Source organism: Martes martes (genome assembly GCF_963455335.1).
Source record: "Martes martes genome assembly, chromosome: 1".
Classification (NCBI taxonomy): domain Eukaryota; kingdom Metazoa; phylum Chordata; class Mammalia; order Carnivora; family Mustelidae; genus Martes; species Martes martes.
Window position 1 is genome coordinate 5434950 of NC_137888.1, and position 72089 is coordinate 5507038.

Consider the following 72089-nt stretch of genomic DNA (forward strand, 5'->3'; position numbering starts at 1 on the left):
GTGAAATCTTCTAAACATGCCATCCATGTGAATCCTCACCTCAAGCACCAAGCCTAAACTCTCCTCCCTACTCCTCCCTTATAATTCTACTAATTTATCCAAACTAGACTTCAGGATATATAAAATTTGTTCCTTCAAAGGTATGACAAGACTACAGGACTTGAAAATACATGACCCTCTGATGTTAAAATCTGTCAACCCAAAATAGATGAGCTGTGAGAATAATACCTCAAGAGGTGGTCTGTCACTGTCACCGAAGGCTGCTACAACCCCCAAGCCTCCCTCAAAGTGCAAGGTGAAGTATAAGGAATACTAGGAATAAGAAAGGAGCTAAAAATGTGGAGGAAAAGAGACAAATTATTGTTCTTTGCAGATGATAGGACTGTCTACGGGGAAATCCCAAAGAATCCACTGAAAAACCATCAGATATTATGCAGTTCAGTAAGATGAGTAGTTATAGACTTAAATACACAGATATTGGTAGTTTTCCTGGGTAACAGCAAAACCAAATAGAAAAGCTTTGGGCAAAGATTCTATTTAACTTTAGTTTCTTTTTTCAGTGCTCCAAGATTCATTGTTTATGCATTACACCCAGTGCTCCATGCAATACGTGACCTCCTTAATACCCACCACCAAAGATTCTATTTAGAAGGACAACAAAAACCGTGAAATATCTAGAAATAGAATAGAAAGACCTTTGTGAAGAAAACTATAAAACTTCACTGAAAGTCGTAAAATGCTGTAAAGTTAATAATATAAACATGTCAATTCTTTCCGCACCACACTCCAGTTTATTTATAAATTTAATGTAATTCTGCCTGCCCATGGTGTTCTATTCTTTACTTGGATGTCTTGGATATTCTATTTTTAGATGTCTGTGAGTCCTGAATAATTCTGTTTTTAGCTCATGTGAATGGGTTTCTGCTCATTGCAACAAAATAACTAACTCAACCTAAGCTACCCTTTGTCACTCCTGGGCCCTCAAAACCTCTTGGCACTCTCTTACATCTCTCTCCAAACTGGCTTTTGTCACTTCCTGGGAAAAAAAGGGGGGGGGTTGCATTTTTGTGAAGACTTTTTTTCAGATTAATCTGTCACAATAACAGCTTTGACCCCAACTCAACATCTCTTTCCTGTTAACTAGCTCAGTAAACATGACCATCAGTCCAAACTCATGAGAGAAGGATTCTGATTGGCTGAGCCCACATCTTCGGTCAGGTGTCACCACTGGCCCAACTGGTTGTCAGCAAGAGAAGCTGAATCCCATGGAAACTCCGCATTGGGTTGATTCAGGAAAAAGCTTGCTGCCGCTGGATCCAATGATGGACTCCGCCACATGGGTCTGCCATTATTGCCTTTTATGTACCGGACACCTACACTCAGCCAGACACTCAAGTACTTTATCTCATTTTAAATTCCTAACATTTTCCCATCCACCTAAGTACACTTGATCATCACCCTGATGAAAAGGAAAGCTGCTGCTCCTGTAGGTAACTTCTCTGCAGCCACCTGGCCGACTCAAAGTCAAAGATCAACCCAGTTCCAAGTCTCAAGATTGGAGTCCTGCCTCCTGGCCTGCCCAAGTGTGGGTGACAGAACCACATGCCCCAGGCTGGGATGTGGTAATACAGGGCGCCTCTGCAAAGCTGAGCAACTCCTTCTGGACCTTGCCCAGAGCCTTCTCCACCAACCAACTGCAACCACCCACCCTATTTATCTAGTGACTCCCATCATCTTTCCCATCCTTGCTGGGGTGGCAGTTTCTCAGGGAAACTTGAGTGATTCTCCAAGCCTGGATGAGCTGCCCCCAGCACAAATGTCTCCATTTTATTATCTGTTTATTTGGGCCTCTTCACCTCCAGCCAGCCAGCATCTTGACAAGAATGGTCATAGCACCGGCACGTACACATGGTAGGAGTTCAATAAATATGTGTGAAATGATATTGAGTTAATGATGCTCTAGCTTGCTGACACTCTACACATCCCTCCTTGGGCACACTCTGGGGACATTCCCTCCTTGGGGTTGAACACTATAGCCCAAGGGAAGAGAAAGGCCCTCCAAGCCTGGCACCATAAGCCCCTTCTCCTTCCTCTGCCTCCATGAGGCCAGAAACTCAACATACCAACTCCCATGCAGAGTGGGGTGATTTGAAGTCTTCCCTTTGCTGTTAGCTAGAGTTTGACACTCTTATGAATCTACCTGAGAAACAAAAACTTCATTCCCATGACTCAAAGGTCAGATATGCCCTTGTTCCGTTATTGGGATCAGGGAGGTGTATTGGGGCTGTTGAGGGCCTCTCCAAACATGACATAATGCCCCCCTCTTCTCCTTCTGCATCAGTGGGCCATTATTACTGAAGAGTGTTTCCCATCCCTTTGGACCATTGAGGAAGAACCTTGGTTAGATTCTCCAGCTTTGCAAGGAGAGTCCCTCTAGGGGGAGCATCCTCACTGTAAAACCAGATTTGCTTCCAGGTGAGTCAGAGCATGATGAAACCCACACCAGCCATCAGGTCCAGACACTCCGGAAGGGGCCCACTCTCTTTATGTGGTAATATTCAGATAATGAAGGGACAATGAGGGCACCAGAAGGGTGGGACGTAGAGGGAATTCATCTGAATTATGTTCCCTACTCTCTTTACCTCCATAAAGACTACTGAGCAGCCCATATAACTTCTGTGGCATTTGCCCTGCCGTCTCAGAAGGCTTGCTCTGGAGTGTCCCCTTGACCTGCTGTCCTGTTTGCAGCACGTCCACAGCTGCCGGGAGCTCCAGGAAGCCCGGGCTGTTTGCTGGTACCGAAGCAATACTACTGAGTACTTCTTAATTGGAAACCCATCAGGGAACCCCAGAGCCCACCCCCTGTCTCTAACAGCCCGAGAATTGTTCAGTAGGAGGGATCTCCCCACAAAACACATTAAACACATTTTCAGATGGAGTTTTTGAAACAGTTCATCTTTCCATGGATGCATCTTTTTTGGCCCAGAACCTTGCAGCCCCAAACGGGGACCTGCTGGAGGATCAGCATGGGCTCCACCCCCAGGCGGCCCCTGGCCCCCTTCCACCACACTTTACATCTGCACTCCCAGGCACAGGTGTGAACAGCCATACACACACACAGAGCCCTGTCTCTCCTCTTTCCACTTTCTTCATGCTGCACCTTGACACGGGGTTAAGGAGTTGGTGAAAGAAAGAGATCAGGTGCCCCTCTGTAGAACACTGCCCCTACAGACCCCCTCAGGACGCTGAAGACAAGATGCACCTTCCATATCATCTTCTCACGCGGCGAAGCTCAAATAACAGCAAGATTCAGGGGTTTGGGGCTCCTACCACCTGGGGCCCCAAGGCAAGGACCCAGCCCCCTGTTCTTTACTCTGTGAGGCATCCTCTCCATATGACAATCCCTTCTCCTAGCTTGTGGAGCCCCTTTGGGGTGCATGAAACAATTTACCTGCAAGGTTCTCAGGGGAGGATATTCTCTTAATGGGAGAGAAGCCAGACAGTTTCTCAAATTGCAGGTTGTGGCGAACGATTCTAGCAAGTAGCAAATCACAGTGTAAGGAGCTCAGGGAGGTTGGGATGGGGAGGGACCGGAGAACCACCTTCCCTCTGGAGCCATGCAGGTGCAGAGAAAATGGCCTCAGCAGTGGGGGAGTCCCCTTGGATTTGTGAGATGTGCCTGCTGAGCATATCTGAGTGACACGTGCCCTCCCCTTTCTTGTTCTCCTGGGTGAGTCATAATTCTGCTGGGAGACTGGCTTTTTGGCACCCAGGATACAGAGCTCTACTCCAATCATAAGAGGAAAATGCATTGCCAGTTGGCAGTTAATACTCTTCAAATGAGACAGGTATGGCAAAGAGTAGATCTCTTGTTCCCAGCAGAAAGCTTCTCACAGAAGCAGTGTTTCAGCTCTACCTCTTAAGACATCTGCCCCGCAGCCATCTCTAACACTGGTCACTTCCTGGGTTGCTCTAAAGGGAGAGACAAAGCAAACACTTGAATCACACATCGTAACTCCATTTTATTACAACATCAGGGAAGAGTTTGCTGCAGGAGGAATGATACTAGAGATAAACAGAGATTAAGCCACCCACAGTTGAACTGTCTACACCTTCCTATGAGGGAATAAATATCATGGGTTTCTGTACATGCATTGCAAGACAGGTGTGCATGTGTGTATTGTGTGCAGATGGATTCTCTCTAGGGTGTTGTTCTTTCAATTTCTTGACAGATGATGTTTGAATTCAGTGTCTTCCGGCATACTAGGAAGGGGTTTTCCCACTAGGACTGGGACCCAGCCTTCTTCTTCTGGAATTTTCTGAACTGAGACTGAATGGCCACAGCTGCGCGTTCTGTCTCTGGCGCATCCATGTCAATGTCGAATTCTTCTTGAACTTTCTTCTGCCCATCTGTAACAAGAGAAAACACAAAGGTGAAGCCATCACGGAGCTGAGAGCAGGAAGGCAGACAGCCGCCAGTCACCACACGGCGTGCACTCACCTTCCCCAGCACAGGACCTAGTTTGCAGAGTAGAGTCTGTCCTGACCCCCATCAGAGCCCAGGATTTGGCTGTCCTCTGCCTGCCCCAACTCTACACTTGCAAGAGACTGTGAAACTCAAGAACACAGTCCCAACCCCTCAGATATCTTCTGTATGTGATTTTCCACATCTCATGGCCACATATCACATGGTGTTAAAAATATTAGCTATGATTTTACTTTTTCCTGAAAACCTCATAGAGACAATTTAAATAGAACTACAGATATTGACCCAATGGGGAACTGATATTCACAAGAGCTCTGGGTCAAAGTCACTGAGTTCCTGTATATACTTCTGATGCCAACACGATTGCTGACTGAATGAGGGCTGCTGTTTCTATCATTGTCTCCAATGGATGACCCCATCTGAACTTCACGATTGGGTTGACCTTCCACAGGTCTTACATTCTGTTCCAGTGAGGGAGACTTAGCAATATGCCTGCTAAACCGGAAGGATTTAACTAACTCACACTGTAACAATTATAGAAAATAAGATAGAAGCCAAAGCAAAGTGAAAGCTCAGACTGAGTGTCCCTTTTCACTGGGCATCGGCATCAAATTCTAGCCAAACATAAAAACAAATAAATAAATAAAACCCTCTAGTTATAAAAGGGAAGCATTGTTAGAACTCCTTCAGTCCGGTGAAAGTTAATCATCACAATCGCAAAGCATCTTTTTTTAAGAACATGCAAGCACAGACTGCCTTTAGCTCTGGTCATCTCAGGGTCCTGGGATCCAGTCCTGCACAGGGCTCTCTGCTCAGCAGTGAGTCTGCATCTCCCTCTGCCTCTATCCCTCCCCCTACTTATGCTTGCTCTCTCTCTCTCTCAAATAAATAAATAAAATCTTAAAAAAAAAAAAAAATACAGGCCCAGGACCCCTCTCCGGACTCAGGGCTTCTGGTAGCAAGACCGAGTCACATGCACCAGCAGCCCTGGGGGAACACCAGACAGCCCTGTTTCATAAAAGGCTCTCAGATGATTCCAAAATACAGCCAGAGTTGAGACTCAAACTACTTTGTCTACAGAGGAAGCACCCAACATGTCCCTAGAGTGAGCTCAAGGCAGAGCTGGGGACAGGACCCACCCCATAGCACTTGGGTCAAGACCTCACTGCCACCTGGACTGTGTCTGGAGCCCAGCAGTGTGCTGGGCAGGTCCAGCTCCGGATGGGAATGTCTTTGGCACTTGCAGCAGGGGTGGGGCTCTACCTCCGACTTTGACACCAGGCAGCCTGAGTTAATCATTCACTCACTTCCTTTCTCAGTGATTTTGGATAATAATGTTCAGGCAGCACCCCTCACAGAAAGGGTGCAGGACACGGGATCGTTTCAAGTGAGACAGGCTTGTTCTTTCCTGCTTGCTCTGTTCTTTCTCTCCTAGATAGAAGATAGGTGAAAGATAATAGAGAGATAGAGAGAGAGATGATAGATAGATTAGGTGGATAGATGATGGATAGATAATATATAGATAGTAAATAGATAATAGATAGATAGACAATAGACAGATAACAGGTAGATAATAGATAATAGATGATCAATAGATAATAGAGAAGAGGTAGATGACAGATAATAGATAGATAGATAGATGATAAAAGATAGATGATAGAAAGAAGATAGGTAGGTAGAGAGATAGAAAATAGACGCAGACAAATGATGATAAGGATATAAGGAGAAGGATATAAATATATATGAGTTGCACTTTATTTCAGGTGCAACTAGTTATGTGACATTCCCTTTGCAGACCCTAAGCAGACTCCTGTCAATCTTTCCAGAGACAAAGCTGATCTCCTAGATCCCTCCAACCACACCTCCATCTGGGAGGAGAGGACAGTGGCTTTGCAAGCCCTGCCAGACAGATGCATCTGTGACCTAAATCAATAGACCCGTTTTCCTCTACACTGGATTGGCTACCGCTGCCCATAAGAGTAGTGCGTTTAGAATGTCCCAATGTTCAGGGACTATTTGGGGGGCTATATTTTTCGAACCCATGAGAGCCCAGATGATGCAGAGAACATGGTATGTTTGTATGCCCCTGCCTCAGTGCATTCGCATTTTAACAGCACTTCAGGGAATCTGTAAGGGGTAGGGCCACTGGGCAGGGTGGGAGTTCCCTGAGGCTCATGTCAGTACCTTAAACACGTTTCTTTAGCATTACTGCATGCGCCTGGAATGGGGCCCTCCCAGCGATGGACCCTCGACACCAACCATGTCGGCAGGTAAGTAGCACCTTCCGCACTAGGAGTTCAGAGTCCCAAATCCTCTTCCTCCCTGAGGGACCCTTGCATCTGATTGCGAAGGGGGAGACCAGCCGTCATTCAAGGGGACCCAGAAAACCTCTCTTTCAGATTTAAAACATTGCTGCAACCTGCAGGCTCTGAACGACCCGAGTCCCTTAATAACAACGACAAAAACAACAATATGACTTTTTGACAAATGAGAAGGTATGGAAAATTACGTACATCTAAGAAATATATGAGATTGTGAGCATGGGTCATAAAAAGAACTGTCACAATCATCTCTGAAACTAATATCTCCAGCTGAAAGTGATTTATGCATTCCTCCCTCTGTTGGAAAAATATTACACTGTTTGAAAAGAAAGCACTAATATTCCAGGAATTGTTACTTTATGTTTACTTGGCAGAGTCAGGCATTCCCTGGGGACGTTCTGACACTGTGACTCCTTCCACCAGGATTTCCAGACCAGAAGACGGGGCCCCAGAATGTGGTGGGGAAATGGGGGACTACTAGATTTGGTGGCACAGGGCTCACTACCACTGAGCAAGGGTCTACCGATGGCTTGGTGTGGTCCTGAGACTAGGAAAGCAGGGCTCAGAGAGCCCCAGACTCAGCAGCAGGAGGGTGGGAGGTGCCCCGGCAAAGCCTCCGTGGCACTGGCTGAGGGGCACAGTCCACAGGCAGCTTGATGAACAAGATGCAGAGCGTGGCTACGTTGGAGTGACATAAGGAAGTGTCGTTTAACGGGGAGGGAGGGGTGCCACGGGGAATGGTCAGGGCCTGGCTACGGAGAAGGGACTCACAGCCATCCAGGGGTGGGCACCTTCAGATACACAGCTCCTGAGAAACCCCCACTGAGGGTGAGCTCTGGGTGGGCTGTTAAGCCCCTCTGTGCCTAAAACCGTGCCTGCCATCAGCACCTGGCCTGGGAACAAGGGAAAGCCAGCCTTGCATCAGACCGGCAGTGCCCTCCAGCCTTCTCTGGGATGAGACTGACTCCCCCCCCCAACCCCTCAGGTAATCCTGGTCCCAGTGAGGCAGCTGCCAGAAGCCAGTAGAGTGATTGGGGGATGTGTCTCAGTGCTCTGGGACTCTCAGGAAGGTTCATAGCTTCTCTGGGTCTCAGTTTGCTAATCTGGACAATGCAGAGGCCAAACTGGTTTTAGGAGTCAGCTCCACGTAGGCCCTGGTGTTCTGTGCAGATGAGGGCCGTGTTGTAAATTGAATTCCTGGCCGAGTGGTATTGAGCAGGATGGGTCAGAGCTGCAAAGCAGGTGGAGGGGTGAGAGCAGTCACATGGCTCCCCAGCCCCCGCGGCCTTCACCTGCTCAGACTCTAATGCTTGGGGCCTGATGCAGAGGGGAAGGGAAGGGAAGGGAAGGGAAGGGAAGGGAAGGGAAGGGAAGAGAAGGGGAGGGGAGGGAAGGGATGCTTTCCAGCAGGGCCAGCCACACAGCCATCACAGGCAATGAGGCCATGGCACCAAGGGGTCAGGCCCTCCCCAGCCTCTTGGATGGCAGGTGGTGTTTGCTGTGCTTGTGACTTCACATCCTTGTTCCGCAGCACAAGACCCAGAGGCTACACAGAAAGACAGGTACAGCCCACAATTCACAGGTCACGTGAATATCGACTCGGCCAGTCCTCAGTCACTGGCGCTTGGAGGCACTGAAGGGGGCCCGGACCCTGTGTAAAAGGCGCAGTAGATCTAAATGAGCAGAGGGAATATGTGTGCTGTTCTCATCTCCAGACACCCTGTAGCCGTTCCCCAAATGCTTCTACTTGTCACTTCACAAAAATGCGTGCAGGCTTACAGCTGGGCAGGGTGGGCTCTCCACCTGACATTTGTGTCCAGAATCCCAGTAGGCAAAAGGCATAGGGACCCGGTTCCTGGTGATGGCTTTCCACCAGCCTGAGCGAGCAGCAGTGCCCCTGAGCAGTAGTGCCCCTGCCCGTTACTGCATGGCTGCTATTATCCCCATCTCTCTGGAGTACAGGAATTCTATCATTTCTGTGCATCCCTCTGTGAAGACATTCTGAAGCTGACCAGCAGAATGGTCAAGACGTTCTTCATACCAATTACCTGGTTGTAAAAAGCTAGTGATTGCCAACTCCCCCGGAGAATAAGAGAGAACCCAACTTCCTGACCGCGTAGCTCTGGGCTGTGAGGGGCACCACCACAGCTGCAATGTCCTGTGAGCTCAGGTAGGCGGGAAGCCCCCACGAGCCTCTCGGAGTTCCCCCGGCTCTGGCAGGCCTGGTCTCAATGGTGTGAGGCCGTCTGGGCCATTACTACCCCCCACATTATCTACCTGCCCTTCTATTTGCCTCCATCCCAGTCCGTGTCCACCAATCTTCTCTTGCAGAATCAACTGCACAACGGTCCCAAACAACGAGACTTTTCTCCCTCCGCAGAAACTTCATCAGACAACCAAGCCATAGCCCAGAGCCCAGCCGCCGGCCAGCACCACGAGTGCTGACGCCCCTCAGGGCTCGGGAGTCTCGGGATTCAGTGCTGCCCTGCCCTGTCCCCAGGAAGGAACCCCGTGCTGTCCTGTAGGTATTTCTTATGCTATTTTCCTGAAATACCGCCTTTCCCTTGCAGAAATTGAGACGGGAAGTGGCTCTGCTGTTGTGGATTTTATGATGCCCTAAGAGAGATGTACAGGTAACCATTCTTGAAGATGTCATTGTCATAAGAGCGACCCTTCGCTGAGCATGAAATAGGTCCTCCTTCATAGAGTTAAGTGGGTTTTCTTCCACAGATCATTTGACGGCAAATGTAAAATAGAGAATCATAAATAGAAAAGGAAGCAGCTACTACCAGTCCAAGACAATCCCAGGTGAATACTGCAAGTCTTCCACACGGCCGTGAAAATCCCTCATAGGGGAAAATGGTTTGGCGTCCCAAAATATAGTTTGTGTGCATGTGTTCTGATCAACACAGAGCCCGTGCCAGAAGAGTGGTCCTCCAATCAGAGCTACAGCCCATCAACAGGTTCTTACGGGGCGCCCGTGTCCACCTGCCCGGCTGCCGTTACAGAGTGCCCCAGGCTGGACAGCTTGGATGACAGACATCCGTTCTCTCTCAGCTGAAGCTCGAGTCCTCGACCTCACGTGTTGGTGGCTTGCCGACAGCCACCTTCCGGCTGTGTCCTCACACGGTCTGGCATCTCTTCTCCTTCTTACAAGGACACCGGTCAGACACCATAAAAAGCCTAGATTTAACGTAATCACCTCATCAAAGTCCCTATCTCCAAACATGGCCTCATTCTAAGGGACTAGGTGCAGCGCTTCAGCATATGAATTTGGGGGACAAAATTCAACCTAGAATAACACCTCACCTAACTTTGGGCCCTAAAGGGTTCAAAGCAGCTTTTATTCTTTCCCTTGCCTGGCTGTTGCATTCTCAAGAGCTGCAGGAAATGCCCACTGTCCCCATTTCTCAAAGGCACAGAGACCATGATGTGCCTCTCCCAAGATCACCTGGTGAGTGCTGGCCAAGGGCTGATCAGGAAGCCCAGCCTTGCTCCGAATCCTGGTTTTAATCAGCAGGGTAGCATTACTTTCAGATCCCTGGAGGCCAACATGACAGCCTTTCGTGTGGACCAGCTAATGTTTCTTAGGGGGAAAGAAAATCTTAAATGGTCCAAGTTAAACACATGATACAGTCAAACAGTTTACAAAATCTGCTCATTTACTAGGCAGTCCAGGAGAATTTACACCAAATTTTACCATGCGGCAAATGGTCGAGAAGGCCTCGTGTAGGTCCCTCACTGTTCTAAGGGCTGAGAGAGAGAAAAGAGGAAGCCCAAAGACCCTCTCTGTCGGGGAGAAACAGCAAATAGAAAGGTAAATGCACAAATAAATAATGGAATTTCATAAATTCCGAAAACAATGTGTGTGTGTGTTATGTGTGTGTGGTGTGTGCCCGCCTGCATGTTATGAGGTCAGTCAAGGGTTCCAGGAAAGAGACAGGGTCAGGGGAGGAGGCTTGTCCTCAAAGGGAGGAGAAGACCCAGCCGCCCAGGGAGGGACAGCAGGGCCTCTCCGCTGCCAAGAAACAACACGTTTTGAAAAATTATTCTCCATCCGTGCATCCACAGTCTAAGTAGCAGACTTCAAATAATTAGCATAAATTCTTTAGAAATTAACAGACACGTAGTCATCCAGAACATAACAGAGCTATTCCTGGATCCTGTGACAGCCCAAGATCTGATAAAAAGTTTGAAACTCAGCATCATTCAAAAATACATCATATTAACCCCCATGCTTGATCAAAGGAACTCTTAAATATATTTGTTTCTGAGTTTACAACAATGTAGAGTCATTGCCTAGAGGTACTGGTAGTAAGTCATGAACATGGGGGCTTGTGCGCACACACACACACACACACACACACACGCATGCACACACAGTCATTTACATACTTATAACTCTCCATATTTTAAGAGTAATTTTATAGAAACAAATTACCTCCCAAGTCCTAATCCTGTAGATCAGAAATTTGTGCATAAGCAGTAAATTGGGATATAATTGTCCTGAGTAGGAGTTTGCCTTGATTAGGAGGCACAGCACAGAGCCTACTATAAAAGGACCTAAATTTTAGCACACCATTAAGAAATAACAGTCATTTAACTTAAGTATGCCTTGCAAATGGGGTATTATAATACTAAGGTTCTTAGAATGCCCTACTGTCTTTCAGAGTATAATATGAACTTGGAAAGAATTCACATCTGTCCATTGTGTTGTCCTTGATATACTCAAGCTAATTGATACAGGGTAACGTGGGCTCCTGAAGCTTCTTGGCTGGGTCTCCACCCTCCCCTGCACCCAGGTCCTCTACTGGTAAAAGATAGCCAGTGTAGCTTTCTGTGCAAGAACACAAACCCAGGCCCTCAAGACAGGGAAAGCAAAGAGATCAGCAAGAAAAGCAAGCAAAGAATGGAATTTTTATCCCTTAAGCCTCAAATTGAATCAAAATACACCCAGGGAACAAGGGACCTGGTGTTAGAGAGGAGGTCACGTCCTCCCTCACAAAAAAATACTAAAGATAATTTTGTATGCCTAGTTCCAAAAAATTCTGGCATCAGTATTTATCTTATAAAATGCCAATTTAAAAAAAAATGCCTGCACCTTCTTTAGAAAGCTGGGGACAAACCCAGTCGGCCGTGAGTTAGAGCATTCCCCGGTGGCTGGGCCCGTGCGTGGAATGCCAGCAAGCCTGCACCGGAGCTCCGAGCTCCAAGAGGCTTCTCGTTCCTGCCCGCTGGCTCGGGATTTATTGAATGGGGGCTGCTGGTGCGGAGAATTGCAATTTTCCAGGTCTTGGCTAAGCGGCGGAGATTAATGAACAAGGTCAGACATCAGCAGCAGCAGGAGCGAGGGCTGCCTGCATCTCCTGTGTTCGCACACCCTATAAACACATATTTCCCACTTGTAACTTTCCACACACCAAGTTAGCACCTTTTTGATTCTTCCAGCTTTTCCAAGAGAGAGAAATTCTCTGGTGTCCTAAAAGAGAGGCATTCTGAAACCCATAGTCTCCACTGTGCAAAACGGGCTGTTGTTAATGCAAAGCCTAATTGGGCCGGCTGAAAGCGCTGGCTTACTTCCAGCTCCTATGTCCTCTGCTTCCATGAGGCCACTGCTGTGCCCCCGACATCCATGCACCTTGCTTATAGAGAAAGACTATGAGGCCGGGCCCTTTAGGTAATCACATGGCTGCACAGAAGAGCTGCTGAGATCAAATTTTCCCCAAAATTCATTAAGCCCAGGAACAGAACAAACAAGAAGACAGAACTATCATTGAGAAAACTATTTTTTTTCTATTGGAGAGGCAAAATGGTTCCTAGTTGTGCTGGTCTGCGAGGGCTGCGGAACAAAGTACGACCAGCAGGGGTCTTCAAAGGCAGAACTGTATTTGCTCACAGTCTGGAGGCTGGAAGTCTGAGACCAAGATGCGTGCAGAGTTTGCTCCTCCCAAGCCCCCTGCTGGGCCTGCAGACACCGTCTTCTCCCTGTGTCCTCCCATGGTCGACCCTTGTGCGAGTCCGGGTCCTGATCTCTTCTTATAAGAACCAGTTGTCCTGGATTAAGACCCATGTTAATGACCTCATTTGACCTTAATCACTTCTTTAAAGACCCTGTCTCCAAATACAGTCCCATTCTGGAGTACTAGGGGATTAGGGCTTCAACCTATGAATGCTGGGATGGGCAGACTCAGTTCAGCCCATAACACCAGCCAAAATGCTTACATTTTTCTAGGGAAAATAAAAAAATAAAGATAGGCAAATGAGGAATGAAGAAAAAGCTTCACCAGGGAAAGCTCAAATTCAAGTTCCAACTGATTGAGTGTATTCAGATTTGCCTTTCTGGGGTTCAGATGATTCCCTGTGTTTGCGATGGGGATGATCATGAATTGAGACTCATTTTAGAGGGACAAGGAGAAAGTGTGCACTAGTCTGCCTTGTCACATATAAAGAACAGTTATAATTACTACTACCTGAGATGGTGACATGCAGACTGGTTAACCCGGGACCCTCTCCTTCCACCAGCTGGCTCCACCATAGATGCTGACCTGCTGGAGGAAATCCATTCCCAGGTGTCCTGGAAGGAGGATACTGCTCCCCAGGCTTAGGGCCAGCCAGGCAGGTGCAATGCAGTGGGTTCTGAGAAGGCAGAAGTGAACACTGGGGGTGGCCAGCAAACACAGAAAGACCCCATCTCTGGCAAGCACAGAGGCAGAGGCTTCGGATCTCTCTGGAGCAGCTTCAGGGACATCAACTGGTCCACACCTGGTGTCACGAGCCAGGCAGCCCCACTGGCGGGGATTCTGCTGGAACAACCTGCATGGTCAGGTGTTTCTGGCTGCAGTGTTCTTGGAGGTGCATGGTACAGGCTGGGTTCCCTGCCTCTCAGAAATTCTGTAGGGTGCTGATACCCTGTAATAACCCCCTTGTACTGAATCTAGCGACAGTGGTTCTGTTGTCTCTGCTACCATCTGCTGCAGGCATGCCTGGTTTATAGGGGGGCCGGGAAGGGCAGTGATATTATGTAAGGAAAGGGGGTCATCCCCCATGTGTTTAGGGATCAGAGAGCTGGCTTTCATTTTATTTTCATAGAAAATTCTTTAGTACTTACTGGAGAATAGCTTGAATCAAAGTAGGTAAAGGATAACCCTTTCAGAGGTGAGGATAACATACCAAATATTTCTTTTCCTCTTTTAAGCACATGCAAAGAATGAAAATTCCTTCCCAGGAATCAGCAGCTAACTTCCCTTACAGCACACCCCTCTGAAAAGCCACAATTTGCCTTTGTCCACATGCTGACAAAGAAAAACAACTTCAGGTTGATTGGGAGGACAGAGAACAAAGGAGTCATCCATCACCTTAGACCAGCCCTCCACGCAAGCCAGCCAGATACGTAAGTGCTCGAGAAACTCCATAAGCAGAAATGGACTGTGGCCGAATCTGCTCCTTGCATCCACTTATCCCCCCTTCCTTAGTTATAAACCCAAAACAAGGTTTCCAAACTCCTTGCTTTTGGGTATGGCCACACAACTAGTTTCTAGACAATATGATGTGGGTGGGAAAAAAGAAATCTTAAAAGAAAGCTGACGCTCTGTACTTTTTTCCTTATTCCTACCAGCTTTCTGCTGGGCAGAATGCAGATGCAATGGCTAGTACTTAAGCAGCCATTTTGGGTCATAAATTAAAAGTCTCATGCTGGGGCGCCTGGGTGGCTCAGTGGGTTAAAGCCTCTGCCTTCAGCTCAGGTCATGATCCCAGGGTCCTGGGATCAAGCCTCACATCGGGCTCTCTGCTCAGCAAGGAGCCTGGTTCCCTTCCTCTCTCTCTCTCTCTCTGCCTGCCTCTCTGCCTACTTGTGATCTCTGTCAAATAAATAAATAAAATCTTTAAAAAAAAAAAGCTATAACTTTAAAAAAAAAAGTCTCATGCAAAGAGGAATACAGGTGCTTGCTCCTTATAACTATCCTGACTGCCCTCAACTACCTACCTTTTCTATGAGGAAGAGATAACTTTATTGTTTAAGCTGTTGTCATTTTAGGATTTCAGCTTCTTATAGATGAACCTCATCTACTTACACATATATTATAATGAGCATATAATTCATTTGAATTTATTTCAGGTTAATAACAAATTCAAATATATATCACTGTACATTGGCTGCATTTTCCTCCCTTTTAACTATATGTTTTTTTTTTCTTCTGCTATGTACATTTGTCCAATTTCTGATATGGCTGGCCATTTCTTTATAGCACTTAGTACTTCAAAAACCTCAGGGTTTTTAAAGAACTATTTCCTATATATTCAGTAACCTTTGCCAAACATTACTTTCAGGCTTTCCTACCATGGCTTCTGACTCCATAGCCTTCCCCTTTCCACTTCTGAAAGTATGTAGCTTGGAATGCTTGAAAATACAGGAAACAAATGTGAGTTTTCCTTGATCAGAATGTAGTATCCTCCCTTCGTTCTGCTCCGAGACCATTTTTTTCTTCTTTGGAATATTAACTGCTTTCCCTTTCTCTTATATGACCTGGTTTTACCATTTCAGAAGGGTGAAATCTTCTCGGACTCATTTGCCCCTAGCTGCTAACATTCAACGTTTCAAAGGATTGAACTCTGAACATTTCAGCACCATGGAGAATTTTATAAAGTTCTCCAGTGTTAAAATGAAAGAAAATGCAGTCATAATGACAGGCCATCTTCAAGCAGCCTCCGAGGACCACTAGCTCACCTCATCAATGTAGAAACCTGAGGGTCTTTGCTCCCCTCGCCTATCAGTCCAGAGAACTTGCCTTTCGAGGGAAAGGAGGAGCTAAGGCAAATGGTCTGCTTTCCATACTTGGTGAGGAAGGAAGGGAAAGGCTCATAAGTCTACAGACCAGAGGAGCCCCGGGCTGTGGCGAAGCAGCAGCGTGGATAGAAAAAGCATTACACGCGCGCCAGAAAGGGACCAACACTGTGTTCAGACATTGGCCTGGACACCTCTTCTCCCCTGTGCTCTGTGGCAATGCCTGGTGAGGGAGGCCTTCCTCCAGCCATGTGCCAGTGGCCGGCTTCAGCCCTGGCATATGTTTCTGTGTTCTTCCTGGACCCCCACAGCAGCTGAGTGGCAGGGCTGCGCTATCTCACCAGACACATTCCCACCCTGGCTCTCGGCCCTGCGCCTCTAATCCCAGTGGACAGGCATTTTCCTGTGCAGATTTTCAGGAAATACAAGCTTCCTTAGACGTGCAGAACCATTGGCAGATGTGTCCATTGTGTATACAGAATTTGATCCTGGGGGCAATGCTCTGGGTGACACCTGGAAGGGGGGGGGGTCTGTGAAGCGAAGCCAGAGGCAGCTGCATGCCAGGTGCAGCTGTGGTCAGGCTGATGAACACGGCTGCTGCTTAAATCTCAGAGTTGAGGCTGCCACCAACACTGATGCCCTGTCTGGTCACGCATCACGTGCCTCCTTTCACTCCCTGCACCTCTCATTCACAGCAAGAAAGACAAGACTGCTCATGTTGCCGACTTCCATATTTTAAATATCCTTCAAATGTCCTGAACGTGACCATGCATTCCGTGTCGTAATATCCTAAGGACAGGGATGGCCTTGCACAGAGGTGTGAGCCTCTATCATAAATGTGTAGACAAAGATGCACATTGGGTTCCAGGAACTGTCAGTGGTGGGTTTAAATTCCACGCAGGCTGGTGTCCTGACCCCCACTAGCCTCTGCTTCCCTGTTCCTTTGCGTATGCTCGACGCACCGCTTCTGTTTGCTTTTTTCAAATGCCACCGTTTTACGAGCTCATGGCCAGGCTGATCTGTTGGAAAGATCTTCTTAGAGGGCCGTCATTTTAAGCTTTGGATTTGTTATTCTGCTCGCCAGAAAGATGGGTTCACATAGTTGTAAGAAGAGAATAAAATCAAATGCCCAGGACAGAATGAGGTTATGTGGTTTTGGGGCTCAGCAGGTGAGCCACATCTGGTATCCAGACCCAGAAGGACTAGCCAACAGCAGAGTTTGGGTTTTACTTTAAAGAATTATTTCATAATAATGTTCCAACAACTCATCCGAAGAAGAAATGGAATAAGAAGTGCTTTCCCAGGTAGTGGTGAAGTTCTGAGTCTCCACGTATCTCCTACTGATTTCGGAGAGCCAGCCCCTGAGAAAAACTCAGATATGAACCGTGCTTGGTCTGACGAGCCATTGTCACTGTTTAAGCAAGGATTTTTATGTCCCGCTTTGACAGGGGAGCCATCAAACCACCCCCCCCAACACACACAGAAGTCCTTACAGACCAAAAATAAAGCAGAGTATTTTTATTTCAAGAATTCCAAAAACAGAGAAATTTCCAGTGTCAGGCAACATGATCCAAACTTACTCAGTTTCTAAATAGCCTTTTTTCCAAAAAAAAAAAAAATCATTTTTCAAAGGATCAGCATTTAAATAGCATCCCTTGAAGCATTCTGATGATCAACAGAGGTAATGGAAGCATTTCCGTCTAGATCAAAAATATAAGCAGTGATAAAATATCCATTTTGGGTTGCAGTAGCTCAAGGGAACATTAATAGAGGCTGATATCAAGAAACTGATATGGAAAACCAATTGAGGTAGGATGTTCGGGGAAAATGTCTAACATCGGTCTGTTAGAGAATAGAAGTGCTCCCCAGAGCTGAGGCATCCGACCTTTCACTAAAGTCATTTTAAGCTGAACTGAGGAAATACACACCAGAGATATATTTTGCCAGCTGTGAATGGCCAGAGTGACCTAACAGTCTACTTCCATCTCAGATATGCAATTGGCAAGATATTACGGTTTTTTCAACTTTGAGATGTGTGAACAGAATAAGACTGCTCATTTTATCTGCAGTGTCTTTTAAGACATGATTCTAACCTTCCACCAACTAATCTGGCTCGTAATTTCAAAGTTATAGTTCAAATCCTCCACTCATTGCCATAATTTATAGTGTCGATGGGCTGGGTTCATAGGAAATGCAAAGCGAGACATTTTTTCCAAAAGTGACTATAACTCAATATTCCTTTGCCAGGATCTGGAGGGGCACGTGTCGGTGGCCCCGCACACGATACCAGGAGTGCGTGGCATCGGAGCATTGCCCAAACCCCCCAAGTGAAATGGTTACAAAGTTTTGAAGGATAATTGGAATATTTTCTGGAAGCAAAATCGCAGGAACCAAAAAAAAAAAAAAAAAAATCACAGGAACAGTTTGATTTCAGGGATAGCAGGAGGGCTGACAGCAACCTCTTTATGTGTGCGGGTGTGCACCGTTCAGCCATAGGAGGCCGCCCGCTTCTTTTGCGTTCCTGTGATGAGTGGACCACTGTCGTCTACACCTGTCCACACCAAGAGGCCAGCCGCTGGTCAGGCAGCCCTACGCACACCCGAAGGCATACCGCGGAAAGTCCAAGGAAGTGAGCCTCTGTCCGCGTTCTGCAAGCAGCAACGTGGAAATGCAGCCTGTCCAAGTGAAAGAACAAATTTTCCCATTTGGCTGAAATAGTTATATTTGTTATCACAACCACTGGCAATCCTATTCCGATTCTGCCCGTTGTACTTTGTTTCCCCTCCACGGCCTCCACCGGGAAATAGCATCGTTTTTCTCCTTCGGTCTCTCAGGCAATATTCCTTCGATGTGTGCAGAACATAAAATCCAAAGAAGTCAAACCTCCTCTAGTGTCCCAGAAAGGGACAGCCACAGGATCCTAAAGCATCAAAATAAGGCAACAGCCCAGAGACAACATGGTCCCACAGCGAGGAGTGGGGCCCAAAAGACGTGAAACAATTCACCACAGGTGAACCGCCAGCCAATGGCCAAGCCACAAATGGCAGGGACAAGAAACAGGATCTCCTCTTCTCCCACCCCTTGGTGAGCAAACGGAGACGCAGACATGGTTTTCTTGCCAGACCTTACCGCCAGCCGAGCAGGTCCAGGGGCACTGCAATTAGGGCAACAGCCCAAAAGCAAAGAGAAACCTAAAAGCAACTAAAACGTCGAAATGCTGCAGAGCTGACAGCGTGGTAGCAGCTGATTCACGGATGAACCCAGCAAAAGGTCGAGGCTGAACAGTTCTCTATTTTCTTCTGAAAGTCCTATGAACACTTACTGAGTGCCACTACCTGGAGGAACATTTAGAGAACTTTCTGTAGCCAGAAAATGCACTATAATCTCCAACACACCTCTTTGTGGGCTGTTTCTGATGCCCTAGCCCATTTGCAAAGCATGCTGTAAAAACGCTTGCTTTATGGACGGGTGGGAAATTGAATCTCGGTGAGGGCACATCAATTCAAACTGCCAAGGGGTTTATGTTTGCACTGAAACGCTGAAACTCTAAAATCTAAGAAAGGTCAGAGGTGAGGAGACTCATCGTCTCCATTGTGATTAGCACAATGAGTGCTGTGGGTAATGAGTTCTGCCACGTTCAAAGGTCAATCCTGTCGCACTTAGGTCTGTAAGCTAATTATGATAGGAAGAGTCTAACGTCGGAATGACTTGGCTCACATCAGCTCCCAGCCAGGAAAGATTCTCTCTGACATCCAAGGACACATTGCTTTCGAAGTGAATGCTGGAGCACAGTTCAATTTTCAATTATCTTCAGGGTCCGGGGTGGTGGAATGGTTGAAAGAGAAGAAGGCATTTTAGAAATATTGAAGAGGGCCCTTGCCAAGCACAAATATGGCAGCGAGCTTCTATTCCGCATAATCGTAAATTACTGGAAGGAGTATTCTCATAAATGTGAAGGAGGCCATGCCTCTGCCCCACCGCCACCCCCCATCTGGGTCTGTGGATTCAATACATCTTTCAGCCGATCGTTGGTCTACTCAATTCCAAATCCTAATAGGAAAAAGGAAAGTGGCTCCTGGCACAGGAGTTCCCTGGCAAGAACTCAGAGGAATCCCAGATCAGAAGCATCCGCGAGTCAGTTAGTTTTCTGGCGGAGGGAGGTAACTTTCAAAGGAAAAATAATTGTTTTAAATGTATCATTAAATTAGATTTAGCGATATGCAAATAATTAGCCATCTCCATCACGAGCAACCATTTCTGTTAAAAAATAATAATTATATATATACCTTCAAATCAATACTGGAAAAGACAAAGTTTATAAATAACTATATTTCAAATTCAATGATCCTGTAATATTGGTTATCCTTCTTTCCTCTTGAACTTTCAGAGTATGGTTCCTATTAAAGGGGCTTAAGTCCTCATTTCTGTGGGAAATTGTCTTCCCTGACATGCCCAAAAGAGCGATTCTCTCGGCTGCGTGGGGAAGGAGAGGGAGGGAGATTTTAGCTCTGGTTTGCACTTGACTAGAAGGAAGGGATGTTTGCTTCTTGTGCTCCTTCACCAGCTGATCCTGCAGTCATACAAGTTTGAAACTAAGGACTCCAACCTACCACCTCATCCCTCTCCAGGACAGTGAAGGCAAATCTCAGCCTCTCCTGTCTGAAACGCTGCCCGGAGAGAGCCCAGGGCTGCGCGCCTCCCAGACCAAGTCCTAGGCCCCAGGCTGGCCGCTGCTCTTCCAGCCCTCCTGGGGAGCACCTGGGGTCGCTGGCAGACCTCCTTTTCCGCAGTCTTTCTGTGGCTCAGGGCAAGTGGGTGACTCATCCACAGGCTCAATGGGCCCCCGGGAGGCAGCTTTTCTGAAGCTTCAGTTTGTGGCTTCCAGACCCACATCACTGGAGGGTGCCTGACCACGCCCCAGGCAGCCCAAATCCCAAGAGGCTAAAACTGCCGGCGCTCCCTCCTGCCCTGACAAACCCGGCTTCAGGAGGGGGTGATGGTGTCTGCTCTTCACACCCCCCGCCACTTCCCAGTTGGCCTGGGCTTCCATCGGGGCTCTCCTTCAGGCCAGGTACAGATGTGCACAGCTTTGCACACGTGCATGTGCACACGCACATTCCTGGCTGCATTCCTACTAAGTACCCCTCCCCAGTCTTTGGCCACCTCCCTTTGCTCCTGGATGACACCTGAGAGGGCCTGAGACCTTAAACTGACCACCTGGAAAACACACTAACGTTCACGGACTGCCTAACTGCTCTTCCAAAAATAGAGCTGACGGGTTTCTTCCCTTTAAAAACATTAAGTCAACCAATGACACTACACAGTTAAAAGGACAATATTAATAAATGGTCTTTCTTTCTTTCTCTCCCTTTCTCTCTTTTCCTTCCTTCCTTCCTTCTTTCCTTCCTTTATTGTGCTTCTTCTGAAACCAATCCAGAATTTGTTTACAAAAATCCTGCCGCTTTGTCTCTGTAAATCTGCCATCACTCATAGTATAATAAGCTACATTTTTTTAAATTAGGGAACACTGAGAGGGGTAGCTGATGACCCAGGTTTCAGGGACAAAAGTGCATGGGCGAGACGCATGCAATTTTTTTAAACTTTGCTCCTCAGATTTGCTCTCTGCCTCTCCTAACCATCGTTCTGTGGCTTTGGTTTGGGTCCCAGCCAAAGGGACCCAAAGGGTTGGGTCCCTTTGGTTGGGACGGCACGAGAGACCATCAGAAGACAGAAAGAGAGATCTGATCATTAAGTCCCTTGCCTCCTTCTCCGCCAGCGTTGCAGATAAAATACGGGCTTCCTATAAATTCAAACTTCAGAAAAAAACAATGAAAAATGTTTAGTATAACTATGTCTCAAATATGGCACGGGACATACTTATACTTTAATTACTTTTTTTTTTTTATTTTTTGCTTATCTGACACTGAAATTTAACTGAGCGTCCCCTACTTTTATTTTCTAAATCTGGCAACCCTATATGTCTGCACTGTTGGGCAGCTCCGGTATGTCCCTCAGCAGAAGGACACGGTCCCTGTCAGGCTGCCTCTCCAGATGTCTTCCTCTTTGGATTCAGACGCCTCCCGTCAGGCTCTGCCATTGTTAGTCTGAGGCGCTGCACTATTCTAGGTGGGTCTCCCTAAACCCTATGCACGTCTTTGCAAACAGTCCCTTTGTAGTTAACTCTCCTCAAGCTCCGCAGGGGTGGGGTGTGCCCTCCTCCCCCTCCCAGGACCACGGCCCGTCCATCTGTCACTAAGGACTTCCGGCCCCATTCTCCCAGCACTGCCCTTTTAAAATACGCCCTTACTCCTTCTGATAACAATGTCTAGTGCAGAGTAGGTGCCGAGCAAATACTTTTTGAGCAAATGTGCAGAAAAAGGCTGGAGGTGATCCTGTTTTGCAACATCTCTGTTCTGGTTTTTAAGAACCTAAAGGTACGCTTCCAGGAAAGATCACCTTCCTGCCCGCAGGAAGACAAAACAGTCCGGGATGGCCTCGAAGGAGAGGAGGAGGGAGAGGAGAACCGACCGACAGGCTAATAAAGAGGAGAGGCGTCGGTGTGTAACAGAGAGCTGCCGTCCCAGGATTTAACAGCGTAAACACAGGAAGTGGTTATTCTGCCCACCGGTTCTGGAGGAGGATGGGCTCAGCTGGGCACTTCTTGTGTGGAACCGTCCGTGTGTTGCAGCGAGAGGGTCCTGGGGCCAGAGGCACCTGGGGGGTATTCACCACTCATCTTGCCGTGGGCCTGGGGGAGATGGCACCGTCCCTGGCTGGTCGGGCATGTCAGCCAGCCGCTGCTCCGCACAGCTAACCCATACTTCCTCACGACAGGATGGGTTCAGGGTATCAGACTTCTCAGGCGGCCACTGCCTTCTCCCACAGCAAGTTTTTTCAGGGACAAAAAGCTCAAAGCTGCTGGTTTCTTAAGATCTGGGCCCAGAAACCCTGTGCACCCCATCTGCTGTGTGCAGCTGGTCTAAGTCACACCTGTACTGCTGTAAGAGAAGGAGACTTAGAACTCCCATCTCCATGGGCCAAACACTTTGGAGCCCTCTCCAACCCTCTACAAAGCACAATGCAAAACCAGAAATCATTCACCACTACAAAGGGCACACGAAGTGATGCGGGAGGATTCCCAAGTCCCTTACAAAGTAAAGCAAGCACAGAGAGCAGGGAACTTTTGTGCTCCTTATGTGGAAATGACTTAAATTCAAATTAATTGTTCACACCCTAAAAAGTTTCCAATTATCTATCCGCTGTGCTTAAACCAGGACAGTGGTTTAGAAAGTACGGAAGGAAAATGTATCGTAACATGAACGGTACATATTTAGTTTTAAAGAAAAAAGTTTGTATCTGGCGCCTTGTTAGAAGCTGACCTCCCACCCAGGCAATGTGTGTAGGGCCCCACACTCAGCACGGCGGGTTATCTTCCCCTTAATCATTCTTCAACAAAAGGGCTGCGTTTTATCTTTCCCTGGGCCCTGATGTTGGTGGTCTCGTCCTTCACAGAGAGTGGGAAAGGCAAGGAGGTGCCTGAGAACCCCCAGAAATGAGTTCGCTAGGTCTTGTCTTCAGAGCACACGGCAGGTGAAGAGCATTTGCTCACGTGACTCCTTCCAAAAAGCCAGCAAAGCCACCTGTCCTCTGCCTTAGCGACTCTGCCAGTCTGCTACACTAGGTTTTAGCGCAGGCCAAAAAACAGAACAAAAACCCATTATCACAGTTTGAAGTAACTCTTAAGAGCATTCAGAGCCAAACCTGTTCTCAGCTTGCCTAAGTTAATGAAAATCAGTCACTTCCCAAAAACAAAGAGAAGCCCACTAAGGAGAAAAGAAAAATCACACATGGAAACAAAATAGCGCTGTTTCTTGACTGGTCCAATTAAGCCAAATCGTCACAATTAATTAGTATTGATCAGGAACTCCCACTCGTTACTGAGGAAGAATGCGGGAAGAAACCAATCGATAGTGTTGAGTGGAATTTTCATAAGCTCACAACACACCCCAGGAGCTCTCCCCAAAGCTCTGTTCTAGAATCCGTGGCAAAGAGCTTTCTTGGGAGACGCAGGGAGACGTCTGCCCTCGAGTTGAAGCGAGATCTGTGGTGGCTGGAAGGATGCCCAGGGAGACAGGTTACAGGGACCTCAAGGCTCCCTCTTCCTGCGAGTGGGAGGGCCAGTCCCGCCTGAGAGGGAGTTCAGTTTCTGAAGACAGTTCAGCCCACTATCTCCCAAGAACACCCTTTCTCAAGAAGGAACATTAGCATTCCCACATGCCTCTGTAATCACAAACAAACTCACTAATATGAAACCTACAAATTTAAACCATCTTATCGGAGAGCCCAGGCTGAGATTCAAGTCGGTTCTCTCCCCTGAAAAGCTGCTTGCTGTGCAAATTAATTCTATAAGTAAAATTATGAGTGTTTCACATGCTTAAAAGAGCAAAATGTTTTCAAGCACTTGAGAAATATTATTTCCATACGAATAATTGATCAGCAGAATATGAGATATCCCTCTGTCCCAGCTCAGGCAGGATTTCAGAGAAAAGAAGGATCGCGTTTTCCTGGTCCGAGCTGTTTCTTGGGCTTAAAAAGATCTTACATGGCAAATCTTTCAACCTAACTTGTACCTTCAGGTTTCCGCTAAGGCATATGGGCCTTCTCCATAGGATATGTAACAGAATTCTATCTTCAGCTGGTCTAAAGTTATCCAGTGTTCAATTTCACAAAGAAGGAAGGAAGGAAGGAGGGAGAGAGGAAGAAGAAGAAAGATACGGATAAGCCCATAAATTAGCATAGCGTTTCAATGTGTTCATTTGAAAAATTAATGTGGCTGTGTCTGTAATGAGTCTGACATCACATATGTTTTCCAGAGGCCAGTAACTAGTTAACTAAGTGGTTGAGGTGATGGTGCTGAGACTCTGGTTTCTGGCTTGGCCAAGATGTAAGCCAGTCAGGCTCATTCTGTTCCAAGGGCTCAGACCACAGCCCACCCTTGGTGCCGGTTTGCAGCAAGACCCCAAGCTCAGAGCCATCTCAGGAGCGAGTGTCCGTGGAGACAATTTGGCGTGTCTGCCCTGCTGGCCAGATGAGCACAACTTTCCTCTTGTGATTCGTGTGACCTTGGACAGATCACCGACATCACGAGGAGCGTCGCCTGACACGGCCTCCCTAACCACCTCCCAAGGAATGAAACAGAAGGTTGTGCATGAGAGCATTTTAAGCTATGCAAATGTACACAGATGTAGAGACTGACAACTCGAAGCAGATACTGGGGCGCCTGGGTGGCTCAGTGGGTTAAGCGGCTGCCTTCAGCTCAGGTCATGATCCCGGAGTCCTGGGATCCTGGGATCCTGGGATCGAGCCCCCATCGGGCTCCCTGCTCAATGGAGAGCTTTCTTCTCCCTCTCCCTCTGCCTGCCGCTCTGTCTACCTGTACTCTCTCTGTGAAATAAATAAATAAAATCTTAAAAAAAAAAAAATCAGATACCAATCTCCTCTCCTATTGACGACCCTTCAAGTGTGTCGACTCTGAAGACAGTGGATTCGAAGCCTATCCCAGGTATGGGACACCTATCCCAGGTATGACATGCACAAGGAAGTCATTATAGCGCTCCACCTGGACCCACCCCCCCCACAAAAAAAAATCACTGATATAACTAAGATTAACATTAATAAATTTCCTGTCGACACGAATCCCTAAAACAACCTTCACGTGGAATCGACTCACTTGTTGAACAGTATTACCCAATGACCAGGTTTGTGTGCAGAGCCTGGTGGTTTAAAGGCCCGGCTTAATCAGCAGCTCCAATTTCATTCTTCCCCTCTCTGGACCGATATCAGAAGCAACCCTGTGTGCCCCTCCCTTCCTTCTGGAATATAGATCTTCCGTGCGTTGCATGGTGACAGCAAAGAAGGGAATATCCCGCTGTAGTATTTGAACGCCGCGTTAGCGTTTTATCACTCTGGTTTTGAATTTCCTTTTTTTTTTTTTTTTTTTTTTTTTCCTGGTTGCTCTGAGTATAGAAAAAGAAAGAGAGGACGGGCCCGGAGGCCCCAGATGGAGACCAGAGTCGTTTGATTTTTCGCCTTGAAAGCTTCGCGTGTCTGAGGTGTTCGCGGCGACGCTCGCAATATGTCAGCACAGGCGAATTCTGGGCTTCCCGCAGCTCGCGGCTTGATCACACCAGCCGGAGACAGATTTAGAGCTTTCTGGCCTGGTGATCGGTGCACACCTGAGAGATTGAGAACTTTGGGGAGGTGCCTGTCCCACCGCCAGGTGCGGGCTGTAAACATTCTAAACCGCATATTCCTGACACATGTTGCTGCGCAACACCCCGAATTCTTTTTCTCCCCTTTTCAAAGAGGTGGAGCCGAAGATGGCAGGTTCCCACCTTCGCTCCCGCCGAGGTTTAGGCAGAGTTGGCATATCAGATCTCCGTGCGGAGCGGAGCGTCACAGAGCCTGGCTTCCAGATGCCTGCACACTCCAGCCCGTGGGAACGCAGGAAGGTCGCAAACCCACCCTACGGGCTGCGACCTTCTCTCTCCCCGCCCCGCACTCTGGTCTCTCCTACACCGAACTTGAAGCAGAGCCAGGTCACCTCCCTGCCTCAGTCGTTGCCTGGTGTGACACCTCTGGAGGCTTTTTCTAGAAATGGTATCTCTTCCTGCTGCTTCCGTCCAAACGTCCTGAGCACAAACCCAGGATCCGCCAGGCAGCACCTCCTGCCGGACTGACCGTCCCTCTCAGTGGCGAAGGTGAGCACTTTGTTCCTGGGCACATCCTATTCCTGGTTCATCGTCCACCCCTGCACATGAGGTCTCAGTCCACACACCTCCCCAAACCGGGAAAGCTGGCAGCTTAGACGTCCCGGGCCAAACCTGCCCACATCCGTTTGCGGATACAGAAGGTCATCATACACGAAGAACACTGAAAGAAAAGACGTTGCTTTCTCCTAAGTGATCTGGGGTTGAAAGGGGGCTGCTTTGGGGATAAATATTTGAGTTTCGTTTCTTATTTGCACAATCACACCCAGGTTAATGGTAGTGAACAAGTCTACCTACGAGCACAAATCCGCCATCTCTCTCCCCACCGACTCAATAACAGAAAAACAAAATTCAGTGTGCGTGTGTGTGTTTTCTCAAATCCAAAGGAAAGATAAACTTAAATTTCCATGTGCCTGGGTTTTATTCAACACAAGGAGAGGAGAGCACCCAGGACGTTTTCTCTTAGTCATTGTTAGCAATCATATGGTCATATCAAAGCAAACCGAGCATTATGTGGTCCTAGAGAACCCCACACCTACTAGAAGTTTCTCAAGCCAGCACCTCTTTCCCAGTGAAGGGGGACACCTACCCAAGCATGGTGCCTGAGTTCTTTCTCAGGCACTCACGCCTCGAAGAAATTACAGCTGCAGTGAGCGGTCCAGGTGGTGCAAAATAACACCTTTCTTCTGGACATTTCCTCAGAGCCTGGTGGGAGGGGATCCTTTTCTTAAATCAGGAGCATCCGTGCCCCCACCCCCAAAGACAGAACTTTCTGGAAACAAATGCGTCACAGCTCACTAAATCAAGAGAAATCCATTCCGGTTTTAGAAATTCAATTTAGCTTGGGTAAGCCTCCAGGCTCTAAAAGTAAGCTCAGCCAGGGGTTTATTATTCGTAAATCTTTCCTTCATGTTGGAGGCCTCCCAGCGGCCACTATCCTTCCAGTATTTTCTGACTTTCTCTGTCAATAAAACCCTTAACTCCTGGAGTCCCTCTGAAGAACAAGCATCAAAATACAGATCAGGACATCAAGGAAAATTGCTGTCTTGCCAAAAACCAAAAACCAAAACAAACAAACAAACAAAAAAACACCTTTTGCTTGTGTCCAAACTGGTGATTGGAGGTGAGTAATCGGTTGTGTCTGTATTAATGAACGCGGTTGAGTTTACACCACAGACGAGTCATAACCGGAGCTGTATGAACTATCACTTCACTCCAGGAGGGTAACAAAAGAAGTTCTTGGCCTCAACTAATCAAGTAATGAAGGTACTTTGTTCATAGAGGAATGAAAATCTCTGAGCCAACAAGAGCCTAATGAATTCACTTTTTAATTAAAAATAATAAGAACCCTAAAATTTACGAACAACCTGTCTCCGTCCTGCCGACGTGATGAAGACCATCTGGGCTTGCTGGGTTGCGTACGCAGAGGTGGGTATCCCGGGGGCATCCTGGGTGTGGAGTGGGTAAGTATCCTATCTCACATCCATTGACACCGCAGCGACAACACCACCCGTAAAAATAATCTTGGAATACCAAGAGCCCAGATTCCCTGTCAGCAGAGCTCTTGGGATCGTGCTTAATGTAACAAAATTCCAGCAGAGTCAGCAGACTCCAGAGGTGAGATCCCTCTGGACTCTTCATGTATCCGACATGTGTCTTCTGTGATCTGAACTAGAATTTCGGGGCACTCATAACTCACTGCCACGGTCTTCATTACTTTAAGTAATGAAGTTAAATGGAAGCCTTAAGCAAATTTATAATAGTTGAAATAAGAACCCTTTGACGTGTAGACAACTAATGAAATCTGGAATGATCATTTCATGATTAATTGACTACTACCCAACGCTCCTGACATTTTGATGTTCTATGCTCCATGGTTCCACTCCCCTGGGTCCCTGTTCCTTCCACACATGTGGGCAGCTTCATTTGTGCTAACAGGAAATATACATTCAGCTAAAAGGTCTTTTGAGACACCTGTGATGACAGAGTAAAATAATTTGAATTTCAATGGGATGTAATAATAGGTTAAAACAAATTCTCAGATGATATTCTCATATTACAAATTTAAGAACAAGGAATGAAGTGACTTAGATTTTTAGGGAAAATGTCTTTTAGACCAAGTCTTTACCCCAATCACTGTTGGGTTGTTACTACTTTTGTCTTTGTCCATTTTTAGAGGCAAAACACAAACTCAATAGCATAATAAAATGTTGTGTATGTATATCACCTGTGAGCAATTCTTCTGAAATCAAAAGACAACCTATTACAGCATCTTTGTTCTGCGATTACTGAATAATCTCTAATTCTAACATCCCTCTTTCTACTCAGAAGTGAATGTCCTCTAATATCTAGGATTACATAAAAGAAAGCTTTATCCACGGCATCTTGAATTTTTCTTTCCATTGATTTCCATACCTCCAGTAAAGACACATTTGGTTTTCACTAGAAGGCATCAGTTTGGGGCTGAAAAAAATGTCATGCCTCAGAACAGAAGAAAGTCATGTCTTCTGCAACAGCTGATACTTCTCTCTGGTGCAAAGCCCTGAGCACATAGACATGCTTCAGAGGACCCATCGGACGGAGGCCAGGGTAGAGCTGGGAGGCGGAGGCAGAGAACACGAGGGGTCTGGTCACCTCTGAGCCAGGACTCTGCCTGATTCTCAGAGTCCAGGCTCTTCACATGTGACACAGGAGTCACACGGGAGCAGCAATGCTCAGAGTGTGGACAGGTACTCTGGGGGCGGGGCCCTCTTCTGAGGAAGCGCTCAGATCAGAATTATTTTTCAGAGTACTGAGGTATGACTTGTTTTTTCCAACCTCATTCTCTCAGGAGCTCACAGTGGAATTTTCCTGAGCCAACATGACATGCGATACCACAGGATGAAATGCAGAGGCAGCTCCCTGTCTTCTAGTAAAGCCAGACATTAAAGAGATTTAAGAAAAAAAAAAAAAAAAAGTAAAACACTATCCTTTTGCTAAATAGTATTTTTTTTTCCATTTTGGAAAATGTCATTTTTTCATTTAAAATGTTACTTACATGAATATGTCATGGGTTTGTCACATTATTTTTACAAAATTAATATGTAAACCTTTTTAAAAATGTCTCCTTTTTAATTTCTAATATGGGAACCAACCCCAAGACCCCATTCTCAGGGTCTTCAAGAATTTTTGAGGATGGAAAAAGCCAGAGAGCGAAAGCATGAGGACTGTCCCAGCGGCGGGTCTCTCAGAAGTCTTTTGGCTGTAAGAATCCTGAAGCTGTGGGGCCAGCAGAAGACCTCTGGAAAGAGACGGCTACGAATCCACGAACCAGGGAGACCAGCAAGCCGCTGGGGGCCCTCTGCCTTCCTGTGTGTGCGCAGCTCTCATGTTGCCCCTCTCTGCTCTCTGACCTCTGTGCCAGCAGCCCACCCCGACTCACACGGAGAAGACAGGAAGGGCCCCCAGCTCTCATAGATCGGGGCACACTGACTCATTCCCATAACGAATGACCCTGCGATCAACACACTGACCCTGCCAATGGGACGGCCTGAAGCAGGCGAGTGAGTCGGGAGGCCACAGAGGAGGAAAGCACTAGCACAGAGGAACATTCCAGTACCTGAGTCTTGCTCAGGCCCCAGCGCAGACCTGGCAGAGGACCCTGAAGGCCCCCAGGGAGTTTCTCGCACCTAGTGTGGAGATCAGCATTACCCAGGACAGGAGCAGCAGGCACAGGCACAAATCCCACACAGCACGAAGCAGGACCCGTGTCCCACAAAAGCGAGTTCATTTCATAGTCAACAAGAAGTGCAAACATCCAGAATCTAACTTCAGCAGGAACACGAACGCGCATCCACCCCTTCACCCCGCTGAAGCTGGGGCGCGGGGCTCACACCCAGCTGAGTCTCCTTGGAAGTCTACCCTCTTCCCAGTCGCAGTCACAGCCAGCGGCCCCTCTCCAAGCCTCAGGCCCCACAAATACAGTGATCGCTCCTACAAGCCAAGGCCAGCATGGAGACTGGCCCAGGACGCACACACGCTCTGGCCTCCAGCACACGTTCGAGTTCTCTGGGAATTCACTGCTGCCCCTCCCCGATCCAGACCCTCCTGGAGCCCATGCTGTGCTCTGGGTCCTAGCGAGGCCTGAAGCAGACTGTAGAGGCTCCCGTCAGGAGTTGAACACTTCACAGCTTTCAAAGCGCTTATCTCATTTGATCTCATTTTATCCTCACAACAACTCTGACGATTCTCACCAACCCTAATGAAGAAAGCACAGAACTATATTTGCATTCTAATTATCACACTGCCCAAAATGAGAGTCCTCCTTTGGGAAGGAAACTGTTCCTATCACTGCATTTAACTAGCTTGGTTTTCTTTGTAAAACCAGACCACGGTGCTCTCTGTGCTTTGCTCAGATCCCCTGTAACCTGCAGCACAAACACGTGTACTAGGCTGGTTTGCACGGAAGGCATCATCCACATCTGCCACGGGCACAAGGCGGACATGACACAAGGAGATATCTGGATAATTCATGTCATCTTACCATTTTCGCCAGATGTCTTGTCTTTTCCATTGGTTGTCCCAGCACCTTGTCGCTAAAGGCATAAAAAAAAGGAGGGGAAAGAAATTGTTATCGGATAAATTCAGAATTATTTTTGTCACTTCTAATATTTCAAATATCTGGTGCATTATATCATGTTCTATGTTACTTGAGCTCAGATGATAAAAACATGGTGCTCATGAAACCAAGAAAGGGTCAAGCCCAGAAAGGATCCATTGGAGTCACACAGACTGCCCCCTCGCCCACATCCAAGGAACACCAGATGGGAAGCTATTGTTGATGGAGGAAAACCTCATCTGAAAAATGAGGAAAATAGCCAAATGTGAGAAAATGAGAACTATCACTTTTGTCAGTGATGGCCCCAATCCCAATGTCCAGGTCAAAAGAATATTAATTAACTAAAAAAAATATTGGGTTTGTAGTCTGAGTTTCTCCTGCTGTTGAGTCATCTGTCTGTCATTGTAGAAGCCTACATTGTGCATTTTCATTTCACCAGGTTAACCAGGAGTATGAAAATTTTATGGTCAGTCTTGGATCATGGGACAAGAGTTTCTGTGAGGTCTGGGGAGCCATGTGAAATGCATTATACATGTCAACATACAAGCATGCTTTCTCAAAGCTTACCTAACTATTATCTTTAAATAACATGGTGGTCAGAATGGTTCTAGTCCATGGAGACAGAAGTATGGTGTAAATCCAATTTTCTGGTCATTATTAAAAATACGCTTCAAGTTAAAAAAGATTGCAGGGGCACCTGGGTGGCTCAGTCAGTTAAGGCCTCTACCTTCGGCTCAGGTCGTGATCTCAGGGTCCTGGGATTGAACCCCACATCGGGCTCTCTGCTCAGCAGGGAGCCTGCTTCCCCCCTCTCTCTCTGCCTGCCTCTCTGCCTACTTGTGATCTCTGTCTGTCAAATAAATAAATAAAATATTTTTTAAAAAAAAGATTGCAGAGATTATGAAGTCTCTAATTTTCAGGTGAAGAAAATGCAACCAGGAAGGGAGCCTGATTTGTCTAAGATCAGAAGCTAGTTGGTGACACAGTGGAGACTAGAGATAGGACTTTGGTGTGCAGAGATGAGAGACCTGCAGGGATTGTCTTGGTTACAAAACTATTTAAATAAGATCCTGGGAAGAGAGGCAGAGCACTGGACAAGGAGGAAACCATTATAGATGACTCTCACTAAGGGGTAAAGATGTCCTCAAAATGTATATTTCTGCCCCACCTAAAAACAGTATCATAAAAAATAATTATCAGCTCCCATTAGTGTCCAATGTTGTCATGAGAAACTCCTAGATCCTTACTCAACCGTTTATTAACAGTAGATGGGTCATCTGGAAAAATCTTGCTTTCAGGTTCTGGTTCGTGTAAATAAATAGGGTGAATGATAAAGACCCATGTTGACCAAGTTAACCGTCCCTGTGTACCCTTCCTGCTTTGTGCAGAGGATAACTCGAGAGAAGGTGATCAAACCAAGCGTCCCGGTGTCGCTAAGCCCACCACACTTCCCAATGCAGTCACCATGAAGTGCAAAGACCCACCCAATCCAGTCCCATTTTGAGAAGATAAACCAACTCTCTGTGGCAGGAGCGGAAGGAAAAGCCACAAGTTGGAAAGATTATGTAAGTGTGGGCCCTGTCTTCATATCTGATGTAGAACGTCTTGAATTTTCAGAACACTAGATCTGTCCGCGTGTTCCCATGGAGAGTGGCTGCAGTTCTTAGCAAAACATTAACTGTTCTACACACTTCATTTAGGTCCCAAGTCATGGCATTGTTACCTCAACCATCAACCAGGAATACATATCATCTTCACTTAAATAAATGACACATTTCTTAAATATGGTAGATTTGCAAGTAAAACACCCCTTTCTTCTTGCCCTGTGTTGAAGTGCCCTCTTCAGCTGGAAGGCTGGTTCAGCTGCACTGAAGGGAATCGGGCCACCCCTACAGAGGATCCAGCCAGCTACATGGCAGCTGTCAAAAACTGAACACTCCAGTGTTTAAACCCTCCACCCTTCCCCACGAAACGCATAGATGAGTTGGGGGGAGAAAAGTGAATTTCAGAGACTAAAAGCACAGGGTTGTAGAGTTGAATAAAGTCAAAATTAAATGGAATACAAATGCAAAATAGGATTGCACTCCACCCTGACTGTCTTTAAATACCTTAAACAGTGACACCTTTCAAATGTCATGAATACCTTGTTCCATAAAAGATCACATTTTAGAAACCTGAGGAAATCCAACATAAAATGCGCACAGGGGAGAAAAGGAGTTCATTTTTTCAGAATTTCTAAGACAGGGGTTTCTGTGTCAGGTCTAATTTGATGGAGGCAGAATGAAACTGATAGATGTCGCAAGGAGATGGCATCTCAGATCAGAAAATGATCCCGATAAAAAAGAACTATTCACTGGGAGTATCTCATTTCAGAATTCTCTGAGACCTTGCAGCATGTTTAAGGGAAAGGCTGAGTGCAGTGGGGAACTATCTGAGAGCTTGCTTATCCTGGGGCGGGAGGGGCGTCTCTGGTGGTCATCACACATGATTGTTTTATCAGCATGATTCCATCTGCCTTTGTCATGGCCTTTGGCACAGATGTTCTCATTAGGTCCTCTCCTGGTGAACTCCAGCCCCACCCTAGCAACTTTATGTTCATGAAACACTCCTGGCTGGGACCCTCCACTACACCTTGTCCCACTCCAGACCCAGCACCTTCTTCCAAGCTTTCCTAAGTGTCTGGAAGAATAACAGTCCCTTCCTTCTTCGGCCATCTGAAATCAGCATCCCTGCGGCTCAGACCAGCTCAATGCCCATTCCCCTCGGGCACAATGGCATTCTCTCTTCCAATATGTCAAGATAGTGTCCCTGTCATCCATCCCCAAGACCTCTTCAAGGGACAGAAGGTCTCATGTGAGAAAGCATATTCCGTTCAATTTACTTTTAGAATCAGAAATACAAAAACTACTCAGCTTTTTAGAGCACAGACACATTTGCTTGGAAACTCCCTCTTTCTCTGTTGTCCTCGTTTTGTCACTAGGAAATGCTAGATAGCCCTCTAAGGATGCGACACAAGACATTCTGATTCCAACACTGAAGTAACCTCCTCCAGCAAGAGCTGGTGGCAGCCATGCCCGCTACGGAGTCTGCAGAGAAACAGGGAGGATACTGGAGGGAACGAGGCAGAACCACAGCCAGAGGACTGTCCCCAACCCTTAAACACTTTCCAAACAACTCTCAGCGTTCTCAGAAGGGAGGTGTCCTTCCCTGGTGACATTAACTAATAAGCATTCCATTGAGGGTTGCTGGGGGGTGGCAGGGGTGGGGATGGGGTAGGGATGGGATGGTTATGGACATGGGGGAGGGTGTATGCTATAGTGAGTGCTGTGAATTGTGTAAGACTAATGATTCACAGACCTGTACCCCTGAAACTAATAATACATGACATGTTAATTTAAAAAAAGGAGCTAGAACTCCAGAATTTAATAAACTCTCAATAAAAATGAGCCCAAGTAAAGAATGGGTACATGATAGTTCTTTCTCACAACACACCACATATCCATAAAAAGGCAGGATTGGTACTTCAACGTGTAAGTTTTGAGGTAATTTTTCTGACAATCCCACTGCCCCAGGGGCTACAGGAAAATAACAAAGAAATGTCTTTTATTTGATTTCCCAGAACAGAGAGCCTGAGGCAAATGCTACGACTTTGTGCTACGATTTTGTTAGAGAGGGCACGTGGAACGAGGAGGAGGGAGGGGAGGGAGACTCATCCTCAAGTCCGCTTGCCAGCTGCACCTGACACTAACCTCATCCCCTCTGACAGTGGTGAGACCCAGCGGACCCCAGCAGGGAAAGGTCAGCGAGTAAGCCACCAGCCGCTGTCCCTCACCAGTCCAGTTCCTGGTGCTTCTCGGCTGGAGATGTCTCACAGCTGGCATCTACCAGGGGACAAGGAAGAAGTGCCCAGGCAGGAGATGCAGAGGTGGAGACACGTGGTGTGGCCGGGAGGGGCGTGCTGTCACTTCACACCTCCCTGAAGCCTGTGGAGCCCACACGAAGCTGGCGACCCACGGGTCCTCCCTGACAGAGTCAGAAGTGACATCTGAAGGGTGTCTGACTCAGCACATAAATTTGTCTGAGTGACTCTTTCAACCAAGTTGCAACATCACGGACATCCCGTTCCTATTCAGTACTCACTAGTGGAACAGACCACACTGACCTTCTGGTAAGTAAGTGGCTTTGAATCCATTTCTCCCTGCACTTTGAGCTTAGCATGGAGACTGAGATATGTCTGATTATCTGTATGTGTGTAGGGGTCTACACACACCACTGGCACCTATGTCCTCACACTGCCAGCTTAGATAGAAAATGTGGTGATGTGGTGAGCCAGCTGACTGCATGCTCGTTGCAAAAGCCACACTTCTTTCGAGAATGAGTGCCTGCGTGACTTCTCAGTCCTCTATCTTTCCTTCTGCAATCCACTACAAAATCTTGGTGTTCTGGGAGTAGCCACCACTGGATAATGTGAGTGAGGCAACTGCCTCAGACACAAAATTTAAGGGGGCACCAAAAAAGCCATTAACCATCAATTAAGACCAACACTCTCCATCTCCCCTCGTCCTCCATGTTATCTGTTATGCTCCACAAATAAGTGAAACCATATGATACTTGACTCTCTCTGCTTGACTTATTTCACTCAGCATGTTGGAAGGGGAGGTGAACCATGAGAGACTATGGACTCTGAAAAACAACCTGAGGGTTTTGAAGGGGCGGGGTGGGAGGTCGGAGGAACCAGGCGGTGGGTATTAGGGAGGGCACGGATTGCATGGAGCACAGGGTGTGGTGAAAAAACAATGAATACTGTTACGCTGAAAAGAAATAAAAAATCTTAAAAAAATTAAGACCAACACTGCATGAGATCACTTATATATGGGATCTGAAAAAAGCAAGAAAGGAAGGAGGGAGAGAGAGGAAGGGAGAGAGGGAGGGAGACAAACTCAAAGAAACAGAGTAGAATGGTGGATGCCAGGGGCTGGGGGTGGGGGGATAGAGAAGAGATCGGTAAAAAGGTACAAAAGTTCTAAGATGAATAAAGTCTGAAGATCTCGTGCGCAACATGATAACTATATTGATAACACTGTGTTGTATCACTGAAATTTGCTAAGAGAGTAGAAATGATGTGTTCCCACCAAAAAACAAAGGTAAATATGTCAGGTGAGGAATGTGGAAATTAACCCTGTGGTGGGAATCCTTCACAGTGTGCACGTGTATCAAACCATCGCATTGTTCGCTGCAAGTACATTACAATTTTATTTGTCAATCATACCTCAATAAAGCTTTAAAAAGACAAAAAAAAAATTTAAGGCAATATTTTAGAAAATCAAAAGTGCTGTAAAAAGTCACAATAAACAAGATATCCACATTGTACGTGAAGACAGGATCGACCAGTATTACTGACTCTTCCTTTCGCCTCGGGCTCCACACAGCTCCACCAGGCCCTGGCCACTCATTCCCCCCACAGTAAAAGATTCACGAAGTTATGTAACTTCAAGGATTTGGAAAATTACTTGAGTGAAGTCTTTAGAAACTTCCATTTCCAGCTCTTTCATGGGACACAACTATAGGTTATGAGTTTGTGCCGTCATTTTTCGAGTTCTTATTATATGACCTCAGAATACTGAAGTGGGGGGAGCTCATCTTTCATGCTTTGCTATCGATACCTGTGAAATTGGGTATACATACGTCATATGTCATGGACGTAACCGAATTACCAAACCCACCTTCTGCATCAGCGCAAACTCAGAACACTGCGCAGATTATGTCTCCTTAGAAAATCGTTCAGACAGTACATAGTGTTCCATCTTCAGGATGAGACACAGGTTTCCTTATCAAGTATTTACTTTTCATTCCAGAAGTTTGAAGAGAATAGAATGTGAAATGAATTTTGGCTGGTTAAATTTCAGGTCCAAATGACAGTTTGAGAACGTTTTCTGAAGGTACATTCACAGCATTTAAATGGAACATTATTCAGCCATCAAAAAGAATGAAATCTTGCCATTGGCAATGATGTGGATGGAACTAGAGGGTATCATGCTCACCAAAATAAATCGGTCAGAAAAAGACAAGTACTATATGATTTCACTCATTCGTGGAATTGGAGAAACAAAACGGATGAACGTGGGGGAAGGGAAGGAAAAACAAAAAAAGATAAAAACAGAGAGGAAGACAAACCGTAAGGGATGCTGAACTCTAGGAATTAAACTGAGGGTTACTGGAAGGGGGGAGGGGGTATCTGAATGATGGGCATTCAGGAGGGCACGTGATATAATGAGCACTGGGTGTTATAGGCAAGTGATGAATCACTAAATTCTACCTCTGAAACTAAAAATTAATTAATTAATTAATTAATATAAGTATATGAATCTGTGTTGTATCTTTATTGGTTTGATGTTTAATTTAGTGACATGATTTGACCAGAGGTTCTCCACTTCCAAAGCCTCCATAGGCTTGGGGAACAAAGAACCTTCTCAAGTGAACGTCCCAGGCCATCCCCAAGGTCAGCAGGGTCTCACCTCTTCTCCACCCCTTTTCCCTAGTCCCCCCAAGAGATTCAACCAGTGACAGTGAAAGAGGTTGCTCACTGGCCTTGCATCAGCCTCTCATTGTTGCTGCAGCAGAAGAAAAATACTCCAGTTAAAGAATGTTGATCTCTCCCAGGCTAAGAAATAAAAGATCCTTTACAAAAGCAGATTGTCAAAATTTTGTGCATCCACCAGTGTGCAGGCCCATCTGCAGTGGAGGTGACTTAGTCTGGCTCACAACCTGGAGGGACAGACAGAGAATAAACCAATCATCTCTATGAGCCGGGTAAGAGCTTGACGCAAGGTGACTGAGACCAGGGCAGAGGTGAGGGACCAGGGCTCCCCAGAGTGAGCGCGAGTCAATGGGGGCGTTTCCACATCTTGGTCAGTGTGAGTCATGGTGCCCCCACCCCTGCTGTGCATCTCTGCAGACATCCCTTACTGGAGTCTCTGCTCCTGCCCCTGAGAAGGAACGGTCATAACCACGGGCCCCTGCCGGCCACACATCAGGACCCGGCTGCAAGTAGGCATGCCTGCATGTTGGCAAAACTTGCACGTTCGCAAGTTTTCCAGAGATGGTGTTACCCGGTGATATCAAGTGGATGCCATGTCTACATCAAAAGAAAGGAAAGAAGTTGTTTGAAGGCATTTTCATTGTGAGCGCACGCGTGTGTGTGTCTGTGTGTGTGTGTGTGTGTTTTCTTTTTTTAAGCACTTTGCTCTCTGTTTCCAACATCCAGCCTCTCTTGGATTCTGTCTACCAAGTAGTTGCAGAGATTTGGCAAAAGAAGGAAAGAAAACTCCGTCTCATTCCCATGATGGCTTGGAAGCTCTTGTTAGAAAGTGCTACTTAACACCGTCTATCCCCGGTGATGCATTTTTGCCCAAGTAATTTTTCTCCTCGGGGCTGTCTTCTTTTTGTGCTATCGTTGTATTCATATTTCCAATGGTTTCAGGGTTTCTAGCTCGCCTGAAATGGTAGCATCGTGACGAGCAGTTTCTCAGATGGGCCCTAAGTAAGAGGAAAAACACGAATCTTCCTGTCTGCGGTGTGGGCCGTGCTCAGGGGCCATGACGTTTGGAATATCGCAGGTTCTTCCCAGAATCGACGCCTTCCCCAGGGGAGACGTCAAGGTGAGGATTGCCCCTGAACATCTCAGCTCACCCTTCCCAGCACTTTTTGTGTTTTCCTTTGCTCACCATGTTTATAAAGAAGTAAAAATGTGTGTTTCTTTGGTATTATATTTAACATTTTATTGACAGAGTTTCATGAGTCTCTTGAGTGAAATATCAGACTTTAAGTGAACAGGAGAGCAAAACCACGGCCACGGCACGGTGAGGTGGGCTGAGCGGCCAGGTTGGCCAGCAGGAAGTTGATGACTGCTTGGGGCCACCGCGGTCATTGGACAGGTGGCTTCTCGGGAACATCAAAGGCACATCATGTAAAGCTGCTTCCAAATCAAAGTCCCTGAATGTGTCTGAAGAGCAGAAGAGACTTTCAGGCCAACATTGCGTGATAAGTACAGGACAGATTTCGTTTCTTGGCACTGATATTTTAAATCACCTATAATTCTCCAATCCAAAAATGGAGCAGTAAAACTCCACTAATTTAATCCCTGAAGGTGTGGAAACTAATGTCAAAAGAGACTTCAGCTGGAAGGGTTTAAAAAAAAAAAAAAAAACATTGGCTAAAAGAAAAAGAGACAGGATCCTTACAGACAAGGGCACTAACCTCTGTACTTCTTCCTCATTCCCCTCCATGTGCTCGCCGGCACCGGGAAAGACCCACAGGCCAAAATTCCACCCCAGAAGCTGTATTCTGCCCCTAGCATCTTTAGCCTGACCTTTATGGTAATAGAAGTAATTAGCATTGCTGTGGTTTACACAGACCATTTACAAAAGGACCTTCATTTTTAGGGATCTGTGTGTGGTTTGTCTTTTTGAAATTCACTTTATAATTTGCCCTACAGCCATATTTTAATTTTTTTAAGATTTTATTTATTCATTTGAAAGAGAGAGAGAGCACGAGCTGGAAAGCAGCAGGAGAAGAAGGAGTAGAGACTCAGCTGAGCAGGGAGCCCGAGGCGGGACTCGATCCCGGAACTCAAGGATCATGACCTGAGCCGAAGGGAGATCCTTAACCAACTGAGCCATCCAGGTGTCCCTACACCCGTATTTTTAAATTAGTATTTTTCACCCTTAAAAACCTTTCCTGTGCTGATTTTCTTTTTTAAATAACACTTTTTTTTTCCATTTATGAAATAGGATACAGTCATTATGAAAATTTCAGAAAATAAATGTACTTTACTCTGTGGCAAGGGAGCCTCCCTAGCCCTCTCTCTCAGATGGGCCTGAAGAGGCCCCGTGAGCAGGTGGCAGAGTGTCCACTTAGGGAGCAGGACAAAAACCCATTTAAAGACCGGGCAGCAGCTGCTGTCACCGAGCATTCTCTCTGCAGTTTGAGACTCAGGAGTGATTCACAAGGACGGGAACTGTCCTCATTCCCCTGATCGTTTCCCTACACTCCTATCGCTTCAGCTGTCAGTTACAAAACACCTATGCAGGCCTCGGTGACTGTGGTATTCTCAAGGCCGTGCGAATAGTTTACATCATAAATTGGGATTATTTTTATTTAGGGTGTGATGGTGAAGAAGGTAGGCTCTGGAGCTAACGGGGAGCAAAGAGGTGAATCCAAAGACATACAAAGAACTTTATGGGGCGGCAGGACAGTCTGCTATAGGACAGTCTCCGGCAGGACAGTCTGCGGCAGGACAGTGTGCGGCAGGACAGTCTGCGGTAAAACAACAGCCTGTATCTCAGTGCTTAGAAAGCAATCATGTCAAAACTCATCAGCTATAAACCTAACAAGGTAGCTTTTACTATCTGCAAATTATACCTTTATAAATACGACTCAAAAAAGAAAGAAAGACAAAAGAAAAGTAAGGGAAGTCTCCTGCAATCCTGGAATCACACTGTCCAGACTCTCCCAGTCCTGCCCTTTAGCCGCTGTGTGACCCTGCGCAGATCACTTGCTTCTCTAAGCCTCAGTTTCCGTTTCCACGAAGCCAGAACAATACACCCCCTTCATCAGGCTTGGAGCATTACATATGATGCAAATGGGCTCAGGGCACGGCCTGGGCCCTGAAAGGAACCAGAGGGCAAAGCAACAGAAAGCCGGGCTTCAGAGGAGGTCTGCCGCTTTCTTTTCCGTTGTGTTCCATTGGCAGTGGGTTAAGGTATGAAAGCACATCGGGCCCAGCAGTTTGGGGACCAGGAGGAACGCCAGCTCCCACACGTGACCCCGAACCAGTGATTTTACTCCTCAGAGCTCGGCATCTTCATATGCTCAGTTTCTTCTTCATGAAGGATTAAAATAAATTAAATTAAATTAAGTCGAATTACATTAAATTACATTAAATTAAACCTTAGCTCACATGGCTATTATGAGGATGTAAAGACAGAATATTGGGATTGGTGATGATTTTTTTCACAAAGTAGGTAGTCTCTACTTCTTAGTTATTATAAATTTCAGGTGGGCCTCTAATCCCAGTGCAGATGTGTTCTGTGTGTTGATACAGAGGACAGCTTGTGTTTTTTTCCAGAAAGAAAAGACGTGGAAAGAGGGTAGAATGGTAACCAGTGGCAGAGGGGGGAGGGCAGCCGGGAGACGGGAGCGGTCCTGCGGCCCCATGTGTGAAGCGAATTCATCTGCAGAGATCCGCACGGCTGAGGCTGAGAAGGAAGCGTCAGCCAATACACAGCCCCTCTATGGACCCCACCAAGAGCAGAACTAGCCTGCCCTGAGGGTCCTGGGAAGCCCCATGGATCTGTAAGTTTCCAGAATGATCCATGAATGCGGAGGTCATCATTCACCTTCCACATCTGATCTGCATCCAGAGCAACACTTCTCCATCTGCCCTTCCTTCGTTGCCTTCCGATTGTGGTGGCGACTGCTTAGACTATCCTCAGAATAAAGATCATCGGGGTAAAGGGCAGATGCTTCTCCAACAGCAAGACCCAGCAAGAGATAAAAGCCGGCTCTCAGACAAAGACACAGATACCCCGACGCGCACTACTTCCCAGAGTGCGCCCAGAAGACACCAGAGCCACGCGGAGCAGCAAAGGGAAACGGACACTTGCTCTGCTCCCCACCCCGAGAGCTCAGCCAGTCAGCCTAAAGCCAGGAGAAAGAAGGAGTTGGAAAAGCATCAATAAAAGATAAAGGTAAAGGCAGACCCTGAGATGAGCCTCTAAACTAAGTCAGTAAAGGACAAATCGACCTTGTACCGATGATGAGGGGGGCAAAAACCAACAGGCATGGCCAGTTCTTTGGGACGAAATGAGACCTGGACTGTATCACTGTGAAAACACCAAGCCTGCCCGTCCCTCCTCTAGTCATATTATTTTTAGGGCACTTTTATATTTCAAAGGCCAGAGACGCTGATGTGAGGCCAGACAGTCCACGTCCCCCCAGATTACAGAGGCCCCAGAGAAAGACCTCTGTGCTTTGCTTTTAGCACTAAACACTGGCATTCTATCCCTCCCTCCCTTCCCCAGCATGGCTGGTAAAGCACAGTGTGGGCTGCAGTCAAGGGAGGGCCGAAGACCACAGGATGAACGTGCCCTCGTAGCCGGGAGAATCTTGGCCTGCTGAGCCCTAACCAGCCACCGCTCCCAGGCCCCGCATGGCCATCCGCCATGGCCACACGTTCCCACCATGGCTGAGCCCCCCATGATGTAAGGCTGCACGCAGCTTCCTCATCAAGTGAACAAAACACGGTGCAGGAGAGGGGAGAGCCTCAGCCAAACCCACTGCCAGCCAGGAGAAGCCCCATTTAAGGCTGAGTGAGAGATCATGCTTCCAGGTTTGGCAAAGCCTTCCTTCTTTGCACCAAGGCGGCAGGCTCCATCTCTGCAAGGCAACAGCGGAACGCTTCTGTAGCAACAATCCTAGGACGTGGAAAGGACAATTAGTCCCATTTGATGGATACAAAATTTGAGGCACAGAGGGAGAGACGCAGTGGCTTGTCCCAGGATCTACAGCTGCTCATGGGGAAGGGAAGGAGTGTGAGCGTAGGCAGTCTGGTTTGGGCGTCTGCACACTTGCCGTTTCCTCTTGCCCGTGTAGAGGGTGCGACATCGGCTTGGAAGATGGAAGATCTGACTTTGACGACCCCCTCTGCCATCAACGGCACAGATGTTTTGCGCCTCGACCCGTCTGGTGGCAGAGGGGGACGGAGCTTCCTGACCCTCCTTCTTGCTCCTCCTCAGTGTGGAAATCCACATCACCCAACATTCTGTGTGCGAACACGCGTCGACAGTTTCAGGGGAACGATGGGGTGAACATACTTCACAGGATTGCCAGGGACCCCGGTCACCACTGTGCAGTGTTCAGCCCATTCAGACCCCAGACCTGCAGACGTGTTTCCCACGCCCGTGAAAACGGGGCTCAGGGACTGTGTGGACAGCTCTCGCTCCGTAATTCCCTCTGTACGGGCGTCCTGATTTATTTCACACACATTGAACTAGTTCCGCGCACTCCCCTCTGCACACCCCTCCGAGGGAAGCTGAAGCTCCGGGCTCGTGTGCGGACTCCTTGTGATAACGCTCAGATGGTAACCTGGCACGGCGTGCTCCTCGGCGTGCTTCTGCCGGAGGGGGGTGTTCTGAGGCTGCAAAACCGGAGGCTTTCTTTTTTGGTAATGAAGAGGCAGCCGGCTTTTCTCCCCCACTCAACTACAACGAAAATAGCTTCAGAACACGTAGAAGTCTGGGGTTGTGTACTTCTGGAAGAAAGGGGATTGCTTTGTCATAAATCAGCTGTCATGGCTCAGGGAGTGAACGGAGACAGATTAGAAGACCAGATGAAGGTGGACGGGCCACCTGATCAGCTGCACCCCATGGAGGTGAAAATTCTAGCCATCTCCCCACTGAAGATGAAATGCACGCATACCCAGCACCGACACCAACACCACCTACCAGCTCAGTCTCATGCTCTACCTCCTTCTCGGTGGGTAGCGGCTCCCTGTCTTATTTCCAAGTCCCCCCAAAATCCAGAGCCATGTAATCTGCTGGAAAACAAACCCAGGTGTGACTTAGGTCAAGGTCGCCTTCCTGGGTCGGGGTTGATCCGGGCAACTGACGCTCATGCCATGGCACAGCTTTGTATCTGCACATCCTGACCCGGGCTCCTGCTCTGATGAGGACCCTTTGCTTCCCAAGCACGAAACATCTCTTTAATTGGACAAGCCTCATACGCCTGCTCTCCATGTCCCTTCCCCTCCAGGGAAGAACACATGATGTAGCAGGTACCCTGGCGCAAGCCGGCCGCCCACCACATCCATCTGAATCAATGGTCAGCACTCCGTAAAGTCATTTTGAATTGGAGTGCAGGGAATTTTCCACACTGGGGTCACAGTTTTGCATTTATATGGTCTTTTAAAAAAAATGTATGCTTTCCAAGGGCTTTATAATCAAAGTTATTCCTCCAGCCTCGCAGCAGTCCTGGGCGGTCAGCCAGCATCACCTGGTTTCTTGGGCAAGCATGCTGCTGGGTGGGCTTGCTCAGAACCAGCCTCGATGCTCCCTCTGACTCAGCGGGAAGACCCTCCAGCCACCGGCTCCCGTGGGCAGGCATGGGCCGTTCTGAAAACATCCTCTGGGTGAGGGAAGGATACAGAAAAGGCCCCTGACGTTGCCGAGGGATAGGAATGTTTCATCAGAGCACACACTCTCTCCCTCTCCTTCTCTCTCGCTCTCCACTAAAACGCAATCAGGAAACCCCCAGCTTCACTCACAGCCAGCCTCCTGGCCATGTGACCTGTGCAGTTACATAGGGCCTCTGGCTCGTAAAAGTCCCAAGCTTGGCTTAATGCTCTGTCATCATGGTTTTGAAATTCTTTTTATTTATTTATTGTTTGAAATATTTTGGAAGAAAGGTTGGTTTTGGTTTTGGTTTTTTTTTTTTTTTTTTTTTTGTCAGAGAGAGAGAAAGAGAGAGCGAGCGCACGAGTTGGGGGGAGGGGCAGAGGGAGAAGCAGGCTCTCCATTGAGCAGAGAGCCGGATGTGGGACTCAGTCCAAGGACCCTGGGATCATGACTCGCGCCGAAGGCAGACGCTTAACCAACTGAGCCACCCAGGCATCCCGGTCTTGAAATTCTTAATAATGTTTTCCTTGGAGCCCCCACATGTCTGTTTTTCCCTGGGGCCCCACACACGTGCCACTGACCTGCCCTACCGTCCAAACATGGGCTTTCCCAGGACTGTCCAGCTCTGTCTGAGCCACCATCACCTCAAAAGGCATCTCTGAGGAAGTGGGCAGGAGCTAACAATCACACAGCTGCTGCTTGTCTTGAAATTGCCTCATTGCTGGTGGAGATCTGCCTGACTCCTCAGTCCCTGTCTTTCCTCCTGGTGGAAATATGCAAGGGACCCCGGAGAGAGAGTCGGGTGTCCCCCAAGGACACTGCTTCCAGCCCTGAAGTTACAACAGGATGCTGCCTTTATGTGTTTGTTGTGTAAGAATTCAAAATCCTCATCCCAAATTCCATGGTCAGGGAGCTCTCGCGTGAATTTCAGCCAAGTCTGGCTCTCAGCAAGAACGCGGCAAAAAAAGGGTGGCGTGGAAATTCACCAAATAGCGCCCCAGGATGAGTCTTCCTTAAAGATGGAACGGATTAAATCCAGATGAAAAGACAACAGTAAACTCGCATGAGGTATTTGGCGGAGGGATTTGACAAATTGCTACATCTATTTTAAGAAATTACTTCCTGAATAGGTGAAATAGCCCACATTTCTGAGGTATAGAACATTGCCAGAAATAATATTTGCAATGTGGCACCGTATTATCTCTATATTTTGACAGGACTTATGCATATGTGAGAACAGAGTTATAAATATCGGGATGAGCCCATGCCTTGAATCAACTCCAGAGAAGAAGCCACTCACAATGGTGAGGAAGCCACCAGGGGCTCTGAGATACAGCGTGAGCCGTGATATCTTGCCGTGGACAAACGCTAATACTCGTATGGAAGGAGGGCTACAGGCATATCTGAATTCACTTAGGTATTTCTCACAAGTAGACCATGGAACTTTTAAAATGCAACAATAGGCACAATTTGCACAATTCCAAAAGTCCTCTTGACGATACACGTGTAATCTGCTTCCAATGTCCTAAAGAGATGACTCACTGAACACTTTTAAAGGAAGACATGATAATTTAATAGAACCCAAATATCCATTGATAAGGTTGGGGAAATGTCTGACACATTTAAAGCTATTTGTATCATCAGGCAAGAGGTAAAGATCAACTACAGTATCATAATGGATATGTATCTGTTCCTCGGACTTGAAGATTGCTAAAATGTCATGTGGTTCTAAAATTCATGAATTTTCAGACTAACCATTAGCCATGGTGGTTATTCCTCAGTCAATACGTACTGAGACCCTGCTTCTGGAAGCACTGACTCCATGGGGAAGGTCCCCTGAACCCTTCCTTCCTCTCCTTCCTGCAACAATGGCACTAGTCAGTGTTTCCACTAGTTTATACAGTGACCACATGTGAAGTCAGGTTAATTTCACGGGATTCTGTCTTCCTGGCTAGCCTCTAAGCTCGGTGAGAGGTATGGGCCATGTCTTCTTCGTTCACCCAGCACAGCATACAACACGTATGGATTCCCCATCCACGTGGGTTGAAGGGCATGTACCAGAGAGAGGAAAAGTGTAGAAGACATAGTTTCTGTTTTAAAGGTTCCGACTCTAGAAGGCAGAAGGAAACGTGGCTGAAAAAATATGTGACTACTGACGATACACCCACTGGTTTTGACTGCCATCCTCTGAGCAAAGGTTTTCTTAAGAGTATAATTTGAGGGACGCCTGGGTGGCTCAGTGGGTTAAGGCCTCTGCCTTCGGCTCAGGTCGTGATCTCAAGGTCCTGGGATCGAGCTCCGCATCGGGCTCTCTGCTCTGCAGGGAGCCTGCTTCCTCCTCTCCCTCTGCCTGCCTCTCTGCCTGCTTGTGATCTGTCTGTCAAATAAATAAATAAATCTTTTAAAAAAAGAGAGAGAGAGTTCTATTTGAGGGGTTCAGATGCTCTTTCTTACTCAAACAGAGATGGAGGTAAGGCAAGAAATGAAAGTGATTGATGTAAAGACAAAGTCAAGGAAATTGTCAGGCAAGGGAGAAGACGGTCAGCCTCAGTCTCAACGAGGGACTTCATGGTAGCCGTGCACCAACGCTCACTGACCTCTCCTTATCTTATTGGGACAAGAGTTGAGGTTCAGAGTGCACACTTGAACCTCTAGAAATAAAGTGGAAGACCTGGGGGCAGAAAGAATGACTTCATCAAGATTTCTGTAGCTGCTCTTTTTTTACTCAAGGCTAATAAAAAAAAAAATCCAGGACAATACTGTTTTTCATAGATTTCATATCTAAATCCTAAATGGAATTGGGGCAGGTGTAAAAGAAATTGGGTTGGATCCAGGATGTGACAGAAAACGAGAAATTTAATAGGAAAGGAAATGTGTAAGTGAAACCCACACTGGCTTTTCCTCAAGAAACTCTGTGATTTTTTAACAAAATTTGCCTTCGGGCACTCAGCTCCCTATTTTAAAATGACTACTTTGAATAAAATGACAACTGTGGTCTCCTTCAATTCTGTGAATTCTAAGTAGGACCATAGAAATGACTGTTTTTCTCTAGGTCAGTGGTCTTTAAGCAGGGCGACTACATCCCAGGAAAGGTCAGGACCACCATGTTCAGCTGCACAGGCTGTACACAGCACAATCCCAGGGGGCAGCACTGATACAGACTATGGCAACAATGGCATCTCTGAAACTGTAAGGTTCTTAACTCTCACAACGAGGCACGGTGAAGGAAACTTTAAAATGTCTATGTATATCTTTCTAGGCTCAAAAATCAATAAGAACAAGATAAGGTTTTATCAATAGCTGCTTTCGGGATTGATAGGGACATTGTCACTTGGTGAGTGGGAAAGAATGGGAGTCCCACAACTCATGACTTGCTCTCAGAATATCATCATGTGCTGCACTGCAGTTCCTTGAGCTCCGGGAGGAGGATTTATAGTTTATGTAATCTACCTTTAATGAAACTAATCTCCCCACTAAGTAGGAAAGTGACTTTTAGAAAGTCTTGCATGCCATGACATGGAAGAACCTTGAGGACATCATGCTGAGTGTAATCAACCAGGCACAAAAGGACAAATACTGAGCCCACGTATATGAGGTCCCTGGAGTAATCAGATCCATAGAGACAAAAAGTAGAAGAGTGATCCCCAGAGGAAGGGGGTTGGGGGGAGGGGACTTATTGTCTAACGGTGTAGAATTTCAATTTTGCAGGAGGAACCAGTTCTGGAGGTCTATATCATAATAAAGTAAATACACGTTACACTACTGAATTATACACTTAAAAATGGGTAAGATGGCAAATTTTATGGTAGGCTTTTTACCCCAATTAAAAAAAAACTGTACATAAAATTGCACAGATTGAAAAGAATACAAACACCATCAGCAAAAGCAACAAGGGAGCAGTGGGAGTACGACCTAACCTTGGCACTACTACTAGAACATCTTCATGAGCACCAACGCGAGCTCCTGACCCATCAGACTGGAAGAAGTGCCATTACCGAGACTGCTTGACCAATTCACGGCATCGGGGATTTCTCTGCGTATCAAACAAGCGTCGGGAAATGTGAAAAAGAAAAGCCCAGGTGCTCTTTGCCATTTTGGTAAGCCCAGGAAAAGAAAAGTGATATTTTTCTCATAATCCCTGACAAAAGAGGGATGTTACTTAATAAGGAAATTATATGTGTCAGAATCTTCCATTTAAAAACAGGTACGGGGGTTGCACCTGGCTAGCTTGGTCAGTGGAGTGTGCAACTCTTGATCTCAGGGTTGCGAGTTCACACCCCATTTGGGTGTACAGATTACTTAAAAATTTTAAAAAGAAATATAAAATAAAATAAAAACAGGCGTAGTATCTTTTTTAAAAAAAGATTTTATTTATTTATTTGAGAGCGAGGGAGATCGAGAGAGAAAGCACGAGCAGGCTGAAGGGCACAGGGAGAAGACGACTCCCCGTTGAGCAGAGAGCCCGATGTGGGGCTCGATCCTGGGACTCCGAGATCATGACCTGAGCCGAAGGCAGAGGCTTTACCAACTGAGCCACCCAGGTACCCCAGGTATAATATCTTACTTAATTTTTAGATAGTGGCACTTAACTCCTGATGGACATAAAATAATACTGGCTAAAGAAAAAAAATTCTTGGGGAGAAAGAACACATTTTCTTTTTCTATTTTTACTTTCTTGTTTTTGCAAGACAATTGTTGATGAGTCTTGTAAACTTCTGGGGTCCTCTTTTCAGGTATTGTATAAAATCAAAATAACCAGGGGCACCTGGGTGGCTCAGTGGGTTAAGCCTCTGCCTTCGGCTCAGGTCATGATCTCAGGGTTCTGGGATCGAGCCCCGCGTCGGGCTCTCTGCTCAGCGGGGAGCCTGCTTCTCCCTCTCTCTCTACCTGCCTCTCTGCCTGTTTGTGATCTCTGTCTGTCAAGTAAATAAGTAAAATCTTAAAAAAAAAAAAAAAAAGATCAAGATAACCAATCACTTTGTTAGAACCTTGGCCAAGCCAGTCAGGTGTTATGAGGACAGATGACCATTTCTTTCCTGTGCTGCTACACCGCAGTTGGGACTGTAATAGCAAGAAAAGTGTAATCTCCAGCCAATCCAGATACAACCTCAGCTATCAAATAGCTTACAAAGAGTCATAACCAAATATTCAAAAACTAACATTCAAAAGGCATTCCATACCATTGGGTAAAGGATCAAAGTACAGATGACTTGAGATATTTCGGTCTTGGCAAAACCCATGACTGCCCTCAAACTGGGGGCAGAAACCTTCCAGGGAAAAGGGTTTTCCTGTTCTCTAGTTTAGTTACATCATGATATGAAAATTGCTTCATTCCAATACTTCTACCAATTCATACTTTTTAGCCGCTTCTCCCCTCAACGTTCTGCAGGGGAGTTTTCAATTTGTGGATGATTACCCTCCTGCTTTATGGTGCTAATTTGTCTTCTTTTTATTTATAAGGTGGCAGTTTAAGAGTAAAATACAAAATAATGGCATTTAGAGGGTGATTGATTTTTCTGCCGGCAATGGTATAAATACGGCCAAGCGTTTCCCTTTCAGAAATGGAATGAGAAGTCATTCGGTGAGATTCTGAAGCATAAATTTCAGGCTATTTGCAAGGCACAAACAATATTCAAGCAGACTGATGCCTGGAATGTGTAACTTACACTGAATTGTTCATGTGAAACAGCCCAGAAATGGATGTTGGGTTTATAGGCCTGGACCAGCGGCAGGTGTGGCAAACTCACTTAGTTTATGGCGCAAAACAATGATCTGTGGAATATCCTCATATCCATGCTCGAAAGACACCTGTACCAAATCGAATGGAAAATATTTCTCTTCTCATCACTTGTACCTCACTTCGTTCCAAGGATGGGATGAAGCGTGGTAAACGGTCGATACCCAGGAATGATAGGAATGTAGAGACAGAGGCTGTTGGACTGCACAGGGGCAAATTCACCCAATTCAGTGTCTGGTTTCCCCAGAGAACACAGGCAAATGCATCTCTTTTTTGCATATGAATTGTCATATATTTCTATGTCAGATATAAATTAACTTAAAACCCTTGTATATGCAACTATTAATTTAAACATTTGGTTAATTAATATAAACATCAACGGTTAATTTTTTAAATATGAATTAAAATATTTGAATATGCAATTTGCTTTCTGTATGCGGGTTATACTTTGCCTTCAACAACATACCAGGATTTGCAGTGTGGCCGACCGTGACTCGACGCGAGGAGTTATCTCACTAAAGATCTGCTCAGGCTCTCTCTGATCCCCCCTGAAGCACAGTCAAATTGGTTTTCTATTTCAATCCAGCAAACCGTTTTGTAGGGCATTCACGGGCTCTGCCGCTCTGCCTACAGCTCCTTTTGTTTGAATTTCATAGAGCTTATCTAAAGTGAAATGGTCCCAGTGGAGACAACCCCGGACTATAGAATATTAGAATTATCTGTCCCTCCCTCAGCTCCCCTGTTTTCGTTGACATTTTTCCAAATGTCAAGGGTTCTTTCTGTCCAGATTCTCCCCAGATTTTCTCATTTTTTGCCTGCTGTCAAAGCATTTCTTTTGCATATATAACAATGTATCCATTTCCAACTTAAAAGATTTAAATGACAAACCCAGGTTTCAAACCAGGAGTAAAAAAAAAAAGAGAGAGAGAGAGAGAACTTTTATTTTCCAAACCCGTCTGGACTACAAATCTCAACATTTAGAAAAGAGGGTGTCGGGTCTGTTGGTCCCATTAACTGATAAATCCACAAAATCCCCTTATTTGTCCCATAAAGGAATATTGCCAAGTGCCAGACCACGAGCCAGGTCTTGTAGACAATGTAAATTCATTCCTGTCCTAAGGAAGGTCACAGCCATATGCCAATATGACCTATGCCAATAAATAAAATGCAACCCATAGTACTTTCTATGGTCTGGATGTTTGTGTTTCTTCAAAATTCATGCACTGAAATCCTAATCCCCAAGCTGAAGTCATTAGGAGGTGGGGCCTTTGGGAGGTAATTAGGTCATGAGTGGGGAGCTACCACAAATGCGACTCAGGCTTTCACAGAAAAGACCCCAGGCTTGGGGTGCCTGGGTGGCTCAGTTGTTAAGTGTCTCCTTTCAGCTCAGGTCATGATCCCAGGACCCTGAAATCGAGCCCCCCATGGGGCTCCCTGTTCAGCGGGGAGTCATCTTCTCCCTCTCCCACTCACCCTGCTTGTGTTCCCTCTCTCGCTGTCTTTCTCTGTGTCAAATATATAAATTTAAAAAATCTCTAAAAAAAAAAAAAAAATAGACCCCGGGCTCTCCCTGTCCCTTCTTCCAACATGTGAGGACACAGAAAGGAGATGGTTGTCTATGAACAAGGAAGAGGGTTCTCACCCGACCAAGCCAGCTCCCCGATCTCAGACTTCCAGCCTTTGGAACTGTGAGCAGTAATTGTCTATGGTTTACAAGGCACTCAACTGTGGGACTTTCTTATAGCAACCCAGACAGATGAAGACAATTACAGCGTGAGCTTGGATGCTGTGTTTTCTAAAACCATCAGGCAAACATCACATAGATCTGTGTGTATGTATCCTCTAAAGTCCTTCTTTCCCACCACCCTCCAGCAAGAAGCCCCTTCTAGAAAGCCTTTCTAAATTAATGAAAAGCTCCATACTTGGGTTCGTGATATTATTCAGCTGTTCAGAGAGTACGGTGAGCCCAGAAGGACAGAGCTGAGGACGGAAGGACCACGGACAAACTGTGAAAGCTCTTCCCCCTGGGACAACACCTCTCATGAAGCACTGAGGCAGAAATTATAATTTTAAAAATAACGCCGAAAATGTATTCATCATAAATTCAAGGCACTTTCCCTGACCAAAAAAAAAAAAAAAAGTATTTCCTTTTCATCTTGATCACACTATTCAACTAAACCTTTAATAAAATCAAGTGTGAGTCATTTTTTCTATTTTTCCTTCTGAAAAAAAAGTACATCTTGCATTCTGTCATTCTTAGAATTCAAAAGAGGAAAACAGGGAGACTTCTTAATCACACACCATTCGTTAATGAAATGTAGGATCAGGGAAACAAATTGTATGGCAATCCGTTACAACCGTCAGCCCAGCAATGACATTTCCCGGCTGAATTGTGACTTCTTCCCACTCCAGAAAAGTTGAGCTGAGAACCCAAGTTGGAACTGGTGTCTTTCTAGACCTAACATCCCCAGTCAGAGTAGAGAGGGTGCCTAAGCTGGTATGATCCAGCAAAACGTGGATCTTCCAGACCCTCCTACACCCCTGCGGCTGGTCTACCCCCCAAACGAGGTTAAAATTACAGAAGAAATTGAATTGTCCTTCGGCCCTCTGTTGCGAGGCCTTTGCAGTCAGTTGTGAAACCCATCTTATACGGTTACCCTCAGAATCTGCGTTTAACTGGTCTAAGCCACACGGTTCTCTGCGAACCGGGTCACCTGCCCGTTAGCATTCGCTGGAGTTCACTATGAGGTCATATTGAATCACACGACTATGATCACTCTCCTTTCAGTTCGGTTTCCTACAGTTTGTCTTAGCAATGGGTCTCCTCGATGACTGACTAGGTAAGACCAAAAAAGGTCATATGATTATTTTTTAACCAATGGCTACTTTTGGGGGGAAAAAAAAGAATCCTGTCCTTCCTATGCCCCCACCCAAGACTTAAGTGAGCTTACCATCCCCTTGCAAATCTCTCTCCAGACAATGTGGTTCACTGTTCCCTTCCTTCTTTAGAGATTTAATGTGTAGCCAGTAGCTTCTGATGCTGTGTTAAGGACAAGCGTGTGGGTCTAAACATTTGCCCTTAAGTGTCCTCAGTGTGTTCCCGCCATGCCTCTGATGAGCACAGACCTTTTGTGGGCAAGGTCTGGATGGAAGAAAGGCTTGTAACCCTGACACGGAGTTGCAACCTCCCACCCAAGCCTGTGCAAGAAAAGAGCGGTGACAGGAAGACACTTTCTCGAAGGGGTTTCAGGTCTAATTAAGAGCTGTCGTCCGAGGCATGACTCAGTAGGAGCTGCCCACCCCCTCTCTCGAATAGGGTGATGGTGGGTGTCCTTTTTTAAATTGATTCTCCAAATGTGTGCCTTTAATGCATTAAAATTTTGCTCCTGGCTCTCCTAAATAAGTTCTTTTGAAGAGCAACTTAAAAACTCACACCTGCACGAGAAAATGGGACAGACCGTCCTTGTTCATGGGACTCGTATTTGGTGGTTCGACAAGGGGACTCTTTTCCTTCTCCTGTGCGGCGGGTCCAGTCGGAGAGAGAAGAGAAGGACTTTGTAAAGTCCGGCCTTAGTGGTGAGGATTCCTGACCCAACTAATACACCTTAACCTGCATTGTGATTCCTACTAAATTATCTCCACGCTCATCTGACATACTTTAATCCTGAAATGTAAGCTGGACACCCCCACAAACCACCTCCAGTCTCTCAGTGCCCTAAATGTGGACTTGACTTTCCTCGCTATACCAGAGCCGCTCTTTTCAATCACCATTCCCCCCAAGAAGCCTTGTCACGGGGGACAGAGATGACACTGTGTCTTGGAGTCACTCCACGGAAAGCCAGTTCAGTCTCCAAGTCCCCACCCCTCACAGCCTTCCCCCTAAAAGCTAGAAGAGCCGGAGCAGTAGGGCTCACCCAGGGACCACTTGGCCCTTCGGGGGCTTCTCCTCGCAGCCCAGCTCCAGCACGGTTCAAGGGAAGAGCTGTGAGCTCGGGGATTTCTGCCGTGGGCCCCACACCCTGTCAGCTGGAGCAGGCACTATTCGCCCACCAGACTCAAACAAATCCAGAAGTCAGAGGAAAGCTTGACAAAATCCATTGCTTTGGCCCTCTGCAGTAATTAGCTACATGAGCAAGTCAACGATCATCTGAAATCCGTCCCTGCCTGAGAGCTATTAAAACAAGAAGCCACGTGTGATTCATCCAACTAAGGAAAAGCTTTGGGGTGGGGAGAGGTTCAGTGCTCTACCCAGAAAGGAGCTTCTGTTTGACTTTATTAAATGTTTTAAGCAGATTTAAGTTTTAGTGAAAGGACAAATTCCCACTCTCTGAGGGACATGCACCCAGAAACTTGGGGGCCAGCCAGAGAGCTAGTCACCCAGCTGGTGGCCGGAGGACTAGCGCTGCATGTGACAGGGGCGGGGTGCGGGGGGGTGGGGGCTACTGGTGCAGGAGGGACAGGAGGGGAGAAAGTTGGAGGAGGGAGCTGGATGGGGTGTGGTGGGAGCAAAGGGAGGTCAAGGCATCAGATGTGCCTCCTCCTGCAGTATTTTATCAACATTCAAGGAAGCTTTTGCAGTGGCCTGCTAATGTGTCTGAGGGAAGGGAAGGGGGGGCAGGGGGGGCAGGGCACGATTGCAGAGCTGCCCTAATTTTGCATTCAGCAGAAACGAGGTTGTGACCCTAATCATGGGCTGAGCTCTGGGATGTTTGCTTTCTCCCTGGGGACCCACAGTTAGGTGAACCCCGCTGAGCTGAGGCATTCTGGAAAGCTCATGTGTGAGATGCCGGCCACCAGCCCCCGCTAAAGATGCGGTGAGAGCCCGAGGGGAGCCAGCAGGAGCACCACCGGTCCAGAAGGACCCAGAGCAGCCAACTATGGAAGAAGACCCCCCGGGGCGCTACGGTTTTCTGACTCCTCCGTGAAGCTGTTAATTTGTATACCTACAGACCAACTCCCCCCAGCCATCGCTTCTCCCTGGGAGCAGGGTGAGCTGACACAGGGTAGAAGCCTCAGAAATCTCATGGAGTCCAACAGAAAGCCGTGGGACCCAGAGGCCAGGTCCACCTCGCCCCGTCTCTGCTTCAGGCCCCAGGCCCCTTTCCCCCCCCTCCTTCGGTGGCACCCAGGGCTCAGAGAGCTCCATACGCTCTCTGGACCCTGAGATCCACCCGGCGGCTGGCTGCCAGCCACGCAGCCTGAGTCCTGCCCCTCACTCGTCTCCGACCTGGAATCAGCTGACCTTGAACTTCTCTGTGCCTCAGTGTCCCCATCTGTCAACTGCAAATAATACTAGCACCTACCTCACACGATTTGGGGAGGCAAATGGGGTAACACGAGTGAAACACTAGACCCGGAGCTGGGGGCTGAGAACAGGCAAAAGCGAGGTGCACTGGCATTTCTGGAGCTCCCAGCCATATCTGGGGGGGGAGGCTCCCAGCCTCCCACCGTCTTCCCACACTCCCTCATCCTCGCTCTGTCCCAACCCTCACTCCTAAACCATGTATGCTTCCCGCACTTCTTCCTTTTGTGTTTATGTCAAAAGTCACCCATCAGAGAGAGAGAAATGTAGTGAAGGCACATCTTATTTCTGAAGTTAATTTTACTCTAGACTTCCAAAAAAAGGATCACCCATCTGTCAAAAAAAAAAAAAAAAAAAGATAGAGAATACAAAAGGTCTTTAAAAGTCATTACTGAAGTGCCGACCCAAAGGACATGAAAATGGGCTTGTCTGGGTTATTGAGCTGAGTTAGGGGGTGGTAGACCCCCAAACCTGCTTCATTTAAAAGAAAAGAAAGAGAACAGGATCTTTTTAAAAATAAAATGAGCTCTCAGTTTGCCCCCCACAAAATCTCTTCTTTAGAAACATATTCAGAGAAGGGACTTGCAAAGGAACATGGTAGCTGGTCTTCTGTCCACGTCTGTCCTGTCTTCCAGCCCCGTCCCCACGGGCAGGTTTGTCACGGTCCGGGCGAGCTGCCTCTGTGACCGGTGCCCTGACTGACTGCACAGAGAGTTTGCGCTTCCCCACGGCTGTGCCGTCCAATCCTTCCCCTGCTTCTCTCCCGAGCCTGACTGTCACCAGATGGCCTTCCTGCCAACGTTCCGCAAGGTATCCCCAAGCAAACACGTGAGGACAAGCGGGAAGCCACCCAAACCTCCAGAGACGCCAAGACTGGCATCAGCTTTCTCTCAGGAGGTCTTACACCCAAAGCACTTTCCGAAGTCACAATCAAATCAGAAGCACAATGAATCCCTTTCTCCTTCTAAGGCAAATTTTTTTTTAAAAAGTTGCAAACTTAACCGGGGTCTGCACCTGCCATACCAACCAAGATGTCAACAGGGTCATCCCTCAAAGCAAATAGTTTCAGGGCTGATCTGTGCTCCATCGCCACTGGGAAAGCCTTCATATGTTCCGAGACCAACTGTGGCCCCCGTCCCCTCTCACCCCCAAGTCTCCCTCTGCCGCTTACAGTGCCACTCACCTCACTCATGTTGCTCTAACACGGCAGCTCCGGGATCCCTGTGCTCGGCACCGTGCTCAGCACCCAGGACGCTGCTCAGGGGTCGCTATTCCACCGGTCCTGGCTTTTCTCTTAAAAAGGGCTGCCCGGTGGCATCATGCCTCCCGTAAGCCAATGAGCTTCCTTCACCTGCCTGCACAACTCACAGACATCTGAGAGCATGAGGGGCCCCCTAGTGGAACGAAGAGGAAAGCCAGCGAGGTTTCTGCTCCAAATTCTGCCAGGGAAGGAAGGAAACGCTTGATTTTTTTTTTTTTTTTAAAGGTCAGAGCCAGAGGTACAAAGATCATCACGGGTTTGCCATTGTCTATTAACTCAAGAGTCCAGGACTTAGACGCATGGAAAATACGTTTTCAATATCAGGGGAAAGAAGGTTTGTTTTTCAAAGGCCAGTTCTGGGAACAGCAGCCTATGCTCTCCTCCAAGAACTGCAACCGCCCCTGTTCTTCTGGGCACAAACCTCAGCCTTTGGAGGGAACGTTTTCCGCTGCCCCCCACCCCGCGCCCAAATCTGCCGGGCTGCTTTACCCTGGGGATTTCTTCCCTTGGTGGGAGGTCATGTCAGCTCTGGAACGTGGACTTGGAGAGTCACGCTGCAATGAGAGAGAGGGTCCCCAGCCCTATCTGTGTTGTCACAAGCTCACCAGCGATGGGAAGAGGACGTGGGCGGGACCTGGGCCCTGCTGATGGTTTCACTGCTGCAGCCCGCAGCCTCTCAAAGAGGCTCCGTCCTTCTCCCTGGACTCAGGAGACCCCAAGAGTCTTCCCAGCATCCAAGTGAAGCCTTTACTTTCACAGCAGCATCGTGGCCAAAGCAGAGCATGAGGTCCAAACCACGGCCCATCTCCTTGGCCGGAGCTGGGTCAGGACCCCCTGCTGCAACTTGCCAGCTCCAGCTCAGCCTCAGGTTCAAACGGGAGCTTCGGCTGCAGAAAAGTGAGTTCCCACCATGGATACACCAAACGATGATGAGTAACTCCTCAAAGGACCTACGGGGACATCAGCATATCCAAGTGACAGCTACCAAATAGCTCCTGTGGGTAGATACGTGAGAAAGTGGGTCGTTGTTACTCAGATGCCTGCCCCATGGGGCCTCAGCCATCCCCCACACAGGGAGACTTGGTCTGCAGCTGCGGGATGAATGGACACTAAGCTCGGCCATCTCTGCTTCCCTCCACTGGCTCCCGCCACCCATTGTTGTGGTGGCTTCTCCTTTCAACTCTCTCGTCAGGTCCACCTTGGCGAGTGGAAGGCCACACCCCCCCGGATGGATCCCAGCAACTACAGGCTGCCCTCGGAGGCCGGGCCTGGCACCCTGGCCCGGAGCCCTTGTCTCCGCTGCATGCACGTGAGCAAGAACAAACACGAGGCAGCCAGAAGCCCAAGACTCCTCCAGCTCCTGGGAACCCATCTTCTTAATTTACAGCCGCTTTCCAGGGGAACGTGTCTATAGAAAGGACCCTCTCCATGGGAGGATGGATCTATTATCCGTTGTAATAACACCTATTTCACAGAGAAACAGAAATGGACCGTGTACATACATAGACGTATTTGTATATCCCAAACACACGAAGCTTTTGCAAAGATCTGCTGGCCAGCACGTCCTGACAGTGCCCTCTCACTCCCTCGTCCCTTCCCTGTCCCCAGTTTCACACATGGGAGGGCCTAGACAGGATGCCTTGGGGGTTCCCCAGGGGGAAGAGCGGGAGACAGAGGAGGCTAGGTTTGCTAAGGCAGAACAGACCAGAGGAAGGGGTCAGCATTTGCTTCTCTGCATGAAGAACCACCCTTCCACCGTCCCCAGCGAAACCCTGCCTGGGTGGGGATTCTGAGCACAGGGTGCTTGGAGGTGGAGTGATAGCTCCCAGAGACAACCTGGACAGAGTCCCACATGAGGTTTTGTAGGCTGTGCTAAGGCAGAGGGAACAAATGCACTCTGCTGGCCTGGTTGTGGTGCAGACATGAATTTTCTCATGACAAAGATGCATATAGATTGGCAGGAGCTGGAGGTTTGAGGAGCAGTGAACCGTTGCTAGAGTTCCCAGGGGAGGGGCCGGCGCAGGTGCCCAGGCTGGGCTGTGGCTTTGCTGCATGAACAAATCTGGCCGTCATAAAGGCTATAGAAGATAGATGACTACTGGCAGAATTGTGTCCCTCCAAAACCCATATATTGAGGTTTTAACTCCCAGTGACTCAGAATGTGACTGTGCAGAGATGAGGTCTTAAAAGAGGTACATACGCTAAAATGAGGTCATATGGGTGGATCCCAATCCATTAGGACTAGCATCCGTATAAGAAAAGGAGATTAGGACACAGACTCCTTACAGAAGGAGGACCCTGTGAAGACCGAGGGAGAAGACGCTACAGGCCAAGGAGAAAGGCCTCGGGAGAAACCAACCCTTGCTGTTCCAGCTTCCAGACTCCCGACCATGAGAAAATACGCTTCTGGCATTGAATCCGCCTGGCCTGTGGCACCTAGGTCAGGAGGCCCCAGCAAATTAACAGATACCATAGCAAGTTCCAGAGAAGACTTCTAGGAGAAGCAGAGAAGGCTCTTAAGGCGCATTTGATCAGTATTCGCCATGTGTCATGCAACTTAACCCCATTAATTTCCACAGGACACCTTCCACAACACTGTTATCTCCTGCTAAGGAGTCGGGGGCGGTCTGTCTCAACGACGAGCCAAGGTGAGTGTGGCCACAGAGAGACGACTGAGCAGCCATGGGAAATCAGCACCCGTGGGTTATGCAGCTTGTCTCCGGGGGTGCACGCCTCACGGTCCTGGTTCCATGTCTGCTCGGGGGCCAGCTGCACGGGCACTTGGGCACTGAGTGCTCCTTCCATCGTGCCCCAGCAGGTGGGCCTCTGCACCACAGCTCCCAGGCCACCCATCTTCTTGGGGATGTGGTGCCTCCCCAAGACCAGCCGACAGAGGAAAGGTTGCAAAGCCTCCCTGGACCTCACCTTGGAATCCCAAGGAACAAGGATGGTGAGTGAATGGTCTTTAAACCTTTCAGGTGGCTCAAGTAAGCAGTCGGATTTGAGAATCGTTGCTTGAAACAGTGATAAAACACACATGCACACACACACACACATACAACCTCACTCACTCCTTCCAAGCTTCCCAGGGTCTCTCCTGCCTCGTGCCCATTCTCCTCCTTCTACCTCCTTTTAGAATCTGTGTGGCCCTATTATATGACTTATGGTAGCCCAACACTATATGACATGATAGATGGAGTCATGAACCAGGAGCCTGGAACTTGAGTCCTTGACATGAATGATGGTTTTCCATGTGACCTGGCAAAGCCTCTCCATTCCTCAGTGTCTCTTCTCCTCCACTGGTGACATAGAAATAGTAAAATCTTGCATCTGCCAGCCTAAGCAAAAATATATACAACAAATATATTGGGCCAAGAAATAAATTTTGAAAGAACTTCAGGACAATTAGATCTATAGTTTCATATATTGGATCTTGGGGACTACTTCAACCTTGCTGAATTAAAATACAGACATGGGGTTCTATAATTTATGATAGATTATATGGATAGATTATTTTCATCTTCTTGGGGGTGTGATCCTGCCTGAAGTTGCAGGCATGGACCAAGCAATCTTTCACAGCCCTCCTTTAGGGTTATTTATAGGGCAACTATGTATTGATGACCTGGGGCTATTCATCAGACTTTTATACCAATTGCATCACTTATGTATAATTTTGGGGGGTGTGGGGGCTTTTAAAACATCCACCTCTAACTTCATTTTCTCACCTTTGCTTCTGTACTGCTCTGTGAACCGCCATGTGCAGGCACAGTCCAAGCTTCATTCCTGAATGTGCAATGCTTGGACCAAGGGAGGACGCCTCCTAGGTTGGAGGCATCATGGCCCAATGTCAGGGGCTAGACTCCTTCCCTCCCTCCTGCCTTCACTGCCCTCCAAACGGAAGCCCCCTGAAGTCCCTGGGTGTCTATGAAGCCCCAACCCCAAAGGCTAAGCATATCCCACCCTAAAGGGTGGACTCAGTAGGCTCCTGCCTCTGATCCCCCACCTTGCTTCCTGCTGCCTTTAATTTTAGTCCCCTTTACAGATTCTAGCCTTCTGCCAACCTCTGGATGTCACATGGCCCAGAGCCAGGGAGCCACTCTGGTTATATGCACAGATGTAGAAATGCAGCATAATTCTACAGACCTCTCCCAGAACCACCTGTTTATTCCAACAACTGATTCAGGTGTGTGCTCACTTGCACGAGTCTTGTCTCTCCCCTCCGGGACTTTAAGCCTCATGAAAGAGGATGAGACCATCCCAACCTCTTCTCTTTCCCATCAACCATGGGGGCACTGAGTTAGCTCTCAAAACCACTTCCAAACAAATAAGCTTTCTACCAGCCACTGTATAAAGCAAGCTCTTTTTTAATACATACATATAAAATTAAAAGGTTCAGCTTCTAAAACCAACATATAAAAATTTTCTCTTTTAAAAATGAGAAAAGAGGGGTGTCTGTGTGGCTCAGTCAACTTAACTCAGATGCTTAAGTTGCATTAAGCATCCGCCTTCAATTTAGAATTGAATTCCAATTCCTGGGATCAAGTCCTACGTCGGGCTCCCTGCGCTACAGGGAGCCTCCTCCTCCCTCCGCCTCCCTACTCACGTGCTTTCTCTCGTTATCTCTGTTGATATCTCTCTCTCTCTCTCAAATAAATAAAAATCTTTTTTTAAAATAAGCAAATTTATAAAAAAAATAAATAATAATAAAAATAATGAAAGAGGATATTTCAACAGTCTCTATGTTGACAGATGTTAAGCCAGCTTTTTGAAAGAGTGACATATATAAATGAACCTGTTTTAAACCTGGATGACTGTGTTTTTGTGACTTTTTTTTAAGATTTTATTTATTTATTTGACAGAGAGAGAGGTCACAAGTAGGCAGAGACAGAGAGAGGGGGAAGCAGGCTCCCGGCTGAGCAGAGAGCCCGTTGCGGGGCTCGATCCCAGGACCCTGAGATCATGACCTGAGCCAAAGGCAGAGGCTTAACCCACTGAGCCACCCAGGTGCTCCTGTATTTTTGTGACTTTTTAAAGAAAAAAATAGACTAACAGGAATATTAGGCCATGGCTTCCCAAGGTTTTAGCAACTAATATTATACAGTTGCTGCTGTACTCCTTGTTTGTCATCCCTGTCCCACACGAATATCTCCCCATCTCTTCTGTCACCATTAACTGGGTACTCTGCGTAACGGATGTGTACATTTTATTATTTCTCGGAGGTATTGAAAATTCGTTATCCCCAAGCGCTGGCTGTCTTTCTCCCTCTCTCCCTCCCCTCCAGTTTTCATACTCTTCTAAAACAACTTGTGTTTCCAGATGCAATTTCCACCCCACTGTGAAACTCTGTGAAGTCATATTTTCTGTAAAAAGTCACCAGGTAGGAGGAGAGAAGAGGGGATGGTGTGGGAGACAGACACATACAGGTCCAATCTACCTGCCATGGTTCAGGGCACCTGTCTTGTCTCACTTCCAGCGTCGAGGGCTGCAGTCTCACCAGAAGCTGCTACTGTTCTTCTAGCTTAAATTACTCCCTGTTTATGGATGAAAAGGTCACCTTATAACCTGCATTCCCTTTTAGCTCAATTAAAGGTCCAAGGCTGTCCTGGGGATAATGTCTGCCTGGAGAGTTCCCAGAGCCGTGTGTCACCCTCTGCAGCTCCCTCTTTGATGAAAAGGTCAGTGCTGTTTGCATTCAGAGAGCCCTGTCTCTGACTTCTCATTTCTGGGCCCATCGCTAAAGGCCACATCGGGAGCCCACTGGTAGGGCTCTCTGCTCTCAGCAGCCACGACAACTCTTAGAATGGTGTTTTGTTGAGTTTTTAATTACTCTCCCTGCATTCACGTCCTACACAGATGAATTCCTCCAATTCACTCATCAGCAACTGCTCCCAAAATTTCAAATCAATGATTCTGCAGAGCCAGACCGCAGGTCTGGTATTATAGGCTGACTCGTGTCCCCCCACATTCACCTTTTGAAGGCCTAACCCCTGGTGTGACCATATGTGGGATAGGACCTTTAATGAGGTAATGAAAGTTCAGTGAGAACCTAAGGGTGGGGTCTACTCTAATAGGGCTGGTGTTTTTGTGAAAAGAGGAGGAGACTCTATAGATACACAGAGAGAAAAAGCCACCTGAGGACGGGGAGTATGCAGCGTCCCCAAGCCAAGGAGAGAGGCCTCGGAAGAAACCAGCCCTGCCGGCTCCTTGGTCTTAGGCTTCCAGCCCCCAGGACTGTGAGAAATAAATGTCTGTGTCTTCCTCCATGGCAGCCTGGGACTGGGACATCTGGCCTGTGGCTGAAGTTCTCTCTAGAGGACACTCTAGTGGAGCCCCCAGGTCCCCACACTCCCAGGACTGAGGCGCTCATTCCCAGGGTGCTGGGTGTTGGTGATGGACTCAGCCCTCAGCTCAGTTCTCCTGGGGAAGCCGCTCTCGGCCAAATGGCCCTGCTTGCTCAGTCATCATGCATTCAGGTGACCTTCCACACCCAGTTCTGTCAGTTCCACAACCAAAAACGGACAGCTCTGCGGGGTCGTCCGGTGCAGCTCTAACGCTTCCTGTTGGGTCAACTGAGGCAATTTCTCTGCCAGAATCACAGCCCAAATCCCTCTCTGCCCAAATCCCTCTCTGCCCAGGGAGCCAGTGGAGAGACAGGTGGGAAAGACAGGTATAAGGACAATGGAACGAGAAGACTTGCTGGGAAGTCAAGACCATGGAGCAAAGCGAGGCAAGGCTGAGAGTGACTAACCAGGAACTGAAGACTCAGCGTGAAACTCCGGGCCTCTGCAGCAGCACAGAGAAATTCTCGTGTCTTAGAGGATCACAGGGGAAGGGAGGGGAAAATGAAACGAGACAAAACCAGAGAGGGAGACAAACCATCAGAGACTCTTAATCTCAGGGAACAAACTGCGGTTGCTGGAGGGAAAGGGGCTAGAGGAGTGGGGGGCTGGGTGATGGGCACTGGGGAGAGTATGCGTATGGTGAGCGCTGTGAATTGTGTAAGACTGGTGAATCACAGACCTGTACCCTGAAACAAAATAAAATAAAATAAAATCTGCAACTAGGAAAAAAAAAAAGGAAAGAAATTCTTGTGTCTTATGGCTAGAGCATAAAAAGCTGAGGGACAGGCCCAAGACTAACCATAGTGTAGCAAAACCCCAGAGAAGGCAAGTTCTCCTACTCAGTCCCAAAGCCAGCATCTGGCTGGGAGGAGACAAGATCCTGAGTCATGGGTGGACGCATGTGAACATCCTGAACCTCAGATCCCCCGATCATTCCAGGCCTACAGCACTGGCCTCCTCCTCCTTGCTGAAGGCTAATGCTCTCAGTACTTGAACATGACGTAGACACTTCTGTCTTGCAAGGCAGTACATGCCTATCACAGATCTGCCCACCTCCCCTCCTGACTGCCAGACTCATACCTAGAATCAAATCACTGTAAAAGCTGGCCCAAGTGTTGAGCCTGGTAAGGGAAGAACCTAAAGGAAGCTGCAGGGCTTGGCCAACATGTACTGGCAGAAGCCAAGATGAGAATGCATATATGGTTGGTTCTGGGTGTTGGATCAAGGCAGAAAGCCACAGGTGGGGCCAGAAAATAAAGTTGGACAAGAGAAAGTTTGTTGATACAAGAAATCTATCCTAGGATATGACACTTACCGTTCCAGGCAAGCCCCCAAGAGATGGTTCCAACAAGCTGCTAGGATAGCTTTGGAACCTTGCAGAAAGTAGTAGTTCACACTGAAAGAAGTAGAAATGCCAGAACTTCTATGCCAAAAACTGAAAGGGGGGATTGAAAGGTCCAGAGATGAGGGCATGCTAGAGTGGATATACCATATAATTCTGGAAAAATTTGCAATGAGGGCATTGCCTTCACCAGAGGGACAAGGAATGTGCTGCTGAGAGGGAATGCAGTGCCCCTGGATGGCTCATTGGTATCTATCTTCCTCAGGCCAGGACTGGTGGTGCGGGAAGTCAGTACAGAACCAGGCTTCCTGAAAGCAGCAGGGATGATAAGACCCAGAAATAATAGGGGCCAACTGGAATAGTCATCCGTTGAAAGCATGTCGGTGCAATAATCCAAATGAGCAGAAAGGTCTGAGGGTAGCCAGGGGGCTTGAGTCACAGAGCCCTGTGTTGATAGATATTAATCAAACAAGTGTCCATAGATGCAGAGTAGAGAACCAACAAGGGCCTTTCCCAGTCCATACTAGTGGTTCTCAAAGGGGGGAGCGAGAGGATCCCCAAACCCAGGGGACACTGACAATGTCTGCAGACATTTTGGGTTGTCAGAACTGTGGGGAAATATTTGTGAGTGTCCCAGCATCGGGTCAGGGAGAGTCTTATGACACCACATACATAGAGACCAGAGTCATTGCGAAGTTTCCCAAAATATTACGAAGTCTCCTGCAACAAAGAGTGATCTGGGGCAAAATGTGCTGAGGATGAGAAACCCAGATCTATACCAACCCATCCCTACAAGGATCTACACAAATCTGTACAAGGAACTGAAGGTGAAAAGTCAAGAGGCTGAGCACAAGCAGCCCAATAAAAAGTCCAGATTCCCCGCCCAGTGTTCACTCTGAGCCTGTCTCCAGACCCAGGAGCAATCACCTGAGAAGGGGCCAGGTCTCCGGGGACGAGGACCCACCAACACCACAGACAGAGTGTGTGGCACTCATTTTCCCAGTTTTTCCTCAGAAGCGTTCATGACCCTTTTCTTGAATAGTTGTACAACAAGGAAGAGAACCCCCCAAAATTAGAGAACCACTGAATACAGGGTGCAAGCAGAAACCGGGAACTCAAAGCACCACGCTCTCTGTCCAAGTGGGAGTATAAGGAAGCTGAGTACACACGGATTCCTATACAACAACGAATTGCCCCACAACAGAACGTGGGTCCGCTGGAAAGAGACATACTGGGCTGTTGGTAGAGTCTCCACAATGGATCCATGGCCTATAGAGTAAGAGCTTTCGTTGTGGGGAAAGCCAAGTAAAAACCCTGATACTGCGCCCACCTCAGCCAAAATGATCATTAAAAACCAGCATCACAGGTCCATGGAATAGTAGAGGTCATTGCCACCCTTAAAGAGCAAAAGGATGCCAGGTTGGTTGTTTCTAACTTATCTTTACTTAGTTCACCAGCTTGGTCTCTACAGAGTCCAGACAGACCCTAGAAGATGTCAGTAGAATTGCACGATCCCAACCAGATAGCAGCCCAAATTACAACTACTGTGCCAGGCATGGTATCTCTACCAGAGAAGATTAACGTAACCTCAGGTACGTGGAATGTGGTCATTGATCTGGCAAGTGTGTCTTCTTCCTTCTTTATTTAGAAGGATCAGAAGGTGTGAGCCCCTGATAAGACAACGTCCCTCAAGGAGATCAGCCAGCCCTTTGGTTGCAGCCTGAAACCTTTAGACCCCTTCCACCCTGGAAGAGACAGTCATCTGCCTTCACTAGAATAGGCATTTATTCTGGTATGAGTTTCCTTTGATGCCCATAGGCCTCTATCTATCCAAGTCCAGCACCACTGGAGGCTTCAAGAGATTCTGATCCACTGACAAGGATATTACATAGTATCACCCTGAACAGAGTCCCATCCTATACCAGCCGCCAGCCGAGGTTCGATAGAGGGCTAGAGTGGGTATACCCTTAAGTCTGAAAAACACATCGACGACATTGCTTTCTCCAGCGGGCACCAGGGAGACCAAGACTGGCTAGCAGAGAGGTTACTGCAGTGAGAGAGCCCTAGAGGGCCCCCCTGTGCCTTGGACTGAATACTGATCTGTGCAAAATATACCCCCTGGAGCCAAAGTGGGGGACACTTCCCAGTTCTGGGGAGAGAGCCGCTGGACGGTTCCTGGAGATCTCACAGAACTGACGTCATTCTTGTTCCCACTAACCAAAATGGTGTGACCTTGAAATACACAGGCATTGGATTGAAGCCCTGCCTTAGGAATAGGGTTCGATGAGTCCCAGAGTAAACCACCCCACAATATGGCATTTGTAATGTCAGGCATCGAAAACTTACCAGGCATGCAAAAATACGAGGAAAATACGATCCCTTCATTTCACGGGAATGAACTGCAGAGATGGTGGAATCGGTAGAGCCTCTTTCCTATGTCCCCAGTCTATGATTCTACGCCTGGGATTCTGCAAACCATACTTCGGGTTGGCCAGTCCCTCCCTTCCAGAATCAGCCAAGAGAGAGCACGGTAGGTCAGGATTCCGCGAGGCTGGAGGAGGAAGGACAGGCGTGTTCCTTCCTGTTTCCTTCTTGATCCTTCCTGCTTGATCTCTCTTCCCATTGGTGGCAGCACTTCTTACCTCCAACCTGGATCTAGTTTGTGGTTTTGCCCCACATTTGCAGAATCAGCCTCACCGCACTTCCCCCAGAGACACCAGGAGTCTAAATTCCGGCTCCTTGAGGTCTTTCCTTTAAGCTTTCTAAATTTTAATAATCCCAAATTCTTCCGTCTGTTCCCCAGCCCCAGGGGCAGTAGCTGCCTTCAGCTGCCACCTCTGTGACACCTTAGTGTTCTCTTTTTGCCCCTTTAGTCAGCCATTCAGCAATTTCACACCTCATTATCAACTGTTCTGTGAACTCTTTTTTCTTAAAGACTGATTGATTGATTGATTGATTTGCGAGAAGGAACATGAGAGGGGGTAGGGTCCCAGGGAGAAGCAGACCCTCTTGCTGAGCAGGGAGGCCAAAAGGGGACTTGATCCTGGAACTCCAGGATCATGACCTGGGCTGAAGGCAGTCAGTTAATCAGCTGAGCCACCCTAGCACCCCCGTTCTATGAAATCTTGTCTGTGACTTTTACCTCCCGATGACCCAACCGGCGTAGCCCCCGATGTAGGTGCATTATTACATCTCTTTCTCACAAAACTGAGTAAGATAGGCAATTTTATTAACCTTATTTTTTTCAAAGAACATGCAGTTCAGAGAAGTTAGTAATTTGCCCTGAGTCCCACAGTTAGTAACCGTGAAGTCTTATTTTTAGAAATAAAATTCTGGCTCTAGAATTTGTGTGCTTGACTGCATAGCAACATGCATGATAATGTGCTTGGACTCACTGATATCAAAGAACTGTCCATTCAGGGGCTAGCAAGGGATCAGTAAGAGTCATAAACATCAGTGTCCGTCCGTGATCACGAGAGTGGCCCAGAGAAGGCAACATGGGTCGTATGGGAGGAAATGAATCTCACATCTCACTGTCTACGTGAGACTCTCCAAGTGATCTGGAAATAAAAACACCAGAGAAATGGGTAATGTAGCTGTTGTTACCCACAATATTGACTTCCAATTCCCTGAATTCAGACAATCCAACTCTTTCCCCTTAAGAACAAGTTTGAATAGTGATCAAATTTTATAAAACTTATTTCTTCCTGGGTGTATTAAGATGTGGATACCACTGTTCTTGTTCTTCTGCTCCTTGATAGAATCATCCCTGTACTAGGGGCCACGCACACAAACAGGACAAAGATTTGGGGTATGTGTGTGTGTATATGTGTGTATGTCTTGGGTGGAAGCTGGGAAAAGGGTTAGACAGAAAGTAAACAACCACAATGTATTCCCAGTGGCACCTTCTGCTGCATTAAATTGTATAGCATTTAAGTGGGTCATGAAAGAAGAATTTATATATGGTCACCTATCTGGACCTAATGCATGTATCAATAGAATGCTGGTAATTCATGCTAATATCTTTCCAAACGAGAGCAAAAATGATGTCCAAAATCAATCTGCAAAACCTTCATGTCATTTTGGTTCTTTCAAGGCTATAAAACATTAACACAGAAAGTGATAACTTCATTCCATTTAATATGAATGCTTGCTTTAAATAATTTCAAATGCTAAATCATGCTGAAAAACTTATTACCAATATTGTAAAATTAGGGAAAATCTCAGTCAATTAAACTCAGGGAACCAAAAGTCTTTGGAAAAATTTAATTCCCTAATTAAGCAGCTGGGGTGGGGGGCAGCAAGCAAAATGTTCCACCAGAACAGCCTGAGTTACTAGCCTCATAAATGAGATATTTTGACAAAACCATAATCGTGGTGAATGAAGCTTAAAAATGCATAATGCCATCATATATTTGGATCCCAAAAAGCAAGGCCATTTTCATCATAGAGAGAAATTGACCAGAAAAAGCCTTTATTCTTTTCTGAGAAATACCCTCTACAGAGGCTCCTGGGTGGTTCAGTTGGTTAAGCATCTGGCTTTTGATTTTGGCTCAGGTCATGATCTAAGGGTCGTCAGATCAAGCCCTGTGTCAGGCTCCACATTCAGTGGGGAGTTTGCTTGAGATTCTCTCTCTCCTTCTGCCCCTCCCCCAACCTCTCTTTCCCTAAAAAAAGGGGGAAAAGTAGATTCTGCAACCATGTACCTACAAGTCAAAAACATTTTAGGTGATACCATTCCATTCAGTGACCCTGAACAATAAGAGTCAGAATGTCATCCCACAACAATAGCTTTACCCGAAACACTGTAGTGTGGACAAGCTCGCTGCCCAGTCCTGCACCAACACACGTGTCTTAACTGTAGTAATCCTGCCTTTAATAAGATCTTTGGAGGCAAGTAATGCTTCAGGGTCCTGTGCATCCCTGATCTCTAGTGCCATTTAAAAATACTTAGAACTACATGAGGCATTTGAACGACTAGAAGAGTAGCCAGAAACATGTGAGAAGACCAGCCGAGGGTGGAAGGGATCTAGGGAACAGGTGAATAGCTACAGGAAGGGGCTTTACCCCTGGGAGAAGGGAGGGGCCCAGCAGTGGGAAGGGACAGTGGCTCTGTGCCAGGCCAGTGACACTCATCATTGTAGTTTGGCATGGGAGGACGAAGGACCAGAGGAGATGGGAGGAGTCCAGACACAGTAAGGGAAAGCTAGGAGAAGTTTCCCTGAAGTTCTCCCAAAGAACTGCCAAGTACAGGGGACAAGAGGTCCAGAGCCAAGGAATAAAAATGGCCTCAAATTAAGAGTAGGTGAATCATGTTCCAAATGAGAGGAGGTAGGCAGTGCCAGCCAGGTCAAAACATTGGAGTCAGGAGGCCAGGTTGCATCTCACGGTAGAGAAGGGAAGTAATTCTGGACATGGGCTGACGAGGAAGACCTGCATTTTTTGAGACTCTGGATGACTTAATACACATGGAGAATTCTTACAGATGACTGAACTAACAGGTTAACTGGGAGGGAATCCATGCGTACTAAGACTGGCTAACTGAGAGCTGACCCAAGGCACAGCTACCAAGAATGCACCTTCTGTGAGTGGTCATTGTACCTTTCCAGTTGAAGCCTGGTGTGGTTATTGGATCAGACCAGGGTATCACTGAGGTCACTCACCTCAGGAAGTCAGGAAAACCAGAGTACAGTTCCCAGATAGACAAGAAGGAGTATTTCTCTCAACCTGGACACAGAGGCATGGCCAAAAAGGAAGTTTTGCCCAGCTGTGTTAATCCCTGCCTCTCTTCAATAGGGGCTAAGTTCTGTTCACGTCATCCATCTGTGAAGGGGCTTTGGCTTGAGACTTCAGAAGGAGGGAGACTTTTTTCCATGAGGAGGGACTGAGGAAAGATGGGTGCTGGATGAAAGAGTGGTGTGAGTCTGTCCCTCTTGGGTGCAGCGGAGCTCTGATGGTCTAAAGGCCTGAGGGAGGTCCACAGATGGAACTGGACTGTCTTCCCTGTGTGCTTGTTAGAGACAAACAAGCTAGACACTAGAAGTGCTAAGGATAGATTTCATCCAGTAGTGATTATTGCAAAATAGAGAAAAGGGTCCAGCAAGAACTGAACTCAACTTTACAAAGACAGAAATCAGGAGACTTCTTAAAGGCTTGTAGGTGCTAAAAAGAGACACTAAGTGGTATTAAATGGGGTTAGTCCATGCGACTAGACCACTTCAGATTTTTTCCCTCGTGCGTATTCGCAGAGAAACAAACTTCACATGTCTTCAGGACAGAGGGCCTTGGGACAGGTTAGGGCAGAGCATCCCCTAAAGTTAAGACCCTACCCTCCGGCAGGGACGAGAAGTAAGAGCAAGCAAAGAGTTACCTCCTTGAGTATAGCTCCAGGACAGCTTTGAGGTCCTTGAGAAGACAGCTCTGTCAGGTAGAAGACTTATATGTAAAAGGGGCAGAGAAAGAATTTATGAATGGCAGGCTTTCTAAAGTATAAGCTCTAGCTGGAGGTCCAGAGGCCTGTCTGCCCATCACCAGGTTTGGGCAGCCTTGAGCTTTCTCAGACAGGACTGAAGAGGGTGCAGTCATCCTCCTAGAGACATACCCGTGAGCTGTTAGAAACCATGTTAGTGTATTCAAGTCCCTTAGTGTGGCCTGCCAAGGGAAATCATCTGTGCTGAGTCTGTACTTTTTATGATCCAAGATTGAAGCTAAGTCAAAAAGAGGGCTCGGAGGGCCTGATTAGAGTTTGATCAAGGAGAGCATCTGTGTCATCCTCTCCATGGGCCTCACCATCCTCCCCCTGAGCTCACCATCCTCTCCATGAGCCTCATCACCCTCTCCATGGGCCTCACCATCCTCTCCATAAACTGTCTTAGTAAGATCCTGGAGGACCTTTGTGATCACGTTGGGCCCATGGGAATAATCCAGGAAAATCTTCCCACCTCAAAATCTTTAACTTAATAACATCTGCAAAGTCCCTTTGCCATGAAATGTAACATATTCACATGTCCTGGGAATTAAGACACAGACATACTTGTGGAAGTTATTATTCTGTTGAGCTGTCTCTCTCTCTGTGTGTCTCTCTGTCTCTCTGTCTCTCTCTCATACACACACACACACACACACTGCTATCACTAGACTTTGGACCATGAGAAATCCCGACTCTACTCAAGAGGCTGGCCTCTTGCCCCCTGAGGTATGAACAAAGCTAAATGAATGAAGTGGGTTCAGACACAAATAATCCAGACTGAAGCCTGGGGTGCATCCAGGGCTTTGCAGGAGCTGGATTATATCCAAAACGTTAGAAGTTATCTAGAACCCTGATGAGTCACCAGGACAATCGAATCCAACAAAAAAAAAATCCAAGAAATTCTCAGATAAAGAATTTCCCCCAAGTTCCTGATAAGCTGAGAATCTGATTTCCATTGCATAACAGGCACATTCCATTTTTTTAAATTTTTTATTTCTTTTCAGCGTAACAGTATTCATTGTTTTTTCACCACACCCAGTGCTCCATGCAATCCGTGCCCTCCCTAATACCCACCACCCGGTTCCCCCAACCTCCCACCCCCCGCCCCTTCAAAACCCTCAGGTTGTTTTTCAGAGTCCATAGTCTCTCGTGGTTCACCTCCCCTTCCAATTTCCCTCAACTCCCTTCTCCTCTCCATCTACCCTTGTCCTCCATATTATTTGTTATGCTCCACCAATAAGTGAAACCATATGATACTTGACTCTCTCTGCTTGAATTATTTCACTCAGCATCATCTCTTCCAGTCCTGTCCATGTTGCTACAAAAGTTGGATATTCGTCCTTTCTGATGGAGGCATAATACTCCATAGTGTATATGGACCACATCTTCCTTATCCATTCATCCGTTGAAGGGAATTTTTTTAATAAAAGAAATATATTATTTTTCCATAATGATGGGATCTAATACTTATAATTATAAAACATAAAAGAAGAGTGGTATAGGTGTCTAC

The 72089-nt window shown here is 47.1% G+C and overlaps 1 protein-coding gene across 1 annotated transcript; it reads right to left on the reverse strand.

The window, feature by feature from the left end:
- Positions 1-4003: 4003 nt before the first annotated feature.
- PCP4 (Purkinje cell protein 4) lies at positions 4004-56471 on the reverse strand. The gene is made up of 3 exons (XM_080821468.1): positions 56350-56471; positions 30881-30932; positions 4004-4410 (listed from the first exon to the last, which is right to left on the reverse strand). Exons 1-3 carry the CDS (start codon positions 56356-56358, stop codon positions 4283-4285), a joined length of 189 nt encoding a protein of 62 aa, XP_080677594.1. The 5' UTR covers positions 56359-56471; the 3' UTR covers positions 4004-4282.
- Between the last annotated feature and the right edge of the window lie 15618 nt (positions 56472-72089).

Coding starts and splice junctions, on each gene's coding strand:
- PCP4 (XM_080821468.1), bottom strand. Junction 4,411..30,880: donor CAAGACATCTGGCGAAAATG/GTAAGATGACAT, acceptor CTCTTGTTACAG/ATGGGCAGAAGAAAGTTCAA.